Below are 71,640 nucleotides of genomic sequence, written 5' to 3'. Positions count from 1 at the left end.
ATTGCAGGGTATTTCACACAGTGTAGCTATTAGGTCTCTCACATTTCCATCTGTTGTTTGTTTAATGTGGCCTGTTGTGTTTGTGCTAAGAGATTAGCAGGTTAACTAGAATGTTAATGTGAGTTGTAGCAGAGCCCAGAGAAAAAGGTGGAAGCTGAGTGTGTGAATGTTAGAAGGAAAATTTACAAAATGTATACAAAATTTACAAATGCTGAAGGAAGCATCCATTGCCTGTGGCTTGCAAAGCGCGCTGAGTAGGCAAGGAATACACAGGCATCCCTCATCCACAGAAAGGGGGCTGGGCAGCTAGCCATTTCATTTTCCATTGCCATCTACCTGCCAAACTCTCCTTCCCTGCCTTTTCAGAGAAAACATGCTGTGTGGAAACATCCTGCTGACATACAATAGCAATAGCCCAACACATCCTTCCCTGATTTTCTGTTTTGTCCTTTTGTAACTGTGTTTTTTTTTTAATCTGAGGACAAAGAGAAGCCCCAGAACAGACTAACCCCAAATATTATTTGTAGTTGGCAGCTGCAGTGGGCTCATGGAGAAGTGGAGAAAGGACATGGACTATTGATAGAACCACAGAAAAGAGTAATTGCTACTTAGCAATAGTGATTCATGTATATGCTGCCTTCTTTTTGAGTAAATCCTGTGAGATAAGTTTTTTATTTTTATTTTTATTTCTAACCTACCCATCCAAATTGCATTTTTTCACAGCTATGTGGTTCATTCCGGGGGCAGTGATATCTCAGCTGTGATTTATCAAGGCATATAAGTTCTTCAAAGCTGTAAACAGAATGTGAACTAATTGATGTAAATTTCCAGAAGAAAGTAAAGGAACTACAGGGAATGCATTTTGTGACAAGGTGGAATCACAATGCTGCTTTGATTTAGGTCTGTGACTTCACCAGAGTTGTCTTTGATTTTGGGGAATGTGGCCATATAAAATTCTAGTTTACCATTCCTTAGCTGTGATCATCTACTTTCTTTGATGAAAATTTTCAAACAGAAGAATGTAATTCCCCCTTTTTTAGTGCACTTTTAATCAAAACAGTAGCTTCTTCCTTTTCCTCGGTTATTTCTCTGCCTTCATCTGGAAAGAAGTATCAGATAGTATTGGCCAATAACTTATTTTGAAAGTGTTTTTCAGGGATGCAGTATGGGAAACTTTTCAGAGTACAAGCTAAGCATTGCATTTCTAGATACAGATTTTGTTTCTTTAGAAGAAAGGTAAAGAGTGAAGACATATATAAAGTCTGTAAGAGATGACAGAACAAGGTCAGGAGCGTAAAGAATTATGAGAACAATAAGAATCAATTGTTTGTGACTTTTACAGAATTACAGGATTATGAAAAGGTCTTGAGATCTATTTTATTGTCCTCAACTATGTTTGTTACTTTGTAAAGAAGTTTGTCCAATATATTTTAAAGACAGCAAAGGATGAAGACACCACCATATTCTCTCTTACATTAGAATATTTTTCTTAATGTTTGTCTTAACTCTGTCTGTCAGGTATCAGTCTCATTACAATTGTAGTTCCTTCTTTTATATTACATCCTCAGTGGTTCTGAGGAACAGTGTATTTGCTAGCTTGTTTTTGTTAGCTGTCTGTGAACTTGATGATTATCTACTCTCTCTTCTCTTCTTCTTTGTAACCAACCCTATTAAGTCCTCCTTTTGTCACAAGTCATGTTTTGTAGCTCCCAGACCTTTGCTTTTCATAGCAGAGGATTTCAGCTGAGGCCTTGCAGAGGCTGAGGAGAATGGAAGGTATATGGCCCACAGCCTGCAGGCTCTAGTGGTGTTTACACAGACACACACACAGAATTACTGAGGTTGGAAAGGACCTCTGGAAATCATCTAGTCCAACCCCCCTGCTCAATCAGGGTCACCTAGAGCACGTTGCCTCTTGTCCTATTGCTGGGCACCACTAAGAGTCTGGCTCCATCCTCCTTTCACCCTCCCTTCAGATACTTATACACACTGATAAATTCCCTGGCCTCCCAGGGCTGAGTAGAGGGATAGGATCACCTCCCTTGACTTGCTGGCAATGCTTTACTCCAAGGATACCTTGCAGGCTGACCAGGACTCCCAGGTCCTTATCCGTAGAGCTGCTTTCCAGCAGGTCAGCCCCCAGCCTGTCCTCGTGCATGGGGTTATTCCTCCATACGTGCAGGACCCTGCACTTCCCTGTACTGAACTTCAGGAGGTTCCTCTTCACCCATTTCTCCAGCCTGTTGAATGGCAGCACAGCCCTCTGGTGTATCAGCCACTCTTCCCAGTTCTGTATCATCAGCAAACTTGCTGGGGGTGCACTCTGCCCCTTCATCCAGGTCACTGATGAATAAGTTGAACAAGACTGGATGCAGCCTTGACCTCTGGGGGACATCACTAGCTAGAGGCCTCCAACTAGACTTCGTGCCACTGATCACAACCCTCGGAGCTCTGCCATTCAGACATTTCTCAATACACTTCACTGTCCACTCATCTAGCCAGCACTTCTTGAACTTGCCTGTGAGGATGTTATAGGAAACAGTGTCAAAAGCCTTACATGACCCTGCGTGGAGTCTGCGTTTTCCAAAGCAAACAGATGCTGTTTGATTCATGCTCAGCAAGTCCTACACTCTAATCCAGGAGAGATTTTCTTTCTAATTGTGCAGATAATCTTGATTATGCAAAATTATATTTATGTTATGCTTGTGATATTTGTGATAGAGATTCCTGTATATCTCATGTTCATTTGGGTTTCATTGGGTTGGGGATGGACTCGCACTTCTAGACTGCAACTTCTATCTTAGTCAGTACCCAAAGATGTGATTTATGAAGAAGTTTCTTATTCCTATAGCAGTAAGAGAAAATGTATCCTTACGCTTTTGGTTTGGTACCTATCATCATCCAATAAATACCCTTTTCCTTCTCCAGTCCTTTCCACGCCAAATACATGCTTCCCTGCAGGTCTAAAGCAGAACTTAAGTGGAATCATCCTCCTTAGGGGAATCTTTCTTATGGCTTCATGCAAATCTTCCATGCATGATGACTGCTGCTGCAACCACGCTGGGAATTACCCACTGCAGTGATGTCTGCAGGCTCTTCATTAGGCTTCATTCTTATATTCAGTGCTGTCAGGTTCACAGAAGTGGTAAAAATGGAAACCTGTTGTGCTCATGAGGGTAGCATTATCTCTGTAATCAGTTCTGCTTGCATGCAAAACTGAACGTTCCTGATTTAGATCTGCTATTTAATGAAGATGTGTTTCCAAGAAATGCAACAGTTAGTGATTCAATGGATAGTGAGGCAATTTTTTCCCATAAGAACTAATGTAAAAAGGGAGGATACATGCGGAGATTTGAGAAATACATGCATTTTAGGTACGTAGGAGCAGACTACAACCTGAGATTTTTGCCATTTATATCCTGAGAACACTGCCCCCAAAAATGAAATCTCAGCAGTGCAAATGCAGAAAAAAGGCAAAAGGGATACTGCTGCGTAGCCACACACAGGTGGTCTGCACAGTTGTGTCTTACACAGCACTTTACTGAAATATTAAAAATACTGTACTTTAGGCTACTATATCTGTATTCTTACATTTATTTTAACTTAGAGTCCACAAGTGATGGAAGGATGAAGGACATAAAAACAGAGTAATAATAGTGCTTAGCAGAGTAGGGTATTAAATGATCTACAGAGGATCTCTGTAACGAGAGATAGAGAAGAGATGGATAACCAGGTGTTACTGAAGTAGTCAAGCCCCATGTCTTGTTAAAACTTTCTCTTGGCATCATATCCTGCTTTCACTGCTGCCCAGTGGTTTAATTGGTTCTGAAATGGTATCAAAGATGTGTTGGCTTCTCTTAGCTGTACTGAAATCATGCTCAGTTCTATATTCTTTAAAAAAATGCATAAAGGACCATGGATTCTGTCTTTATGGAGATGTCTTTATTTCTCTCCTAATTATTGTAACATATTGGCTAGGAAAGTAAAGAGAGATGAAAGCTTAGATCTCCAAATTTATGTGGTGGTCATAGGCATAAAATGGGAATGATTTGGAAAAGCGTTATGGACAGCTAGAGAGTGGAGTGATGACTAAGACTGAGCAGATGTAGGGATTTTTTTTTTTTTCCCCTGCAGGCTGTACAGAATGATTGCAGGAGATCTGAATCTGCAATACAATTCTGGCCTGATCTGTCTGGGTGATATGGCAGATCATGCGCTGGATTCTCTAGTCCACGTCCTCTGCCTTGCTACAGTGTCCACACTAAAAATCAGATTCAACCACTAGCGATTTTGTGTGGACCCAAGATACCATAAAGCACATTCATGAACCCAGTATCACACTAAACTTCTTGTGCAGTTATGTCCAAGATAAACTCTGGTTTTACTGTGATTTAGACTTCAGAGAAATAGAGTCGTGTGTTCTGACTTTTAGAGGTCCATCCTGATTCAAATACTCATGTAGAGCACCAATGTAAGATTTTTGGCTGGCATACGTAGTTTAAATTCCCTCCCTCCTGTAACCCTGCTACAGTGGCTACAGGATTGTCTTGTCTTGCATTCCTGGATTGGATTTTTCTGTCTCTCAGTTCTGGATTTGAAGAAAATAGCTACTACTTTTAGAGGAATGCCATCAGCCTTGTGTTAAAAGTGATATCTATACATGAGAATAAACTATTTCCAACTTCTATTCCATATTTTATTTAAAAGCTGGCCCTCCTGATCATGAGGGTTCATATAGCGCCTTATGCATTAGGAATCTCTCTTTTTTGCCTTTTCTGGATTTGACCAATAATCTCTCTTCAATTCTTTCTAGATGCAAGAAAAGTCTAAATTTTGGATTCTGACAAATGGTGACTGACAATAGAGAAAAAAGGAGTAAAAAGGTTTTAAAAGAGAAGATACATATTGTGGGAAGAGAAGATACATATTGTGGGAAGTAAGTATAAAGTTCATTACATGTTTTGGGAGGGGAGTAGAACAAAATCTGTTCTACTTGTTAAGGATAAAAAATAATGGTTTTGTACAGTGCAGTTTTAGCTATGGTATTTGTATAAAATCATGATACATTCTTCATTCATTATTAGTTGTACAAGGCAGAAGTACAACTTCTTATTGAAATAGTGATGTGTTGGGAACGCTACATTCAAAAAAATTACCTGAGAGTCTGTAAGAGGGTGGAAGAAACTGCTTATTGAGCAAATAATTGATTTACTTATAAGGTAGTAAACAATAAAGTTGTGTTAACTAGTAAAGCTATGTATATACCTCTTTCACCCTTCTCTTTTTCAATATGAACCCTAATTGTATGATTACTGGGTATAGTTAAGTGCCCATACTGGCATGGGGATCCTAACACACTGTTGCAAAGCCTACAGTCCTTATGTGATTTTGTGGGTAATATAATGTGTATATTGGACTTGTTCCAGCTTTGGACTCAGTCCAAGATGCCAAGGTCCAGTCCCTGTGTCCAGAGGGGTTCAGTAGTCCATACTTCCAGACCAAATGTTTTATAATAAATAAGTCAATTTGGGAATGGGGAGACTGGTGGGAATGAGGAGAGGTGAGGGAAATTCCAGGATTGTTTCCCCTCCCCAAAGCAGTGTATTTTAGGTATATTTTCAAAAGGGTACACTACTGCAGTATGGATTTTTTTTTCTTTGATTGTTTTTAGTAATAGTAGTACAACAAAGCATAAACTGCTTCAGTTCGTCAGCTGCAGTTCATCTTAATGTGGAACTGGTGACTGGGAGATGGATGCAAAGAGGAAAAAACATGTTGGGGCTGGTCAGGCGCAAGAAGACATTATCCACTCTGTCAGTTTTTGTGGAGAGAGATAATAATAGATCACTTGGAGTTGTTACTGCAATTCACAAACCTATGCCCAACTTCCCCACAGACAGGAGGACATGATTCCTATATTTGTTATGTGGCTTAATACAGAAGCTTTCAAGCCATTCAGTGCAGAGTCTCTGTGAAATGAGACTACATAAAAAATGATCTATATACTAAGAACAAAACTCCAGCCTGTTCCTGATACAGAAATAGTATGTAGAAAGTATCTAGACTGGACATGCTCAGATGTGTTATTCTACTTAGTGGAGCCTTGAATAATTTCCCAAAATCTGTTTGTGAGAGACCGACTTCTTTCACTTCTTTACTTGTTGCTCCAGTAATAAATGAGATGGCTTCTGTCTCTGTGGGGTAGTTTGCACCCCATTCAACATCAGCCATCCCACAGTAATCAGAAGTTGAAAATGAATCAAACTTGGAGTCAATATATGTGCTCTTCCAGTGGCGTGGTGAAAGTCTACATGAGAAGGACTTATACCGCTATAATTTTTGGACTGATAACTGATATATTTCACATACTTGCTCTATTTTATACATTTCTTGTGTTACTTGGCTTTTCTTTAAATATGTACTTGAATAGTTCATAGAAAATTAATGGATTTTGCAATGTTGTTTCAGTGGAGTCCTGAAAAATCTGTTGTGCTCTGTCACACTCAAAGTCTTGTCTACAGGTGAAGAGGCAGCTCACCTTTTATATATATACAAATGTGAAGCCCTTCCCTTGCTCCTGTGGGTTCGAAGGTTGGAGGTTTCATTCTGAGGTTATGGTGAGTTGTCAGCATCCGGAGTCCTATGCCAGGAGGAATATAATGTTCGTGTTGACGGTTTTTTATTCTTCACTCTAGAATCCACTTGGCCTCATTTTTGTGTTTGCTAGCACACTTTCACACCTTTTCTCACTCTTCACTGGTCTGCAGCTCCGTGCTTCATCCACGTTTACTGTATATGGTGCCTTTTACGTATATTAGATACAGCTACTTTTTTCTCTTTGTTACCCATAAAAATCAGTTTTGCCCAGCTGCAGGTCTGCATTTTTTTTATCTGACCATGAACAAGTTGTTCATAGCCATGGGATCTCCAGTGCTAAGCCAGTGCCTCGTCTCTTATCATCCCACAGCTTTACTTCATTATGCGACATCCTGTGTCTCCAGTTCTCAAGGCCCCTGCTGTCATACCAGCCTGTATCTCTTTACACTACATCATTATGTTAGAGTCATAAATATCTCATTCTGCATAGAATAACTGCTTGTTACTGCTATCTAAAACTGTGATTGTACCATACAAAGATAAACAAAAGTAAAACAAATTGCCACAAACACCTGGTCAATTAGTGAAATTGCTGTCACAGCTAAACAAAGTGAAGTAAAGCTGCAGGCAGGTCAAGAAAAGTTCAGGCCGAGCAAGCCTGACCAGCCTCAGTCATGAGGCCTTGCAGACTCGGTACAAAGCTTATGGCCTGTTGCTAGCAATACCATATTACAGGGCTACACAGCTACAGCTCTGCAAGCTGGTTAGGAGCTGCTTGGTAGCTTGTCTTGTAAGTCATAAGGGAATGGTTGTCTTTGAGTCAGCTAGCCTATAGTCATCAAAAAGAGGGTTCAAATGGTACTGGAGTCATAGGGAAAAATATGGGTGTAGTTTCTGAGGAAAGCTGGTTTTCCTCTGCAGGAGAAGATAGAAGGAAAGATTCCTTTTTAAAAGCAGAAAGAAAAAGTTTGTGGGAAGTGACTCCCGAAAAGCGCTGAGAAGTTCTGATTGCACAATGGCAACAGTAAAGGTCATGGTTGCTTAGGAGGACTGCTCTTCTGTGGCTCTTAACTTTGGGATGTCTTCCAAGTATTTTCACAGGTAGCAGCAGTGCAAAGGATGAGAGGTTTGATGCTATAGGCAGTTGGTGAATTAGGGTTCAAGCTTGAGCAAAGCCGACACTCTCAGATACTCTTCACCTTCTCACTTCCCAACCTGAGAGGTCACCCATCAGCTCTCATTTAGACTCAAAACCAATCACATATGCAAGGTCAATAGTTCAGTTTAAACCCTCTCACAATAGCAAGAACTGTGCTCTTCATGGCAGGAGTATTATCTCCACCTAACAATAGCAGCAATCAATTTATATCTAAAAGGCTATTTCTGTTTCTAGTTCTATTTTTGTTTTCTACTTACTTCCTTTTATCTTTCTCGCAAGAATACTCTTCAGCTTTGTAGGGAAATCAAAAAAACACACAGTATTTCCATTCCTTAAATAGTCTATCTAGACTTACAATATTCTTTTCTCCTCTCTCTCTTCCCTAAACGCTCGTAATAGTCCCAGTGGCTGATCAGGAAGATAGAGGTGACACACTAGGCTTTCCAGCAGCACTACTGTCCTATTCAGGCAGGACCTGGCAAAGCAAGTCTTTTGTTCCTCGTATACTACTGGAATTCCTGTATCACTCAGAAAGTCAATTTTCTTCCTCTTCAGTACTTTGAGATCTTATATTAAAGCATTCCAGTTTAGGAAGTTACTGCAGTCTCAGAAATTTTGGAATAATTCTGTGCTGTTTTTATCAAAAACATACTGATCAAAACTATACATTTGTCAGAGTTGTTGCCCTCCTACATGTGAGAAATATCAAAGTAGAATGTGAAGCCATTGCTAAATGCTTTACCTAGACAAGGGTAAGGAACCTAAAGGTATTTCAGATTTAGAGATTCATTGTTTCATAACAGCTTGCTGCTGAGAACTGGGGAGGTGGGAACCACAGAAACGACAACATGCTTATTGAGCGACTTCAGTAAAGTGATTTTTTTTTTTTAATTCTACCACTGTTCTGTTGTTCACTGCAAGTATATTGAATACTTGAGAAAATTTACTTCCAAAATTCAAAATAGGAGGCAAAGGTCAATCTAAAACCATATCTTACTTAAAGGACTTGCTGTTTAAATAACAGCAAAATAGAAAATTCAGCAACAAAGCTACCAGGTTTCCAAGACGATGAATAGCGATCACAGTCTTTAAACACCATACCCTGCTGTGAAGTTCCACTCAATATTACTGGTATGGTGTCAGAACTGAACACAGTCAATAATGTGAATCTAAATGTACAAAACATGCATACTGAAGAAGAATTAACCTATAGTGGTATTGGCATACATGAACTTACACCATCTTTTTCCTTGTACCTTTCAAACTCCTACGTACCTGGAATGAAATTCTGAATTCTCTAACTGTAGGAAAGATGCATCTGTACATTTTTGTCATATTCTTATTAAGTTTAGAACCCCTTTCCCCTTGTTTCACAGACAATACACAAAACAAAGCAAATTCATTCAGAGGGCATTATGGACATTTTGCTTGATTCTGTCTCTTAAGGGTTTGTAATGAAATTATCTGTTTACCTTTCAGCTATTGGATATTACTTACTAAGACAAAGAAGTGAGTTTTAGGTCAGATTACATATATTCCCAAGGATTGTATTGCTAGAGAGAAAAGGTGCTATATCCTGTTTAGTCTGAAGGTGAGATAGAGGTATTTTTACTTAATATAGCCAAATGTCTAACTAATCAGTTGAAGAGAAGAGAAAATAGAGACTGGGACTATGACCAAGACCGTCCATGATTTAGACCATTCAACTTTACTGTAGTAACATGTGGCCAGAAAATTGATGGGACACCCGGCACATCATGTATGACTTTATAATTATATAGGGGCATTACTCATACTCATACCATGGTTCCTGTATGGCTGGAAAATAAGTTGGTTTGTGAAATAGAGTTTGCACATTAAAAACAAACAGCGAATCCCCCATCAGAAGAGGGACATTTCTCTGTTTTGCCAGTTTCTTATACTGTGTCCCGTTCAGAAATGACTTCAAGCAGCAAGAGGTTTAAATGCCTCAAGTCAACATAAACCTGTCTGAGGAAACCAGAATTTTCAGTTACTTCTCTTTGCTCAAAAAGAAGAGGAAAGGGAAAAACTAGAACTGAGGTTGAAAAGGCTGTTACAAGGAGATGTAATGTGTTCATTGTATCTGTGAAACTTTTAGAAATAATTTTTGACTAGCAGCTATGGCATAGATTGCTAAGGCACTGAACTAGATAGCTTTTAATTTCTTCTTGTCTTCGGTGTTGATTTTAGATCACCAAACACTGATTTGCAAGAAAAAAGATATAAGATAGTATTTTAAATATGATCTTTTGATTTCAGTTGTGAACTAAGAACCCAACTTCGGTTTATATATAGATAAGGTTCTTTTTATCTTAATGATATGCAGTGCAAAAAGTCCTGCAATATTTTAGACAACCAATCTAAAGCTTTGAAAATATCTTCATACACCACTGTGGCGGACAGATGAGTGAACTGTTGCCTTAAACATTTCTTGGTACATAAGGTGCAAGCAAACCATAACCCCGAACAAGCTATCTGTTCCCGGCGGAAACAGGACTGAGCTGCTGCGACCCCTGAAACGGTCTCCCTGCGACCACCTGGGACACATCGAGCCTGCACCGAACCAGGGCACAATCGGGCAGAGACTTTGGGACCTGGACTGTAAATTATTGCCGCTTAGCACAACTTTTATAAAACTTGCTTAGCATGAGTAGCTAAATTTGCTGAAGCCTTAGGCAGTGAGAAAGGGCCCCAGAGCTGGTGCAGACTGGAAAGACAAGGGAGTTACAAGCAGTCTGCATTCCTATGCTTCACACTCCAGGAGGGAGGATGTGAAGGCTTTGAAGTGAGGCCTGCCTGGGCGCCAGGACCCTGGGAAACAAAGCCTCCCCTCACTGCTGAAACAGTGTTAATTGGGGGGGGGGGGGGGGTGTCTGGATTATATCCTCTTCTTCAGGACCTTGGAAGATAACACCTACTGTCACTGCTGGGGCAGTGCTAATTGCTGGAACAACACCTCTTTGTGTTTGTGCCTTGAGAGATAAGGGTAGGACCCAAGGAATCAAAACACATCTGTCAGCAGAAACCGCAACAGTAAAGATAAGGGAGGAAAAACAGCCTGCCTAGGAACAACGAGGAGACCCAATAAGGAGCAGGAGACCCCAGACCTAAAAATTACTATTGGTCTGAACTACCGCGTGAGGGGTGGGAAACTTAATTTGAAAAAGCTATAATTGCCCAGGGGTTTCTTTGTTCGGGGTCCCTCTTCGGAGGCACCCAACTTGAGCTGTAACTACTGCACGCGTGTCCTTACAATTTATTTATTTAATTTGCCTTGATTTGGCTCCGAACTTTTCAGCGGGAACCTAGGGTCGGACCCTGCTCGAGTTCTAATTACTGCACGCGCATCGCTAAAATTTACACCCAGGGTGAAGAGGACCAACGGAACGTCGCTGGATCCACGGGTGGTGATATCTCTTTCTCTCTCTCTCTTTCTCTCTCTCCTCCCCTTTGCCTTTCCCCACCTTTTCTCCCCACTCCGTGGAAAATAAAGTTAAAAGGTTGTACGATATTTGACCGGTTTTAGCGTCTTAATCTCGTCCTTGGGATCGTAATGAACCCCCCCCCCCCCCCCGATATTGGATCGGGACAACCACCCATAACAGTTGTTTTATATTCTGAGAGGTAATTCCTTAAATAGGCCATTGTCTGTCCATATAGACCTACTCCATGTAGCGTTGAGCAGATATTCCTCTGCTAACCTGGTTATTATTAAACTTGTAAAATCTGAATATCCTAAACACTGTCATACAATGGATCATCACCTTTAACTTCCTCGTCTTTTGGGGGCCTACGAAGTGTAGGCTAAGATAGTTCAATGCTTATTTTTGTCACGTTAAAAGACCTCCCTCAGCTATTTTTTATATGGTCAGCAGAATGTTGGCTGTGTGACATATGTTGCTGGACTTAATTGGAGCAATGAAGAATTTCATCCTTTTTTCTTGCAGTTATTTGAATTGACAAAGGTCAAGGCATAATGTCTTTATCTATAACTTATTCTTGTACAAATTAGAGAACTTTGATCAGAGGTACATAGAAAGAGAAAGTTTCAGTGCTGTTGAGATGAAGGGTCTACTTGTTTCCTTTGGCAGAGGTTTTGGCATAAAAGATAAATTATTCTTTTGATTCCATTCTCTACTTTGTCCATGGTACAGAACACGTATTGTATGAATATCAATATGCAGAAAAAATGTTCTCTGCATACCAGAAGTTTATCCAAACGCTTGTTTAGAAATGCCAGTGGAAATGTAACAAGATAAGGCATTCTTCGGGAATGGATAATTCTTTGTTTCATTTTCACATCATTATATAAATATCTGAGAGAGATTTTGGAACTGTAATGTTCTAACACTATGAGGACACCCCCCACAGAGAAGGCTGATGGGAACCAGCTGTTCAGCACTACATGACCTATCAGCTTTAAAGTTGTTCAAAACCATAGCATTTCATATGTTCAAATATCTGGCAGGTTGTGGCAGTAGCACCTGTCCCATGCCGAAATTCCTTTTAACTCAGAGAGAAATGCTCAAAATTCACTTGAATTTCAGTAACATTGCCATAGGCTTTTGTCCTCAGGGTCCTGTGAGCAGTGCACATTAGCTTCTGCCTTCATCGTGCTTGGAATGGAGGTGTACTCCATACATTCAGTAATGTCACCACTCTTATTTAAAGACTCCATAATGACATCTGTTCCATGTAGAGTGAGCAAACCTTGGCAGTTGTCATCAGGGGCGTCCCCGCTGATGGGTGGGTTGTTGGGTCTGCAAGCTAGCTGATGGTGAGTTCGAGTCCACACACGTGGCTTACTTTCTTTTATCCTTCTGGGCTTAGTTCATTATCCAAAGTGTTGCTCTGGCTGTTCTGGCTTCTGGACCATTTAACTGGTTTCTTAAAGTAGCCAGTTCACCATCTTCATGATATTTATCCACTCCTAGAGAATATAAGAGAACACACTGACGACTTCATCACACTGTTCACAGAGATCAAATATCATTCATTTTCCCAGGTCTTCGGGAAAGTTATTGTTGACCATTCAGTGTATAAGTAAGATTTCCCCCCACCCCCAGGCACCTGTGTTTATGTCAGTGAGTGCATACTACCCCTTGAACATAATGGCAAGTGCAATGCAAATATGACTCTTGAGATCCTGCCATTCCTGGCTTAAGGTTGCTCACACTCCACTTTCAACAGGCTGGATTGCTTTTTTGCTTGTCTAAGACTCATCATACATTGTGTAGGACCTGAGTATGTTCCTTAACTGGATTAGATTGTCCTCTACCTTTTCTGCCTCCTTCTTCCCCACCATCAGCAAGTAGCTAAAATACAGATGCTGCAGCTAACCTCCCTGGATCAGGTTAAAATTGGTCTGATTTTGTATGTCATATGTCCTGTCAAGATAACACTTGAATATGTGAGAAAATATTCTGCTCCCCGACTTGGTGGTCCAGGCCTATCCAAGCCTTATATTTTGGCTCAGATTTAACGCTATGTAACTGGTCTTGAACAAAGCGTAAGGAAGCTAATGGAGGATATCCAAATCATGTTCTGAAGGTGCCAGTCTTTCTCTGTGGACAACAGAGGCAACTTAGGTGTTTCAGTTAAGTACCAATTGTTAGGTGGGAAGGAGTCAAGCTCTGGCGTCCTTTGAAACAAGTATCTATGAATGCATGTGGCTAGGAGAGAAGAAAATAAGGAGACTGAGTATGTATTTGCTTGAATGTTGTGATCTGACATTACATAAATTGCACAAATCCTTAGATAAAAGAGAATTGGGGGAAATTGCTGAAGTCACGCTCTAAGGAAACATCCTTTATTGTACTATTTTGCAGTCTCTCTGTACATTTTTGAGTCTACAAAATCCACAAACCCTGCAGGCTTTAAACCCCTTAATGTCACCGAATTAGGAATAATTTTGTTATCCATTATGGATGAACATGTATAATAGGAGATTTATAAAAATGAACAGTAAAAGCAAGATAAAGGCATAGAAACTACTAATTCATGACTCAAATGATGACCCAGAGAAGAGAAACTTTTAACAATACAGTCATCTGGTATACTCCCCATTAGATCGAAAGTAAATTCATGGCAGAGTGAAAGCATCAGTAAGGTAGTTGAAATCTCTCATTTCTTCTTACATAATGCTTACTGCTGCTGTTAAAATAAGGTTCTTTCTGTGCAGAGGAGAGAGACTTGCAGCAAAGCAAAACTCATTTTGTGTATGACCTTTAAAAGTCATCAGTTTCAGATGATCACATACAACGTAGTCCCCTTTTCAGGTAGTAATGAACTGTCTGCTCTAATACTTTCAGGTAAAGCGGCAGTCAAAGTTATAAATGTGGAGAAAATAAGCTCCCAGGCTTATCTTGTTGGCTTCATCTTTTAAACGCAATCAGACCTACACAACAAACCAACTTAATACAGCCCCAGAATAAAGTTATCAAGGTACCAGAAACAGAATGCCTAGCATTTTTCATTTAAATAAATGTTTGGCAAAACTTAACTTGTAAGTACATCAGAGAGTGATAAATTCTCTTTATACTTGGCACTGACTAGAGAAAAGATTTTAAATTTTAAAAGTGCTGTGCTATAGCCGGTTACTTTCTAAGAATATCAATATTAGAAAAGAATAAACTAATCCAGCATTTGTATGACTAAAGAAGAAAACTTGGTGTAAAATACAGTACAGCATGTTTTCAATTAAAGAAAACATCAGTTTTTAAACTCTTCCTGAAAATGCACAAAAAGGTATTTTGGTCTATGTCACTTTGAAGAAAACCTTGCTAATGTTGTTTGACTTGCTTTCAAAATACAGTGCACACACTAGTGTAGGGAAAACGTTTCTGCCAGTGCAGAATATTATAATGAAAAGAGTCAGTCAATAAAAGTACTGCAAGGGAAGAAAAATGATTTTAGAAAAATACGAGGTTGGGAACAAGTGCTTAAATTATTTACAGTGTTCCTGAGGGTTTAGAGAGATATATGTTTACCTATTTTCCTCCTATGTGTCTTTGCAGATAAACTGAAGTTGAATTGTTTCAGTATATCGTAATAGATTCAAGGAGCACTAAGACTAACCTATAGGATGCAAACAGGTGCACAGGATTGCAAACAATTGTTATAAACTGCTGTTACGTCTGACAGCCATAAAAGTGAGAAATCTCTAGCCAGCTCTGATTAAAGCCTTGTTAAAATAAATTTTAAAAAACTACTGTGTATTTTCTATAACCAATTATTTAATCTGCTTCATGCTATTTTATGAGGATGGTCATTTTAAGCTATTTTTTTTGTCTAAAGATGTAATTTAAAACATTACTTGCAGATCTAAACTGATAATGTGGTTCACTATACATTAAAATTTTCTGTTGCGTTAATTCATGATTTCTCATAGTTGTAAACACAAAATGATAACAGTTAATGAAACTGTTCAACATCTGTGTGTGGCCCAATACTTATCCTAACTTACTAATACTTAATATTGTCTGTGTTCAGTGTGTATGTTTAATGAAGTTGGGGTACCTAGAAAAACAGTTTCATTTCCTGTATAACCACAATTCATTAAATGATCAATAGCTAGACTGTGCATGAGGCAGGATTCCTCTGTGAAGAAAGCACAAGAGTATGTGAATAAAAAAAGCACTGAAAAGCTGGGCTGCACAGTGTTTCCTAACTATAACATTTTATGAATATTTATCCTTACACCAGGAAGAATATTAAGTCATTTTTTTTCTTTCCTTCCCTCTCACGCCTGCAAAATCTGATATCGTAGGATATTAAAAAAAAAAATGAGAGAGTGTTTGTAACAATTCATAGCTTTTTAGTTCAGTTCCTATAGCAGCAGCTGTAGATTTTATCCTCTTATAGCAGCAGTTGTAGATCTTATCCTCTTAATGGAACATTTAACTCATCTAAAAACTCATAGCACCTGACAAATGTTTACTGAAGATACCCAGGCACAGATGTGGCAGAATTCAGGTAGGAGACGATGTATTAGGGACTACTTTTGCTTAGTCTGGTAGGGCTCTCTTTGTAGCTTGAGTGAGAATTACATATGTAGCCTTTTGATTTTTTTCATTCCTAAAAGGAGGAATATATTGCTTGCTCCCCTCTTAGAATAAAAGAGAGTAATCTAAGTCTATAACAAAATTTTGTGTGAAGTTCTACTGTTATGCTTCAGTGGAAAAAGTGTGGATTTAAAATTCCTATTATTAAATTCAGTGAGTTTTCCCTGGCACCGTGTGGATGATAGATCAGAGATATCTTATCTTAATTTATCTGCTGGCACAAGGTTGAGATCCATGCAATGGTCTCCTGCAGCATTGTGTAGCCTTGGGAGAACAAGATATGTAATTAGAAACTCTGGAGGTTTTAGGTATTCTGTAAGAGTTCTAGTGTAAAAGGAATTTCTCTTACTCCAGTATTAGTCTCAGTATTATGTTTCAAGTCTCTGTTCAAGTCCTGTGCCGTTATTAGGACCACTGGCTAGGATCTGGCTAGGAGAAAAAGAAAACCCTTCACTGAAGACAGAACTCCCTACTCTTTTCTGGAGTTATTCTTACTTTTTTTCCCCCCCTTGTAAGTAAATGAATAATCTGAGGTAGAGATCAAGCATGCATTATATCAGCCTGAATGATTAGTTTGCCAGATTTAAATTAGTTGGAAGCAGGATGGTGTTTATAATGGAGTATGGTCACCATATGTACATTAAGAAAACAAAAAAATACAATATGATTACAGCATACTGCTCCATTTGAAGTGACTACTATAATCTTGGAGTTCATGTAGGAAAAAGAAGCACGAGGAACCTTCTAGATTGCTATACCAGATAACCACAGATTGTATTCCTTTTATTAAATTTCTTCATATTGACATTGTGAAGTTTATTTCTGCTGTATGAGACACAACTGTCTCCAGCAGAACCCTGTCCTGTCTCCTACCTTCCAAGCTGTTTAATTTTTTTCTTATTTTCAGCCTAAAATTATACACTGTTAGTGCATACCCATTTATTCTGGTGCCTTATCCTTTATTTTAAATAGCTATTCTCACTTCCTGATATATATTCCTTGATATATTTATAGAGAGCAATCAGGTCTTCTGGAATTAGTACTTTTAAAATAGATATCACACTAATTGCTTTCTTTTTTCATGCAAATCTTATGGGTTTGAGGTCCTTCTCTAGCCTGGACTACTACTAGAGAATTTCTGTCTTTGTTTGCAGGGGTTTCACTGTTTTTCTGATCCTTTACCGTGTAGAATCAGATATTCAAGGGGATATAGGCAGAAAAAAGGGGGTATGGATATTCTGACCTGTGTAGCCTAAGGTTAGGTAGTTATCTACCTATTATTCCCATAATCTTGTGGTTTTATGATGGGTCCTTCATGAAAGCTTCCACTTTCTTTTGCCTCTATCTTTCTTTAGTATTTGAGGAAATAGTTTGTTTTTCCAAATGCTGAGCTAACTCTGAACACCTTTATTAAAACTAATTCTTTTTTTAAAAGGGAAGCAATAATGTAGGCTTCATTTCTTACAATTACAGTTTACAAAAGACATTAGATAAGTAAACAGAATCAGACAAAACACATCAAATTGTATTCCTATATATTTATTAGAATTCCTGTGTCTGCTGGATTTAATTGACTCACCCACCCTTAATTCCTTTCAAAGTCCATGATGCACTTTTCTCTGTTCCAAAAAGAAGCAGGGGACAGTTGGTACTTCGTATCACTGTTATAACTGGACAACAGCAATCCGATGACACTTTGCTAGCAGAGAGCAGAACTACACATATCAGACCTAAGGGGAATAGAAATGGAGAACAAGCTCTGGGCCAAACTGCCTCTACCACTTTGGAAACCACTTTGCAAGTGTAGCATAAAGGTCTGTCACGGCAGCTGAGGAAGGCTTGGGAGGGGGGCAGATGGTGAATGTTCCCTCTCCCCCCATGAAGTCAATAGACGCATGATGATTGTAGGTGTAACTGCTGTATATTGCCTGGATTCCTCAGCTGCATAAGGAAAGCATATCTGTCTCAATGTGGGAATGACGCTCAAAATAATATGAGAGCATCACTGCTAATAAGCAGCAACATTACAGAGGGTGTTGGAAATCAGCTCCTGCTGGAGCTCTCGGTTCAATTTACCCTCCTAATTCCTCAGGAGGATGTGTGAATAATCTCAGGTATCCAGAGAAAAAGTTCAGAAGGAAACCACAGAAGCACCAACTTGCAAGTGTCCTTTCCCCACATTATATAGGAACAGCTTAGGTAATGATGCCTGCTATTAAAAGAAAGGAGCATGAATTAACAAGACTGCTGTGATCGTATGGTTGGTAAAATTACATTTTATTAAAAACCTGTAACTAAATTGGCCACAGTTATTTCTTCTCTTTGTGAAAGCACTGTTGCCTGTACCCAGGACGATTTGTCTCCGTACTCTTTGTCAAATCTTTGCTTACTGTCTTTTGTTTTCTTTCATGTTTCTTCTAAGCCGAAGGTCAGCTGGGCATATTCGTGTTTAATGTTTCAAAGGATCAGGAGTGTGAAGAAAATTCTGAACTAACTATTGAAGTGAAAAGATGGGTCCATGACAGTACAACAAAGTCAGTAAAGGACTTTGAAAGTAAACAGCTTTCATTAATGCTTAGCATCATTGAACTGCTGACTCCTGGGCACCAAAGGATTAATCATTTTTGATTCTCACAGGAGAAACACAGATTAAGGTGTTGTTGTTGTTGTTGTTGTTGTTTTTTAAGAGGCATTTGTGGTTTACTGCCAGCACTAGCAAAAATTGCACAAGTAGACAAATTGCACCAAGATGGTATGGATGAGTAGTATACTGGCAGTGGTGAGGTATTTTAGCACCCTTGTTGTATTCGGATTCCTCCAGGACTTGCTGCCCACCAGGCACCCATGTACCATGGACATGCAGCGCCTCTGCCCAGGTAGCAGCAGTGGCAGGAACCGTACGTATCTAATGGGACCTGCAGACCTTTTCTCCTATGCTGCACTTGCCTTAGAGGGCCACCAGGAGCCAGTGTCTGTCTTACCCTGCCCTTCCATGGTATTTCATCCTGTCACTATGGCTTTCTCTGTCATCTTATTTCAAGACATTTAACTCTCTGACTTTTCTCTCATTAAAGTCAAAGACTTCATAGGTGTTGCTAGCATGACTTAACTTGAAACCTCAGATAACTGCTTTCTTATCCTTTTCTTATCTGCTTCCTTTCAATTCAAAGAACAAACAAAACAAGACATTACTAGAGGTTTTTGTTAAGATGAAGTGAAAAGTTATCTGAATTTTATTTTCCAAATTTGGGGAGTGTGTGGGGTGGGGGGGGTGGGGGAGGGAAAGACATATATATAATGAAAGAAATAGATGGGGGAAGTCTTATGCTTCACTGAGGCTGGTGCTCACATCACACTGCCTAGGGAGTGTCCCTTGTGAGAATCATAGCTGAAGTCTGTGTCAGATTTTGCCCTCAAACTGTGAGAGAATTTTAGGCACAGCTTTGACCTAAAAGTTGTGAGTTGAACTGCTGTATTTTTGTATAATTAAAGGAAATGAGCACATTTAAAGTAATGCAGGCAAAGCTTCTCACATTAAAAAAGGGCATTCTACTGTCCATTTTCTAATTTTAAAAGTATTTTTGATGTATACTGTACAACTTTGTTCATTTGTGCCTTTGGAAAAAACATAGTTGTACAGTATACATCTGAGAAAGCAGCTCAGAATTTGTCAAAACTGTTAGATACTTATTCAGACCAGAATTCCAAACCTGTAAAGTTTACCCATTTTTCATAAGACCTGAACAGTCAAGGTCTTTGCCTGTATTTCTGGAAAAAATTATACAGTGGAACTGACACAAGTGAAACAATAACATAGCAATACCTACAACATTGATGGACATTAAGAATAGTCTATAAATTAAGTATTAATTTATCTTTTCATAGCAAAAGTTTCAGATATTATGACTTTTAAAACTGACCAGCAGCAGAATGTTTAATAGCGCAAAGTAAAGAAGGCATTGGGACATGGTGCTTATTGTTTTATACTCTGTGTATTTTAAGTCTGTAGTTTTCTCATATGTTAAAGTAATCAACTCCACTTGTAATACAAATGTCAAGTACCATATATTAAGGTTAATGTAAATTTTCCCTCTTGCAACATGAAAAATATATTCTGTAAACCTGGAGAAAAGCCACCATATAATACTAAAATGTTTTCAGCAGTTAAGCAGGAAAAAGCTGTCAACAACAACAAGAGTAATGATCATTTAAGCTGCTACAAAAAGATTAGCAACAGCCCTTCCTTGACATGTGCATGTGGTTAAGAGTTAATTTTACTGTACATACTGGCAGTCATTATCCTACAAATTCCCATGCACATGAGTACTTATAAGTGGGCAAATAAGATTATTTAAGAAAAGTATGCATATATATAGGGGTTTGCAGCACTATATTTCTTTGTTCCTAGAATGTTGCATTGCTAATCTTTTTTTTAAAAAAATAGCAGAGCTTAAACATTGAATAAGCTGGAATTGTTCCTACAGTACCTCTTGATTCCTTGTTTCAAAATTTTATTGTTATTAGTCCAAATGTGCTATATTCGAAACATTTAAACTAATTAATATTCCTATTTTTAAAGCATGTTTTGCAGTGTGATTTCTCTTTCCATTTCTTTAGTGATCCAGTGACAAAAAAACATTTCTTTAGTGGTCCGATGACAAAATTATCCATACAGAATAACTTAAGATTTATTGAAGTATTCCTAAAAGCAGTTCTAAAATATATACCCTATGTTTACATTCATAATCAAGATAAAAACAAAAAACAAAAAGTAGAGAGGATCTCTCCAGCATATTTTGATGGCTAGACTGCTTGCCAAAGTTTAAGAAAATCAACAGGCATGTCAGCAACTGCACCTGGTCACACCAAGTTAGAATTTGAGCCAAGTTTTCTTGTTGCCTAATAACTGAACTTTGAAGTCGCTCTCTTTCAGGCTACAGTGGCTTTCTGACAGGAAATAACAAGAGGCTGCCCAGGAAGATCTAATAGGATATTGATAAGGGCACTCCACTAGGGTGAGTCTCAAGCTTATGCCTAAATCTGATCGGGGTATGCATCTGAGTTATACCCCTTTCTAAATGAGGGTCCTGTTCACTGAGTTGTCAGTTATTCTGAGGTTCCCTCCAGCTGTTTCTGTCTGATCAGCAATTCCAGCCTGGACTTGAGAAACCTCTCCCATCAGAAATGTTGCTGAAAACAGCTCATTCCTAAAATGTATATATCAGTTTCAACAAATTACCAGAATACACTTGGTCAAAAAAGTCCCAATCACCTTCACTTAGGAGAACAAGAAAGCAGCAGACATGCCATTTGTCCACAGTGAATTTGTCAAACTGTAAGAAAGGTCAGAATAGCACTGTCAGAGTCCAATAGTCTTTGACCAGGTTCTTTTAGATATTCCACGCATGGCAGGTTTAATATTTAATACCAAATTTACTTACTTTAAGATATCTGACATTACACAGGATTTTGATTTAGCAGAATGATACAGCAATGTACTTAAATCACAATACAAATACAAATTGCACTTAGCAAAGTATAGCAATTGCAATATATAGTTGAATCAAAACACAGAAGTGATTCTCATTACTTGTCTCTCTAATATGCTCATTGTCATGATGCTTGGCATCCCCAGTCACCAGGAAGGTGATTTCAGTGAGGGCTGAACCAGCTCCAGCCCGCTGTTCTCTTCAAAGTTCTGTTGTTCAGTTTTTATACTCTGTGTTGGGCTGAGCCACATATACATCCCCTCCTGCACTAAATGCTGGTTTGATGGACTCAGGAGGACATTTACACTTTTTCATTAACTCAGAGACAAACATTGACACAACTAATTGATTCACTCAACTGATATAGTCAGCTGATCCGCTCAACTGATAAAGCCAGTTGATCCATCCAACTGATACAGTTTTTTATTTAAAACAGAGGCAACTCTCTGGTCTCCACTGTGTTGAGCCAAGTTCAGTTTCCTTTGCAACAGCTGTGGTCAGTCACTCCCTATACTCTTCCCTGAGCTTCACAAGTGCATCACCCTCGCCTATCTCCCCTGAGCCTTCTTTCACTGTAGGAGTTTATTGATAAGTCACAGGCATCCATTTGTCCTTTTAAGCAGGGCCCATCTAGTCCAGCTATCTGAAACAGAGTATCATGTATAGTGTACAAGCTTACTTGTGTTCTCTCATTTTGCTTTAAGAGTTGGCTAGAAGTCATTAAAAGCTTGGAAAATGCTGAAAAACTTTATGCAAGTTAGTATTGAAGTTACTGAAAGTTTGAATGAGTTAAAAAAAAAAAAAACCCCACCAACAATTGGACAAAATCTTAGGGGGGGGGGTGGGAAAAAGTGCATTAAGAGCTACTTTACACAAAGGTTCTGGCCTTTTCATATGTCCCAGTATGAAAACCACCAGATGTGGGGAGGGCCTGCTGGGGCCATGTGATTTTTTTGTTCTTATACACTTCATCTGCTATGCATCTGCTATGGGTCAGAGGCATGAGACTTGATTAGATTTGGTCTGATACAGCAAAGCCATTATTTCATTCATTTTTGCCATTAAACAGAGCTCTCAGGATGGTAATATCATATCGGTCTTTATAAATCATTAATTTTTACCTTTTGAAAAGATTAGGAAATATAACCTACACAATGTAAAGGCAGACAGTATTCTACATGCAGCTATAAGCAGTACTGTACACTCCAAACACGGTCCACTGCACGGTATGTATCAGATTTCAAACGGATGTGTAAATGAAATAAGTGGCCATAAACTGTAATGATCGGAAAAGCTGATCTTTCCAAGAGACTAGGGTGGCAAAGCATAACATTCTGAGAAGATCCCACCATCAACATTGGAGGGCAATATGTGAGTTTCTCCGATTAACTCCTTTGCTTCAATGGGAAGGGTCATAAGTCCTCTATCTCAGCTCTTCAGTTTGCTAGCAGCTTAAGGGCAGAACCAGAGCTGTCGGTATGAGACCACCTACAGGCACGGTAAGTCACATCCACTTTCTTAACCTACAAACTGTGATTTAATGCAGTTTGAGGAAAAGCACAACATGTCTTACTGCAAAGCTGGATGGATTCTGCCTAGTGTAGATGCTTGCATATTAGTTTTCACTAGTCTGCATGACCTGTCTGCCTTCAAAAAGGGTCAGAAAAGGAACTATTATTGGAATCCTTGGTATGGTCTCCTATTGTTCTTTGTGCTGAGATGTGTTTTAATGAGCTTTTCAAAGTGGAGTCAAAATAGGATCTAAAATAAGATAGCTTCATATAAACATTTACCCGAAGCACTGAAGTGTGAAGGAAACATCTGCTATAAGAAAGCAAAAGGTGGGTAAGTTTGAGTATACTAAAGGCAGAATCTGGTAAGCTTCATGTAGTAGACTTCATCGCCTAGATTTCAGCAGGGGAAACAAAACTTCTTTACCATGGAATTGTTAGTGATCCTAAAGGCTTGACTTAGTTGCTCATTTGGAAACAGAAAAATTCTTGAATACTTTAAGGGCTGAAAGTTCTGACAGGTCTGAAGTACTTTGATCTGAAGGGAATCACTATCTTTTTACATCTTTTAGCATCAAATTAAAAATCCATTCAAGTGGAGAAAGTAGCCACTGAGAAGTTCAAGCTAGTGGACATTGCATAAATATTCCTGCCATTAATTTGCTCTGTGACTGCACAGAGGTGTGTGCATGCCAGCCACTCAGGGTTTATTCGAGAGGCCATTGTGGCTCCCCTGCTACCAGTAAACAGGTAGCTAATTTAAATCCAGCTCAGTATGACCACAGGAGTTGTAATTACTATGTGTGATATAGGGTTTATAGTTTCACTCTTCCAATTTCTGCTTCTCTAGGGGAATTATGCTACCTCTATTCTGCCCTTCATGTCATAAGAGCAAAGGCTGTATTTGTCTTATTTGTATTTGTCTGTGAGCCTTTTAATGGAAGATAGAAAGTTACATCCATAACCACATTCTATGATTGACTTGGTCTTATTTCTATACTTTGTGATTTAAATAAATAGTTTACAGTAAATGTTAGTGTAGAAAAATAGATTTAAGGCATGCCATGAGCCATACAAAAGCCAGGCACAATTGTAGATGAGGTACCTTTGAGACTGCAGTCTTAGGAAAGAACATTCAATACTTCATCTTTTTAGCTGAGTGTAGAGGCAGGTACTATTTTAATAGCCATATTCTTTAAGAATGAAGATTCTAGTCTTTTCATTGTATTGACAAAAGGAGTTTGAAGGATTTGTGAAGTAAAGTAGGTCAGATATAGTTACCAGTTTCTCATTTTTATCTGTAGTATTTCCCACACGATTTCATCCTACATCTTCTTCTCACTTCACCATTTGCACTTCTATTGTAGCTAGAGTATAACTGTCCACATACCCGCTTTGGGAACCTTATGTCTTTTATTCCCACACTACAGTTTGGGAATGGTAGCTAAAGTTCATACGTTGGATAAGGTGAGCAATATAAGTGATTACAGCAGTATTACAATATTTTTATATGTGTAAAATGATATTTTTAAATGTATAAAAGACATGGACTGTCTTGAACTCTTGCTGTAGGACAGAGTCTATCAGTATTTGCAAGTTGAAAATCTCATTTGAGAAGAAAATATTAAGTTCTTAGTAAAGTCAGAGAAAAGAAAATATCTCCATTGGCTCTCCACTAACTTCTGTTTCTTGTAAGTGTTCACTCTCTTTCTTGAAGACTTCATACCAAACTTTTGGCAATACCGAATTATTTCTGTATATGGTTAGGTTTTTACACGAGAATTGTAACATCATTCCAATACCTTCCTGCTAGTTCTGTGCAAACACTTTCATGGGTCAACTGAAATTCTGTCTGGGGAGGGGAATTGCTAGCATCAACTCAAGGTGGGAGAGCAATCACAAAAAAAACAAGGAGGAACTGAACTAATGAACTTGGGAGATCACATCAAGATAGATATAACCAAAACAAGGTTTCAAAGTGTTTTAAGAAAACACTGGTCTATACTGTCCGCTTAGGGCTCAAATCAATACTCCTTGATCATGCTTACATGCTGACTCTCACTCTGGTTCAATTCTGGAGTTAGCCCTTGGCTAACAGAGGAAGGAATCTGGGCTCAGTGAGAGATTGGCTTAAACTTGGACCTTTCTAGTAAAGAAACTTGAGCCATGTAGTGTAAGGAGCTGACACAAACTAGACCATGCCAGAAATACCTGCTACAGGAAGATAACAAGGGCTAAATTCAGTCAGGATGATTAAATTGGTCCACAAAGAAGCACTCTTGCAATTCTGGCTGCTTGCACTTGTTAGGGCATCATCATAACGTACCATCTGCTCTTTTATATGCTTCTTTATAGCTCTGACTTTCAGAGAGATGGTTGTGATTACCTCACATCTTTAATTTATAAAAAGAACCGTTTGCTAGTTCAGTGTTCAGGGAAAAAAAAAAAGTGTTTTGTCAGTTACTCATCAATTTGCTCATCTGTTTGTCCTCTGCAGCATGATGATTTCAGAGTCTGCTGACACTGTTACCCAAAGGAGTATGATTCATGCACTAATTTTCCTTCCTTCCTGCCTATTTCTTTTAAACTTGCTGGAACTTTAATATATCCCATACACATTTTTCACCTTAAACTATTCTGCCTTTCACTACCAGCACTACATTCATTTCACTTCTAGAATCTTATTTACTTCTTTAGATAGGCGACTTACTAATGATAGAAAAATACTCTAAATTAAGATGGCATAACATTGTGGTTTATTACTGTTAACACCCCATTCTTGGCAAGATATCTATTCTTTTAAAAAGATCTGTATCTTTTCTCTTGGAAAATGAACTCCTTTTGCAAGAATAAAGACTAATATTAATAACAGTACTGTTGTGTCTGTAGAGCCCATCTTTACCAAGGCTATCAAAGTATTTTAGGAAAATAGCTTGTTTCTCTTTTGTCAGTAGGGAGGTCATTTAGCATGCTCCAGGATACATAGTAAATCCGTGACCTTCAGAATGAATCTCCTGACACTGAATCTTGTAGCAACTAGAGCATGGTTTGTTGTAGGGAAACCCACCAGGGACTTCTGAGTGGATCAACACAGGACTTTCCATTTCTACTGCAACTAAAAGGCAGCTGCAGAGGAGATCACACTGCCAATCATTTTAGTTTGGAGAGCTCAGATCAGAAGATTTACTCTAAAGTTTGAAAATGCAAACCTGGAGCAAAGTATCGATCCTGGCAAAGGTCCTTCCCTGTATTTGTCTCATTTGTGACCCTTTTCATACTCTAGATGAATTGAGCTGAAGGAAATGTTTTGACTCATAAAGGTCACCCTAATCCACAGAGTAAAGGAATATCTTGCAATTAGTCTCCCTGTTCAGGAGAGAGCTAGCAGCAGTGCATGAGGTTAAACAGCTTTTAACTCTCAGAATTGACCTATTTTGTAAATGTTTATTTGCTATTTCTGAAAGAGAATTTTCACTCTCACGTATTGGTAGGTTTAGCAGAGTTTACAGCTTATACAAACAACACAATTTTGCCTCCCCTCACAAGAACTCTTGTAGAGGATCTTCATCCACAGGAACTCGTCAGTTTCATCCCAGATGAAGCTGGCAGGCTCTAAGGATCCTTTCTGCTTATTTCCCTTCTCCCTTATATAAATGTCTTATACTGTGTCAGATACAAAAATGTCAAGTACCTCTCTTACTTCCTCCATTTTCCTCCAAAATTACACCTTCTCTGGTGACTTTTTTCATGAACTTTTTCATTGCTTACTCTTTGCCTTGACTTTCTTCTTTCTTAACTTTTTCTTCAAAATATTGGCCTGCTTTGATTTATTTTTCTTTATTTGAACAAACAGAAGCACATCTGACTTTAATGCTCCATTTCACTCAAATTCATTTCCATGAACGCGTTACTTCCGGTTCCTTTCTAGACTCCCTGTAGTTTGCTATGTACACTGGAGTCTAAGGGGACCTCTCCCAACACAAGTCCTCATGATTTCCTCCAGAGCAAAGCTGAAAACTCTGTGCCTATCCCTCCTTATTTGCCACCTGCATTTGGCAGCACTGAGTATTTCTTCCTTCTGCCTTAGTTTCTGTGCTGGTTTCTTTCTCTTCTTCCTCTATATAACCTCACTCGTAACTCAAATATAACTACTATTGCTGTCATGTTGACCTACTTACCTATCTTTCAGCTCTGCATATGCCTTTTTTTTTGTCTGAAGTACAATCTCAGTCTGTCTCTCTGGTAGCGTTTCACAGAAATTTAGGTAGCAGCTGAAGCTCAATATGATTAAAACAGGAATAATTATCCTTTCTCTGTCTCCAGCTATATTCTCAAAAACTATCAAACTCCTCCTCCTTTGTTAAGGCCTAAAAATTGTGCACCATCTTTGAGTCGAAGTTCATAGGCCATCAGTTTCAACATATATCTAAAGACTGTGGATTTGTTTTCCATAGAACATTTCAAAATCATTTGTTATATACTTATAAAGTTGCAGCTGTTCTTCGAGTTCTCTTATGTCTCAGTGTGATAGCCCTCCCTGTGACCTTAAATACAATCTTCTTCTAGACATAGCCACTCAGTATGCTGGTGCAAGTTCACTTTTACCACATCTTTGCTCTTTTTTCTCTTTCATATCAAACACTTATTATTTGTGATTCTAGCCCTTTGCCAGAGTTACTGCTACTATTACTGTCATCTGTTCTCATGTTTCTTCTAAAAATGAGCTGAGTCATACATGAATCCCCTGGCAAGAGGATAGGAGGGACTCTTATACTCCCTCTCCCTGTAAGAGATTTGCTGTTAGGAGACAGCACCCCATCCCAAACTCTTTAAGTAAGTAAATTAGTTTGACAAAGAGAAAAAACTGCACCGCAACACTGTAATTTTACACAGACACTCTCGAGGGACAGTGAAGCATTTAGAAAATCATGAGACATCATTAAGTCATGATTTAACCATTTTGTCTCTCGACCAGTCTTCATGATTTTGAAATTTGGGGACTGAGAATCCTGTTACATTTATGATACTAATTCCGGTAAATCTATATAACAGCTTTGTAGACATTTTAGTTTATCTCACAGTCCTAAATCTACGTCATCAGCCATTTTAACCAGCTTGGAAGATTCGGCACACAGTCAAAGCCATGTAAACAGAGTTATTATAAAGCCTAAATTAAATTATAGTAGATGTCAGAATACGTTAAGATGTCAGATTACCTTATTTCCCAGTACTACATAGCAATGGAGCCCTCTAAGGGTTGCAAAGCAAACTGATTGCTTTCTAGCTAAGATGTAATATTGTCAATTATGTATTTAATTGAAACAATTATGCATATTCTCTATGTTATCTTCTTCGGATGAGTTAATACAGCTATAGTGTATCATATTTAATTGGGTTAAATTTAACTGAGATGACCACTCTGTACGGGTATCTCCTAAGAGACCTAACTTAATGATATTGAATGATAATTGCTGTTGCTTATTAGAACTGAATTAATATCCTGAATTAATGAGCATGTAGACTACAAAAATAGAGGGATTCTGTGTCATTTTGCTGAGTGTAATGTTCTGACTGGTAGCCTTTTAACCTGTAATTTGCTAGAAAATATATAAAAAATTGCTATTAAAACTGATTTTAATATAATTAGTATACTACTTCTGCTACTATTCTTATTCAGCACTTTATATTAAGTCTCAGCTGGATTTTTAAAACAGGGTGGTTTTTTGGTAGGGGGGAGATAAGGTCTCCATCTTTCAATTAAAAGGATTATTAGTTATATTCTTTAAGTTATTACAGTCTGGAATTTGTCAATATTAATGTCTATTAATATGCACAAGAATTAAATAAGCAGTAAATTTAAAAAAGCAATAATATAAAAAATCGGTAATTTTAATTGACATTTATTTTATATTGCCCAATCATAAAAAAATCATGTTATCTTTAGATGAATTTACTATTTTCCACTTTAAAAATATATTGCTTTAACTTCAAAAAAATCTAAAAGACTGCAATATATTTCACTGCACTTAAATGTCAAAACTATGGTTTCAGACTTATTTTAGATGATTTCTGTTAACATAGAAGTCCAGAAAATAATAAATTCCATGAGTCTTCATAAGCTTGGAGAAGAACATGCGTTCTGCTTTCTAATACAGATGTACAAATCAATTTCTCTGATATATTTTATTCAAATATAAATCTTGCCAAACTTTTTATAATCTTTAGCAAGTTAATTGTTTGGGGAATTTGTTAAAGTTACCTATAAGCTTACAGAAAATTTATATGCTCTGCATGTTCTGTATATTTTTAAATTCTTCTCTTTTAAATAGCAAACCACTGCTGGTAAATCAGTTACTGATAAGGCTCTATTTAATCATATTTTGGAATATTTTTACTTCTTTTTCAAAGAGAATTTATGTCTATTTCTTTTTCAAAGAGAATTACATGAAAATCATTACCATGATAACAATTGTCATTCTTCACTCACATATAAATCTGGACAGCTAATTTGGCATATTAAGCTTGTTCCTTCTGTGACATGGCAGCAGATGCAAAAGTAGAAAACTTGGATACCACATGCTTTATTTGCTAATTAATTTGAAACTTTGATGGTATAAATCAATAAACCAATTTGCTAAAAAGAAATCACTCTTGTGTTCTTTTTATAAATTAGCTCATTTTCATCAGAGGGATGTTCTGTGTCCTGCTTTTTTATAACCATTGAAGAAGGATTAGCTTAATTTAGGATTTGGTGCAATTAAAAAAATACAGGAAATTATATAAAATTAGATTGTTTCCTTCATTTCTGCTAACTCTGTGATTTCAAAAGAAAAATGGACATAGTGATTGATGATAGTGATTATTTAGAAAAAGTCTCACTATTAATTAACCTACAAAACCAACACCTTCAAGTAGAGCCATTAAACCTGTCTTTAATTCCATTTTTTACAACACTGCAGTGGATCGAATGTAAAAATCCCCAAACTGACAGTTCCCTGGATTCTGTTATAAAATATTTTGTCGTGAAGGGCTGGACACTTTTATACTTTATTTGGTACATCAGCTTCCTGATTTTTGTGATGCTTTTGATTGGTACAAATCTCATAAATCACTGTCTCTTCCAAGGTTGCTACAGGAAGCTGACTACTCTTGCTAATCCCTAAATCAAAGCATGGAGTATGGTATCAGAAGCATGAATGATAGAGTTATTGACCTAAAATGATTCATGTCTTGCAGGTCCTACCACACATGACTTCAGGAAAAAATATTACTGATGAGCTATTGGTAAATTGTCATTGCAGACTGCAAAGGAGTAATACATTTCTACTTTTGTTTGCATATTTATCCAGATTCCACAAAGCAATTTCTTGAATCATGTGAGGAATTTCTAAAAGCTCCTTGTTTCTACAATACTAAATCCCTTCCAAGGCTAGTGTTCTTCAAGACCAATGTGCATCTGTCCTAATTATATGAAAAACTTCACAACCCACCCTGCCAGTTGTAGTTACCTGGATGCATTTGATTTCACAATGCTAAGATTGAGGTATAAACACAATCCCAGTGAAGGGATTTAGCCTAGGCATCTCCTTGTCCAGCTGAACTTCATTTTGTGTGCCCTCAGGCCATTATGCAAACCCTTTTTCTCAGGTCTTTGCTGGAGCAGATGGGAGGAAGGGGATATTGGATAGTATTTCTTTGATTCAGGATTAACGTGTGTGTTATAAATGACACTAGGAACTTGTCCATTTTAAGAAATGTGTCTTGTTTCAATCAGTTCTGCTGAATGCCTTTCTGATTTTTATGTTTTCAGACCAGAGAGGCCACACATCTGATCCTGACGTTGGTTTCAGCTGGTTCTAACTCTGGACAGTGCCAAAGACAACAAGACCCAGTATCCATGGGACTATTTAAATGTTATACTGTTACAAACACTGACTATTATCGGTTACAGCTCTTTACCGGGCTTTATTATGTCTGAGAAACTGTATAAGAAAGGATCCTGCAAGTCATATTTAAATGAAATATTTAAATGTGTAAACACAGATACAGACATAGAGGCCTTCCTTTTGAGTCTTGAATTATTCCTATTTGGTACAACACTGTTCCAGTTTTGCAGTAAAACAATAGTATCAGCACAGCCACAAAGGGGAGGAACTGGTCAGAGGAAAGCAGGCTGCAAAACAGAGGTCTACGTAGCCGATCAGTTTTGAGGTATGAGGCAGGCGTTTCACGAGCATGGCAGGTTAAATTGCCAAAGCTATTCGTAGTTGTTTTGTGTATGTGCATGCATGCAAACTGCAGGAAGGGGAGTGAAAACAACTCAGAACTGCAAGTCTGTGTTCTCAAAGAGGGAGCAGAAAGAGAGCTCAGATGGATTCTGAGGATAAATAAGAAACAGAGCAGCAAGATTACAAGCTCAACACACGAGATACAAAGGGGAACGTCCAGTGGAGAACTCTGCACGTACAGCTTCTCAAAGGGAGTCAGAAAGCCTCTGAACTTTGCTGGGTATTGTTTTTCAGAATGCAGAGAAAGACCGAAGTGATTTCAGACACTCTGACAACCTCACTGATGGCTATAAACAACTGATAGCTATATAACTTAATAAGGACAGCCTTGGTAATGATGCCTTATGTAAGGGTAAATCACAAAGAAATGGGAGATATGCATAAGTTCTGTTAGTTCATGAACAAGACCAGTTCAGTACACTTTCCTGCATATTGTTTGCAAAACATTGTAATTGTTTTCGTTTTAGTTGTTAATAATTGGTTGGAGACAGGCTCCTCCAGGTGAAATGCAGGTGTGAGTGAAGGGGGATATTTATTTCCTTGCCTAATTAAGAAGCTTTAAAATACAAACCAAAACATAATCCTGACTTCAAAACACTACATACGTGCTCATCTTCACTGCTACAAGAAGTGCTTTTGAATGAAAAGAGGAAGAATTTGAATAAACTTTTGCAAGTGACTGGAGATCTATCTTGCAGTTCAGATGACAATTTATGCTTTCGAAAGCTAAGGTCCAAGCATTCCTGGTCATCCTAAAACACTGCAGAAAGTATTTATGAATTTATGGTGAAAAGCATTGCAGAACTGGCTATGAAAGAAATATTTTGAGTCAGCTTTTGCATATGAAACAGTGACATCCAGTGGCTAGTATGGTTAACTATAATGATTTGATGCACAGAAAAACAGATACACTTGTATTTGGTTTGAAAATTAGTTTTTTTTAAAAAAAAGAGTAAATTACAGTGAATGTGTAAGAAGAGAGAATCCTAAATTCTAGTTCTTGGAAACTCACGTCTTCTCTGTAGGGAACTTTTCCACAGGGGATGATGCCAATTTCTGCCAGCTTGTCTTTTTACACAAATTTTCACGCAACAGAGCTTCTTCCTGCTAGGGTAAAGCTGCCAGGTTAATATTGCTTCTTCTCTTTTAATGTTTTTCCACAGTGGCTAACAGCACGTGTTGCGGTGGAAAGGAAGGCTCTTAAGGAAGGCTGAAGGTTGAGTCACTGCCTGCAAGATACACAGCAGCAGTAGCAAATCAGCTCTGTCTAGCCTTATTTACCAAAGGATCCAATTGTTTTTTTGTATGTTTACTCCAAACTGAAAGAATAAATAGGCTTTTCCACAAGCAACCTAAATTCACATCTCCCAATTAAATAGTATTGGCTAAGGTATTCCGCCTGGCTTAAACATTTGGCTCTCATTCACTTATACATATAAAATTCTAAATAGGCAAAACAACAGTCTCTAAATTCATGATGTAATTATTTTGATTTGACAGCAACTAGGCTCTTACTTTATGCTATTGTAGTATCACTTCATAAATCCAGTCACATAACAAATAAAAAACCACGCTTTACTTAATTTTGAGGGTTTCTCTTATGGCTAGACACTGATGTCAAATATTTTGCAAACTTTAACTCTTGAACATAGTGGTTTCCTAGGCAAGGCTAGCTAGAGGACAAATCATCAACCCAGTTATAAGTTTAAGTCTTTCTCAAATGTAGAAAACAGGATGATTTTTCTGACAATCATATATATGAAAGCAACACTGTTTGTTTGTGATGAGTAAATTAAATAGTTATATAAGATAAATTATTAAAGTTTAAGTAGTCAGGAAAGCTTTAAAAATGCTTAAAATTTTGAAGTTTGAATTTTGAGATGTTCCTCATTCAAGAAAATATTATGTTTCGGAATTAGGTGCCGTCCATACTTTCACTCATCAATACTTCCAGAAAACAAGCTCACTCCTCTGCCACGTTGACTCTCTATAAACTAAGTAATAGCCACCTGCTAGCTACCACATTTTACTAGTGGCATCCAAAATTATCAGATACCATACAGGTAAAAGATTATTCTTACTTGATGATTAAAAATAAATAAATAACCCCCCTGCCTTTCAAATGTAAGGGTTCACTTTATTAAAAGACTGTGGTGTATTAAAACCTTGTATTAAATAGCAACATTCAGCTGTCAATGCAACACAAAACAAAATACTGCCTGAAAGGTCTATTACATGGAGGGGAAAAAGAAAGTGAACCTTGGCAAGCACAAGATTGTTTTTTTTTGATTTTGTTTGGGATCCTCAAAGATGTGGAGAATTGTTTCTGTTAATAAATCTAGGACCAAGCAACAGCAACCCACCTGGGCGATACAGAAAGACACTTATTATCTTGCCTATCTTACGAGAGTTCTGATTGTGGCATCTCTCCAGTTTCACATACACGGGAGGAATTTTCATTTTTCCAACCTCAGACACAAGGAAATGGGTTCAATACTGAAATAGGTAGGGAAAGGTTGCCTTGGATGTACTAAATATAGCAGATTTTTTTGATTGTGAGATATTTGCTGCTTAGGGAACATGCTGCTCTAAACTACCTTATTTACTGTGAATCAAATTCCTACACACAGTGTGCAACGATGCCAAAGGCTATTCTTAATAGGTGATCCCTCAGTACCAGGCAAGGATTTCAACTGAAAACATGTGTAATACTAAAATGATTATACCCTGATATTGTTCTGCTCATGACCTTTATCTTGTGAACTGTTGTGACAACATTTGTGTGGTCACATTTAGGTCCACAGAAGAAAAACTCTAGACCACAAATTCTGATCTTGCCCCACCTATAAAGACCAAAGCTGAACTTTTCCAAACCAGGCTGGGAGAATTATGTCTATATAAATAGAATAGGCCTATTCTTTGGTCCTGAAGACAAGTTGCACAGGCTATCCTGCAGCCATTTGGCTAAATTATTTTCACACCTCCAAAACAGTGGCTTTTAGTATGCACCTAAAGGCACATACTATCCACCAGACTACTGCAGACATTTTCAAGAAGTGCCCAAAATTGCACTAGGAGTTGTAACAGAATGGAACACTACAAGTGTCCATACCTGCACATATTTATTTATATGCTAACATACATATATATATATATATGGCCTAAAACAGCCTGCAGGTCTTGATAGAGGAATGAATGAGGAAAGCTGTGCTGAGTTAAGGAGTCTCATAACTCATGGGAAAGGTAAAGAAATGGATCCCAGCCTAGCACTTGCACTGCCCTTCCACAACGTTGTGAAGCCCTCCAGAAGTAGTTTCACCCTGCCCCATGTGAGGCTCAAACTGTGTATGCGCATGCATTTGCTTATTTTCCTGAAGTATGTAATTCCACCAGTTCACAAATACATGCAAGCTTAGAACCTTAGTAGTGTTCTTTTGCAAGCTAACCTTTGTACTCTACTAAGTTTCATTTTGTAGATCATTTTTCCCATGTCTTAAATGATACATACTTTAGACGAAGCTCTAGGTCTCTGCACAAGGCTTTAACTGCTTCCGCATATAACTTCTACTAAAAAAAGTACATGGACTCTTTTACATTGTATTCATCTCCTTTGCCTCACCAAATTCCCTAAATCTAATATGATCTTTTCACCAGAGTCAATTTGTCATTTCCAGTTCTTTATTAAAAAGTCAAACATTTTATACATGTGTATATACATATGAACAGAATTTTGTAGAACACCTTAAAGCTTCTCCCCTTCCCTTCTGTTCCACAAACTAGCAAAAGACACTATAAAAATTTCATTCATATTTAAGAAAGGATATTTATCTAACTGCATTAAAGTGTAAAATATAAATTGAAACAATTTAGAGATGGTTTTGACTGACTTACACAAATTAAGTACAAGATTTTACCAAACCAGCAATTTGTATGAGAAAGAAAAGGAAAAAAAAAAAACAATTAAAAATATCAACTGCAATCCAACAATCTGTATTCAAGATACAATGGATAATTTTATTTATAAAATGGTCCTGTATCAGAATTGTTCACTGCCACACAATACATACATGAGATATGAAACTTGATCTACAAAGTAAAATGTTCTGTAGAAGCATGAGTTCTTGAAGTGTTCTGAATATTAGCCCTCATTTACTAGAATCCATAGCACAGCTTCAATTGGCGTAAGTAGAAGACTGGATACTTAATAAATACGTATTTAACACACAGTTAAAAAAAATACACAGGTGTATGAAAACTGACTGGAAGTTTGTACCGTTATCAGTGTTAATTGTCTTGGTCACGGTAAAAATAGCTTATACTAAAGCACAGAAAGACCTGTTAAGACCAGCCTGTCCTGATTTCATAGCAAAGTTGAGATGTATTGTGAACCCCTGCTTTCACCTCATTGTCCATGGCCAAAGGGTGCAAAGTCCTCTCAACATCAGACACAAAAAAACATTGCTGTTCTTGGATAAACATACAAGAAGGACTCATTACATGAAACAGTATTTTTACAAATAATAATAAAAATATTCAACACTTTCAATTCTTCTTTTTCTCTGCTTTAATTCTCTGCTGTAGTGTCTTCAGTTCAGTCATTACATTCAAAGTTCTGTAAACCCAGGTGACCTGAAAAGTATGAGTATTATTACATTCAACTCATTTTTAATATAATGTGTACACACACACATGCACACACACACATTTACTTATCAGTTTCATGAAAGAAGTATCCATTTAAATAAACACATACCACAATTATGATAGTATTCACCAGAAGTGGTGCTGAAAAGACTAGTGAAATAAACATTCCTCTTGAATCAAAGTATTGGTATTTAGAAAATAGCCTGATAGAAAAGAAAAAAAAAAAAAAAAAGAACATTATTCACTGTATTCCACACAACTTTATATGTTCATAATAGCTGTTCTACATGGATATTGGCCAGATTATCCCACTTCTTGGGAGCCCCAAGCATGGGACAACATTCTACTGTATCAAGCCAGAAGAAAGGGGTCGTCAATATCTAATCAGTTATGAACATTCATTACAATACCAGCCTTTCTTTTTTTTGTAAGGCTTTATTGTTTGACAGAACCCCCCCCACACACACACACACATAGTATCTTTCCAGAAAGACTATTAGTATTACTATAGTAATCTTTCCCTGTTACATTGGGGAAAGATTAGTTCAATGCTTACGGAAAAAAGTCATCAGTTTAATTCTGGTACACAGACTAAGTAAACCAGGCAGATTTTCATGATATTTATGCACATAATAAGCATATAAAATACTTAGCGATATTTTTGAGAAATGGTGCTTAACTTCACCTTATTAAACACAAACAGCTAATGAAAAAAAAAAAAAAAAGCCCATGTCCTCTTTCCCTTAACTGTACTACTCTGATTTTCTCTTAGAGTTAGTTTACAACAATCCATGCAAACAAAAAGTGTTTTTCTTCTTTTGATTTTTAGTCAGTAAACACATGTTAACTGTTAGAAAAATTACTCTTTCCTATAAGCTAAGTTGAAACTATATTGCATTGTATGGTTTTGTCCAAAAGGATTTTATCAATCAGTGCAACAGATCTTCCACCATCACATTCTCTTGATGAGACATGAGTGACTCTTTCAATTAATGTTTTTGGTGGAATGATACAAAAAAATAACTCATGCATTTAAATGTGAAAGGGAAAACAGTTACCTCCAATTCATAGCTGCTAATTCATTTATATATTCAGCACAGTAAACTAAACCTACTGTACAACAAAAGAAAAGTATTGTTAGATTCAATACTTCTTTAAAAATAAACAGCAAGTTATCAGTTCTAAGATGTATACGTACTCTACATTAAAATTCCATGATCCTCAGAAAATTGTCACACATTTAACTACATAAAGCCAGTTCTGAATGTTTGAAGTGTCCCATATAGATACTAACAAATATTAAGTGATCAGAAAACATACTTGCAATATTACAAAGAGACATAAAATCCTGCATATCTGAGCTTACAGGAAGAGCTCAGTATACACACGAGTATTTTTTTTTTTAAATCAGTATTTTTTCCATCAATCTTGTTGATGATTGCTTCTAAGATAAATCTGTAAAATAAAGTCAGCACTCCCCCCAGACTGGTATAGAATTAAGATATCATTTTAGATGCTTTAGGTTTTATATCCACCATTACTATCTAAAGCTAGTGTACTAAACATTAAGAGTAAATTCACCAGAATTATAAACAAGCATTTATGCAGTTCCTTCCTACATTGCATTGCGTCCAAGTCTTAAAAAGGTAAATCCCTTCTATTTATAGTTTTAACATTTTTGGTCATTAAAATATCTAGGAGAAACACTGTATTTAAAACTGCTTCACAGAAGTGTTTTGAATTCACTTATGAGGACACAGCACAAGCTTTGTTTGTGGTAGGTATATAGCAGAGCAGTCCGCTGCAGTCCAGTGAAAACTAGTATATCCTTATTCAACAGTTATATGTAGCATAAATGCATCAAGACAGCAAGAAAATCCATTGAAATCATATGTTTAATAGAAAAGCAATGAGACTATATATTATCCAATTAAAAAATTTCCTTGTTTTGTTTTTTGTGGAAAATGATACAAGGAGAAACTTAAAACTGCTTCAGTCACTTTAAAGATGACATGCCCAAACCAGTTTAAAAAAAAAATTTGGTGATGTGAAGGGGAATGCCATAATAAACAATATTCTGTATTGTTTTGGCATCAGCTGGGTTATCTTTGTATGGTACTGCACAATATAGATCATACTTATCATGTCAAGGTAAACCAGTGTGATAATTTTGTAGTTTCTTTAGTCATTTTTTACTTTGTACAACATAAAATATTTTTTATTGTCGATGTATCACCAGTGGTTCAATTTTTCAGGGACGTACAAGGCTGTGACTTGATAAGGATTTTTTTAAGCACTCATCTCGCTTACAGGAAATTTACATCATACTTGCATTGAAAAGCCATCAAAGATCAGTTCCACTCCAATTTTCAATGCAATTAGTGCTTGGGTGTGCAAATCCATGCTGGTAACACTAAGAATACTTTAGATGAAGAATCTAAAGTAAACCGAGCCAGCATGTCATTAGAAATTCTACATGCCTAACATTAAATTTAAGAAAGAAAATCCTGACTTTTTAAAAGGAACACTTGGGCCTAATGTGTTGTACACGTGGCATCACTATTTCTTCCTCTGTACTCTGCAGTTAGAAATGGATTTACAGAAATTTACTAAGATTTCTATATTAATTTTGGGAGGTAATTTACATCACTGAAACCTTAGTTTTAGCTGAGTTACGTATTTGCAGTTTTGAGAAAACTGTGATTCCCCTTTCAACTTAACTAGTTGACTAAATGATATTTTAAAATGTCAACATAGTCTTCAAGTGGAATTTTTTGCCTGTGATTCTCTTTAACTTGCTCATCCTTCCTCCATTACTCTGTAAGCATGACAGAACTGAGGCAGTGTGTACAGCCATAACTAGAACCACGGTGCTGCTCGCAGCACATGCATATAATCAAATCCATGACATCTTCTAAAACAAATACCCTCCGCAAGGCTACTCTTAAGCCAGTCAGCCACAAAGACAGAGCTTTGGTTAGGCAAGGCCACAGAGGATCCTCAGGCTGACCTCTGACAAATCCTGAAACAGCAAACACTGGTACCGCAACGGTAAGAACCAGGTTTGCTCTTCCTCATGCCATTCGCACAGGTGTTAGTCAGGCAGTAGACCAGATCCAGAAATGAATCCAGCCAAAAGCTGGCCATATTTCCTGAAGGGCAGCATTAGAAGAAGGCAGAGAGTAACTGCCAGCTTGTGAGAGTCCTTGTCTGCTTCTCTAGAGTAACAGCAATCTTCTGTGAAGCTGTGATACATAATTAACTATGAAGAAACCTTATTTATCACAAATCCTCCCTAAGGCCAAAGTTTCAAGTCACTACTTCATATAGTCTTGGAAACAAAACAAATAGGCACATATGCTATAACAGCTTCTGTGACAATGAAATGCAAGTAAGTATTATTGTGTACAGGCACATGTATTAATAAAAGAGAAATACTGCTTTGCATGCCCTTTAACTATTGTAAAGCATATCACAAAACCCAGTATTACGCAGACATATACAGAAAATTGTAATTACTAACCTAGAAGAATATCTTTAACAGTATTAGTGGCATAAAGGATGCAGGTGCCGCCTGCCACCCGAAAGGCAAGTTCAGGGAAGCAGCACTGCACACACTACTCACCCACGCAAAGGAAGTGCCCTATTTGCACCCGATAGTGCTGCAGAGAGAAGCACGTCAGGAGGAAGCAGAGGACGTGGAAAACCGCCAGCCCCACCAGCCAGGGCTCAGACCAGTCCGTCGTCTAGGGACAAAATTAAGACAGACTCGGCGATCACGCAAGCTCCATCAGGCAGCTTTCCTTTCCACACCCCACACGGAAGAGGAAACCCCCTCTCGCCCACCGGCCCCGCTCGCAGCCACGGGGCGCCCCAGAACAACGCCGCCGGGAAGGTGCCCGCGGCCCGGCCGCCCGCCCAAACGCGCCCCCCCCGCGCAGGGGCCGAGCCCCACGGCACCCCCGAGGCCGGCGCCGTCCGCACCCCTCCCCTCGTCGGCCCCGCCGCCGCAGCGAGCCGCGAGCGCCGCGGGGAGCCCGGCTGCAGCGAGCGGGGGCGCCTCACCACCAGCACAGTGCCCAGCCCCAGGGGCGCGCCCCGCGGCGCCTCCACGGCGGCGGCGGCGGCGGCAGCGCCCCGCCCCTCCCCGCCGCCGAAGCCTCGCGAGAAGTCGCCCAACGGCTGCCGCCGCCCAGGCCCTGCTCCGCGACAGCTAGGGGCGGGGGGAGGCCGTTTGCGCGGTGTGGGTGGCGCTTCCAGGGCTTCCCGCCCCCCTTTGGGAGGGCAGAGGCGGCTCTCGGCAGCAGCGCGGGGAGCAGGGCTGCCCCGGTCTTCAGTAAGAATCGTCTTTCCTGCTTCTGGAACTGAAATTTTCTCAGTGGTGACTCGACCCTCTCAGAGAAACGGCAGAAACTCCTGTTAGGTTTTTAGTAGCTGACATACAAGAAGATTGGCAGAGAGTATTTTCTGTGGCAGTTTGTTGCATAGTGTCAGGCTGCTGTCAGGGCTTTCCGGGCCCTTCAGATCTGCAGCCCTGTGCCGTGTTGCCTCTTCGGTCTTCCCTCAGTAACAGTGCCTGGCTTCAGCTGCTTTAGGATGAAACTGCGGGAAAAAAAAAGGACAGTGTTAAGCCTGATTGGAAATTTCTGACTAGAAACCACTTGAACACTCCAGGCAGGAGCTTAAGTCTGGTGAAAAATGCTAATCTTGCAAAAGAAAAAAAATGGATTAGTGGGCAATGAAAAGGGGATAAGACATCTCATTCACACCTTTGTTTTTGCTAAATGCGTGTAGGTTTCGAGGAACCTACCAGTCTTAAAGACCTATCGCTCTTAAGTAGAAATTTCAAGTTCAGGTTCATCGGCTAAGACAGCAAGCTTCATGATCTTAACAGAATTATCTTTGTCTGAACCACAAGGCATACTGTTACGCAGTAGCTCTATGCTGTGGTTTTCATGACATTTCTATTGCTGTCATGAAATTATTTTTTCTGAAGGTTTGGCTTACCAGATCTGAAGCTTTGGCTTACATTTTTTGCCAGATCATTTTTATATGAAATTGGGTTTAAAATTTGATTCATGAAAGTTCATGAAGTGCTGCAGGAATGGGAACTCTGACAGCTTTTTTCAAAATGTTTGGAAGTGCAAGCAGAAGTAAACACTATAAACACTTACTCTACCATATAGACAAATACAGGCCTCAGTGTGAACTGTAATCTCTTTTTAGTGTCATACTTCTGCAATTTAGTGTGAGTTACCTAAAACTGAAGATGTTTTTTTCCATTTTGTTTTAGGATTTTGGTGGTCTTTTTCTCAGCAACAATAATATCTGGAGGTAAATGAATGGCTTTGCACCATCCTGCTTAATTTTACAATGCTTTAAGTAACAAAGGCTCTCATTTCTATTACTATTCTGATCTTAGTTTTAAGACTGGAAAAAAGAAAAAGATGTTTTCAGCCCACATTATAGATTGGGAAATAAGGCCAAGAGAAATTGACTTGTCATTTAAAAAATCTTACGATTAATGTACTAGATTAAATGATTTGGGATTTCTGTAAATGGGGAATCAGTTTCTTTTAAATTGCTCAGTAACTGACTAGAATAACTGTCTGCAACAGCTGAACAGGTTCAGTGAATGGAAGATATAGTAGATGCTTTATGAGCTGAATATGCTGGTCAGTGGTGAATCTATCATACAGGCAAGCTGGCTGGATAGAAAGTTAGTGGCTTATTATGACTACAACATACAGTATTGAAAATTTTATGTAGTTTTTACTGTCAGGCACTGTAGAGAGCAGTCAGTGCAAGCTTTATCACAAAATACAGGCTGCTTCTATGAGACTGGCTAGGATAAAGTCAATAATGGTGTTTGTCAGCAGGTGGTAGCAGATACATAAGTATTACCAACACTTTTGTGTGATATAGGTTAGCTTTCATTTTTCATGGAGAATGGAATGTGAAGCAGAACATACTTAAAAATAACAAATACACACATTGCTCTTTTATAGGGAAAGGCCTGTACATTTTTCCTGTTACAGCTTCTCTGCAGATCCAGCATGCTACATTCAGATCTTAATTTTAAAGATACTATAGAAACAAGAGGTATGCAATATCAATGATGATGTAGAAATATTTCTGTTCTTTTTACTAAGAGTAACTAGACAAATAGGTTTTTAAAACTGAATCTCATTTTTCTATTGTAAGATTCAGATTCCTATATAATTTCTGTCCAGGCTACAGTATAATCCATTTTGATTTTTACAGGAGAAAAAGGAAAATGTATCCCTTTTAACAAAAGAAAAACTTAATTGTGCATAGGTAGGTATCTAAAATTACACATTTATATAAGTTTAGGTTGCTGAAGATCGAGCTCAATGACAAAAAAGATCTGCTTATGGCAGAGAATCTCAAAACTGAGTGCTAAACTATATTTTAATCATAGCACTGGGAGCTGGCCAGCAAATCTGGGTTTGTGCTAGCCACTACTTGGAAGTGCCTTTTCTACTTACTGTGGAAGGACATGCAGGTTAGAATCTCCAAGTAAATAGGAAGGAACTTTTGTTTTTGAAATTCCCCACACATACTGAAGTGCTGCCTTTTTTTTTTTTTTTTTTTTTTTTTTGCCTTTCTTTAACAAATCTGTGAATTAGCAGGTAGATAGTTCTCAGTGATCTTATTTCATTAAGATCCTAAGTGTAGGTTCGTTCTTGTGGTATTGTATTCCTAATTTTTACCTCAAGAAGCTAATGTCCCTTGTAATGCAAGAGCTGTATTTAGAATATCTTTGAAAAATGAAATATCATACCAATATCTGTTGTCCTTGTACCAAGCCAGCCACGTCCTACACTCTTTTCTTCTTTGCCTTTGATATTGTTCTGTCTCTGCAGGGTATGTTCCATTATGAACTGGAGTTTGCTTAGGAGTGATGGTGGTGGTGTGAGCTATCCAAGCTTTCCAAGCTGGGTGAAACAGAATTTATAATAGTCTCAGTTTAAAAAGGCAATTTCTTGGGGAAATGTTATTAGGAACTTTCTTGTTCTTAAACATCAATGAAAAATACACGGAATACAAAATAGAAATAGCTCATGACTTCCCTAATGTGACAAGATCAGTCCAACAACAGGCACGTCCTCTGATCATGAGTTGTTCACACATCAAGAAAGTCAGGTCACAGCTTGCGGTTATTCTGCTATTCTTGTCCTTAACATGCACATTGATTTATGGCTTTGCGTCTTTGAGGGTCTGCTTGGAGTTGGTGAGACTCAAGTTGTTACTTCATTCTTTGAAAGAAACCCTGAAGTTGGTCCCCAGGCATTTCCAACAACCTTTGAACATGGAACCATGATTTCTTAAGCATGTTGTTTTCAAGAGTACTGAGTGGCTGATTGCACCATATCAACGTGCATTGGCCCATTTTTGTTTGGCTTATTGCATTCTGACTGACTCACTCAGAAAGTGTGACCCCAGCCTTGCCAGACAAAGCAGTCTTCGGTGAATTAGGACCAGGTGAAGCCACCCAGTGCAGAAGTTCATCAACAACAATAACCTTGACAAAAAAGCAAAGTACATTACAGTTATAAAAAATGTTAGTAGGAGTTGGGTAGCAAAGTTTGTCTTCCTTTTTTGTCATTATTATTATTATCTACCTCAGACCAGATTAATCTCATCAGCTGGATCTTGACAGATGTAGTCAAGATCTTGTGCAGGTGGTGCTTCTGGCTTAGTTGCACTTAGTGACAGGGTTGGGTGCCCTTTTCTTGCTCTTGAGATGCTTCTGTTTGAAGTAGTAGGTGGCCTCCTTTACCAGGCAGGGCAGGTGAACTGCTGCTTCCTGTGGCTTCTCCCTACAGCAGTTGTGGAATGCTTGGGGAGGGGTTGGTTCTGAGGGCATGAGCTGAGTCTTCTTCAGCAGCATAAGGCAGGGGCTCCAGCATGGAGCAGACAGACCCCAGTGAAGATAATCTTGTTTCTCACGCTGAGAAGGAACTGGGGTACCAAAGGGATGGTGAGCGGGATAGCAGGGAGGAATGGGAGACTTAGACCCACTGTTGCCTTTTCTCCCAGGGGCTCTCCATGCTTTTCCCAAGGAGAGGGCAGGCTGCATTGCTGCTCCAAGGCCAGAGTGCCCCCACTGAGACCCTATCAGCTGTGGCCTCTGCAGTTTGGGCCAAGCCAGCTACCACTAATTTAAACCATCCCTGGACAAGGTTAATTGTTAGAGTGTGTCTGAGAAAGACATACTCAGTGGTGCGCCCTTTACGTGTTCCTGGAGGGTCAACCCCTCAGCAGTGGCACTGATCCTTAGATTTTAGGCCTTGTGATTTCCCCCTTGATTTCTCCAAGTCACTTTCACCTCCTTTTGTGCCTCCAATCTCCTTTCTCTTCTGCAGTCTCTTGATATAATCATGAACATGTCCAGGTGTCTGGCAATGCACTGGACCCTGCTCTCTGCCATGCTAAGCATGTGAGTAGAACTGAGACTCTCCAGGTGCATGTGGCAGGTAGCATGGGTGGCGGGGGGAATGGAAGGATTAATAGTGATCTTCTGTTTCTTCCTTAGGGAGGAAGAAAGCTGTCAAAAGACAGCAAGCTAGCAAGAGGGGCATCCCTCCACCAGAGTCTCAGTCAAGGCAGAGATGGGAGATGAGCATGTATGGCAGGAGGCACACGTATACCCAACTTCTTGGTATCCCCTGCTTTGCAGGGAGCCTGCTCCAGAGTTCTGCTCTGGAGAAAAGGGCTGCTCCTCTCTGCAACTGCTCCAAGGCCTGCTCTTCCTCCGAGTAGTCTGCTATACATGCGTAGAAAGTAGTTAACAGTTTGATTAGTGGTTTTCCAATTTTTGAAAGTAGACGGATAAAGTCTTGCAAAAAGTTCATTCCGAAATTGAATGCAACTCAGCTTCTTCTGTGGGAATGGGGAGTCTTATAATTAGCTCTACCCATTGATGAGCTGAGCGCCATTCATCTTGACCCTTTTTAAGCATCAGATTTTACTAATGGGGCTTTATCATGATTAATTTAAAACCTGTGTTTTGCATAACGCTGATTACTTCTCCAGTGTACTGTTGTACTTCGACTTCAGTTTGTCCTTGTACCAAAGTGTCATCCATATATGGTATGGCCCCGAGAGTACCATAGGCCATTCTTGTCCAGACTAGCCTTATCTGGGACCTCTACCCACACACCCTATGCCCATGGGCCTGGAAGCTCCACCTAATCTCTAGACTTGGCCCCCAGTCCTGGTCCCAACCATATTATAGGTGGGCCTATGCCCAGCATGGTCCCCTGCTGGTCCTGAGTCATTGACTGGACTTCCCAGGATGACAACTCATCACCTTGCTTTGGTCTCAGGTTGCTGTCAGTCTGACCTACATTATTCTATAATTCTAATTTTGCAGTGATCCAGACTGGGACTGACTGGCTGCAGAGCAGCACTTGTGGACAGCCCCGGGGGGCCTGGTCAACATAACGATCAATGTGCCCTGACAGCAAAGAATGCCAACAGTCTCCTGAACTGTATTAACAGAATACCCAGCAGGTTAGGGGGGGTGATTTTTCACCTTTATTCAGAAATCATGAGACCACATCTGGAATAGTGCATCCAGCTTCAGGTGCCTCCAATACAAGGAAGATAATAATAACCTAGAACATGTTCAGCAGAGGGCCACCAATGTGTTTAAGAGTTGAAACACTTGCCCTATGGGGAAAGGCTGAGGGAGCTGGGCTTGTTCAGCCTAGAGAATAAATGGCTTCAGAGGGAACTAACAGGAGACCCCCAATGCCTACATGGAGGTTACCAAGGAGATGAAGCCAGGCTCTTCACAGTGGTGCATGGTTGGAGGATGAGAGGTAATGGGCATAAATTGAATGAGAGGTTCAGGCTGGATAAAAGGAAAAGCTTGTTCACCATGAGGACACTCAGGCAGTAGAACAGGTTGCCCAGAGAGGTTGTGCAGCTTCCATCCTTGGAGGTTTTCAAGACTCAGTTGGATAAAGCCTAGAGCAACCTGGTCTGCCCTCACAACTGATGTTGCTTTGAGCAGGAGGTTGGAAATAACTCCTTACATCACTTCCAACCTGAATTATTTTGATTCCATGATTTCACAATAGAGGAAGATCAGCTTCTTAGTTGTGTTAAACAATATTGCATTAGTCTGAAAGTGAAATGAATGTATGGTTTTTTTTTTTTTTTTTCCCCAGAATCTTATTTCCTTAACTCAGGTTTGTGATTAAATTCCTCTCTTTCATCCAGTTTCTGTCAGGGCATTTTCCTCAATGCAAAAGAGCTTCAGGCCTCTACAGGCCTTCACTATTCCCAGACCTTACAGGCACTCTCAAATGCAAATGTCTTTTTGTTCCCTACCTACCAACATGCCTGCCTATTAAATTATTCCACTAAACCCACCAGAGATCTCTTCAGCATTCTGTCAAAGCCCTGCTGTGTTCTGGCAAAACAACCATTTTCTACTTCTCTTGGGGTCCTTGTCCAGGTTGGAAGAGGCCAAATTTAGCTGAAAACAAAGAGCAGCCTTGACCGTGTTAGGTCCTGCTCTTCACTGTTCACTGTAAATGTTTGATTTCCTCTGAAGTTTTCTTAGTGCACTTATCTACACTTCTGCTCCGTTTCTGGTGCCTTCTGCTGCCCTCCAAGGGGTGCTGGAAGGACAGGGATGGCTCTGAGATGCTCCTTTGCATTATGTTAATGTCAGTTTTCAAATGAGGCAGTGGAGGGGCAGAGACACATGTTGCATATGTCCTGCTCCCGCTGGGGCTTCTGCCTCTGGGCTGCTGCGTCTCAGAGCTTGGGGAGCTGCATCCAGCTTCAGGCTCTGGATTGTTGTGGGCAGAAGCATCCTCCTGAGCAGCACCTGGGTGTCCTGTAGGCACAAAGAGCCAGTTAGCTACTTTGTACTGGCCCTCTGAAGAGAAAAGGGGACTTTTGCAGTGGCACCACGCAGCCCGGGCAGATGGCAAGCTGCGGCCTTAACACCTATGGATGTGAGGGGCAGTTCAGGAGATACAAATACCCCTGGGGGCAATATCCTGCACAGGGGGAGAGTTCTGGCCCATAGTGAGCAAGGCTTTGCAGAGCAGAGCTCTACAGATGTTTAACAGCTGGGATGCAGTTTGTGGTGTGAGGAAGGTCATTCTGAACTTCCGGAAAAGTGTTGCAGGGGGAAGGCACTGCCGGAAGGTATTGAACCCTCCACACCTCTCTGCATTGCCACAGACATCTTCCCACAGCCAGCTCAAGACCTGCAACCAGCAGCCCTGGGCAGTGCCAATCCCCAGTGCAGCCTCCTACCTGCGGAGCTGCCGGTGTGCTCGGGACACTCCTCAGCAGAGGGGCTGCAAGCCAAAGCCATGTCCCGCCCAAATATTGCTGTGCAGTTGTCAATGAGGAACTCCACCAGCACCTGCACACGGAAAACCATGGGTGTCAGTGCAAGAGGCAGAAAATGTGCTCAAGAGTCTTGCTGCTCCTGACTGACATTTCTCCAGTGAAAGCTGTAGCTCTGTGGCTGCAGCTCCATTAGGAGATCTGCCTGTCACATATTGCAGATAGCCCAGCTGAGGGGCATCCCCCATGCTCCCAGGTGCTGCTGCTGCATTTAGCTGTTGCAATAGCCATGGGATCTGTGGGGATGGCTCAGCTGTGCCCCAGTGGGGGGAGCTAGCTGGTGAGTTCAACATACCTTGTCATTCATCTCTTTCTGGACTTGCAGTGGGAGTGTGCTGTCCGTGCCTGGGCTCAGCATGTTGGGCCCAAAGCAGATGGCAAAGGTTGTGGGAGTTCATCCTGCTGGTCTCTGCGTTCTGGCTAATGTGATGGAGCACAGCCAGCACGGGCTTGAGCAAGAGACGATTTGGCCGGGGCAGCTGGTCAGCCACCCTGTGTGAACACAAGCACAACAAGCCATGACTTGAGGGGGCAGTGGCCACTGCTTCTTGCCGTGAGCAAGTCTCAAGTAAACTCCCACAAACGGTGCCTTCTCCAAAGAGAGCAACGCCTGTGCTTACTTTCACTACTTTACACAAGTCCTGTCAAGAAACCCCCAGCGGTAGCTGGGTATGTGGTTAAGTGCAAGATCTGGAATGACCAGATCTTGACTGCAAGGCGAGCGTTTGAGCACAGTGCCTGCTTTTCAGTAGATGGACAGTGTGAATGAAGGTAAGGTTGTCAGGAAACATCACAGGAAGCCTTGCAAAGGCCCATGAAAGCCTGTGCCTGTGTTGTGAAGTATCAGTACTAGCAAGCTGATAGAAATGGCAGGTTTTTCCATGCGACTCCCCATTTTTGGAGAAGGCCCCGGCCTCTCTCAGCCCCTCCAGAACACTATGACTGGCTACAACACTCACTCTTTCAGTTCTTCAATCTTTTCTTCCCTGCTTGGCTTCTCCAGAGCCAGCATCCACTTCTCGTACAGGGCCGCTGACAGGAGTTGGGAGGGGATATTGCAGAGGAAGTCCTGCAAGGCCAGGATATGGAGATGAGGCTTTGGACACCACGCCTGAGCCCACAGGGAGCACCCCCAGCACTTGGGCACCCAAGGAGGCAGCTTGCTTTGAGCTACCTGCTCTCAAAGGTGCTCACGGCCACTGGCAGAGCAGTGGGCTGCACGGGTCCCTGCCCTGCTTGAACATGCCTATTTGAGTGCAGTAAGAGGCCCTGGTGCCTATCAGCCTGGAGTCCACCCAGAAATCTCAGTCTTCCTCCCTGAGGAGGGTGCTGGGGAGGAGGAGGCGGAGGAGGAGGAGGAGGAGGAAGGGAGTTTCCCGTGGGCAGGCAGGAAATCAGTGGCAGAACAAGGGGGACTGAAAACCAGATGGAAAACACAAATGCCAAACTTTCCCAAGTCCAAAAACATGCCGTTTGGCTTCACTAGGGTATCAGCTTTGAGTCCCCCCTGGGACCATCCAGGCACTTGAGTGGGCCCCTGCAGGTTCGCAGTGTCCTCTCAGAGCTGCAAGGCAGAAGAATTCACCTTCAAGACTACCGCCAAGAGGTGCACAGGTTTGCTGTCCAAGCCAACGGTGTCCCCTTTGTCGAGGGCCTCCTTCAAGTCCCTGCGCTCTGTCTCACTGGCAGCTTTGCAAAATATCCCCTCAGTGGCAGGCCCTTCTCTGTACAGTATGGCCAGGAGATCCTGCAGGAGAAAGCAGATAGGGGTGGCAGAAGAGTTCCTTGGGTGAAGAAAGGCCCTTTAGCCTTAGGGGAGCATTTGCTGGAGACAGAAGCAAGTTTTTGCCTGGGAGGCGCACTCTGCTTTGCTTGGGTTTGCATCTAGTTCTCACTGCCGGTAGGTTACACTGGCAGAAACTTGGCCAAGTAACCCCAAGCCACCCTCTTGAGCACCTTCTTCAGGGAAACCCAGAAATCGCCATCTGTTTATGCTGCTGAGAGCTTCCTTTCAATGACTTCTGCAAGGCCACCAACATGCCCCTTAGGGAGCAGACCTGCTTCTCCTCTTCCTGCTCTGGGGTTGTCTCCACTCCAAAGTTACTTCCCGCAGCAGCTGCGTGGGCCGCACAAACCCGCAGACTTGACCCCTTTGACTTGCACAATCAGACCTGACCTTCAGGCCTTGCCAGTGAGAAGTGAGCATGGAGGGCAGCCCCCCAAATCCCTTGTCTCCAGAGAGCCACAGCCCAAGTGCTGGCGATGCTGCCGTGACACAGCCGGGAGCAGGGTAACTGCATAGCCAGGCTGGCTTACCTGGACTGGCTGGGGCAGGGTCTCCTCTTCCCCACAAAGACTTGCCAGAGGCTGCCCAAAGAGGGGGCTCTTGAGGCCAGAGTCTGGCTGCCCTGGGCAGTCCCCATTGGCCGAGGTTCGTCTTTGAGCAAACGGCCACAGGATCAACCTCTTCCTTTTCTTAGTCCCATCCGCTGCAAGCAAGAGGAAAGCAAAGGGCAGGTGAAAAAAGCCAGAGGAAAATTGTCTGTGTGCAGTGCCGTGTGATGCCGAATGCAGAGCAGAGCCGTGTGTTGAAACAGTGACTCTGACTCTGCGGGGGAAACTGGGAGATAGCTAAGGGCTTCCTGAGGGAAGAACCACCACAGCTGTAAAAGTGTGACCACCCCTCTGAGCACACCAGCTTTCCTGCTTTTTTCACCTTCTAGTGACTGTTTCCTCTGAGAAAGCAGGAGCACACAGGGCACAGAAAGAGCTGCGGGGTGTTTGTCATGTGCAGAGGTTTTGGGCATGGCAGAGGTTTCTGGGACCATCGTAAGGCAGATGCGTCGCTTGGACAGCTTGCAGTGGCGGCAGTTTTGGCTACGCAGTCTGAGCGTGCCCCATCCAAGGTCTGGCAAGAGGGGCAGGAGGGGCTCCTGCTTTGGAGCTGCTGTCAAGCGCTATGTGAGAAGGCAGCTGCTCAGCTTCTCTTTCCAACTCACCAGGCGAGTGGCAAAGTCCCTCCTCAGGAGCTGATGGGACCAAGACAGGGCATTGCTTGGTGCCAGCCTGCAAGAAACATGTTCAGATTACAGGGCCACCCCGCAGCAGCAAGGGCCGCCAGCGTGTCGCTGCAGCAGCGCAGAAACGTGTGAGCAGCTCCAGGGACAATCCTGAGGTCATCAGACGCCTGTGGAGGAGGCGCTTGGGTGTGGGAATGGCGTTGCCTCTCTGCCCAACACAGGTGCTGGGGGCACAGGCTGCTGCTGCAGCCGGCCACCCCACTTGACCCTGCAGACCACAGCCCCCAGGCAGTTTTGGGGTGCTGGTGGATGTCAAGAAGGCGCAGCCCTCCTGCGCTGCCCCCACACTAAGCAACTCCTCCCAGACCTCCCCGTGAGGCAGCTGGTGTCTTGAGGACTTCCGTCCCCGCCACCTTCCCTCCTGAAACTCAGACACCTCCCGCCAGCACCTGGCAAGGGCCGGGGCGGAGCGAGCCCCTGATCTCTGCCGGAATCAACGTCTCCACGGTCCGGGCACTCAGCGGCACCGGCTAGGCAAGAGAGCAAAGAGCCAACGTGAGCAGCTGGTAGCAGGGGCTGCTGCCAAAAGCCCCGTGGTGCTCTACGCAGAGCAGAAACCCCAGGGACACTTACGAGGTTGTAGGAGCCAATGACCTTCACAAGGAGCCGAAGGGAGGCCAGGCGGGTGACGCGGGTCTCCTGGGCTCCTTGGCTTTGCCTGGGCACAGGGCAGGCACAAAGGCAGAGCTCAGTCATAGCCAGCCCTCGCTGCTCGCTCCCCTGACACCAGCCCAGCGCCTCCACACCACCCTCACACAGCAGACCTTCCCACAGCGCTCGCTGGCAGCACCGCTCTGCAACACCCCCGGGTCTGCTGCCTCCGGGCCTCCTCCGTATGGAAATGGGAAGTGGCAGCTTGGGGTCCCAATCCATGCAAGCAAGGAGCTGAGGTGACAGCTCCACGGCCTTGCTGTTCACGTGCCCTCACAAGGTGAAGCACCTCCTGCCGCTCTGCCCAGGAGCTGCCCTGCGCAGAGGGTGTCCCGTTCCCCCACCTCCACCGCTGCATTGCTGGGGGCAGCTCCCCTGGGAGCTCTCCACTGCCTGCAGCCTTGACGCCAGCTGCTGGCAGGCTGAATTCCCCAGCAGGGCTCACCTGAGGATGGCACTGAGCCACAGCTCCTTCACCTCCTGCGACCTGCGGCAAAGAGGAGAAACAGCCTCAGAGCCCGCTGCTCCTCCTCCCTCCTCTGCAGAGGCAGAGGCCCCCAGGCACATCTTGCCCGCTTGGCCCTGCTCCACACGGCCAGACACCAAAGCCCCCACTCGGTGTCCCCTGCTCGGTGTCCCCCAGGTGAGCAGAGCTGCAGGGACGTGGCAGGGGCAGGTGCCTTGTGCACACCTGGAGCTGCTGGTGGGTGCATCTGAAACCCAAGCGGGGCCTCTGCTTTCTCTCCCCACAGCCTGAGCTGAGCCCCAGCAAGCCCACAGAGACCTGAAGGCCAGCACAGTGCTCTTTACCCCCCAGAACAGTCCTGGACGTGTCCCCAAGACTCACCGGAAAGTGACCACGCAGAAGTCACCGGGCCACACGAGGACGAGGCTATTGGCACATTTCAGGCCAAAAACCTCCTCCTCATCTTCCCACTCGCACGCCACCTCATGCTTCCGACACAGCACCCAGAGCTCGCCGAGACGCACTCGGTGCTTCAGGAGGAAGGTGGAGCCGCATCTGCCGGGGGCAAGAGCAGAGTCTGACTTGGAGATTGTGTCATGGGGGCAGCCCCAGCAGCCCTCCAGGGCAGAGCCATTTCCCAGGGGCAGAGCCTTGAGGCAGCCACCCCAAGGCTCAGGCAGAAGAAAGGAGTTTCAGGCCCAGCGCACACAGAAGGCACTTCCAAAAAGTCGCCGCTGGTCAGCAGTGCCAGCAGGCGCTTCATCAGGGGCTGCGAATCAGGACAGCAAAACCAGGAGCCTGCCCCTTTCCTCTTACACCTCCCTGAATTACAGGGAAAGGGTGTTCCTACCCGCAGTGCAGGGACACCCATGCAGAGGACTGCAGGTCATTTGGACACAAGTCCTTGTCGGGAGCAAAGGGCATCCACACATCGCATACGCAGTGAGAATAGGCAGAAGGCCTCCTTCTGGGCAGCCTCCGTGGGGATTTGGCTCCTAGAGGATCCAGATCAGCAATATTTGGCAGTATTGCTGTTTGTTGCAGAGAGATGCTGTTCAGTAAGGAACAAATGCAAAGAGTTTGGCCAAAATCCCTTCTCCTGCCCAGCTGTGGGCACCTCCGTTGGCATTTAGGCTGCTGGGAAAGCACGTGCTGCTTTGCTTTTGCGGCCCTGCCAAGGTTAAAATGAGCCAGCCCCTGTCCACTGATGGCCAGGTGCTGTGCAGGCAGCCCCCAGGAGGCACTTTCTGCTCCCGCGGAAGCAGCTCCGGGGAGGAGCAGTGCCCTGGGGCTGGTGGTAGAGGTGGTAGCAGGAGGAAGGATAGCTGCGGTTGCTAATCTTACTTGAATCTGGCGATGGCGATGGCGTTGGGGAAGAGCAGGATGTGTCTGTCCCTCGTCCTGTGGTGCCGGGTCACCTGCGCCCGGTCACTGAGCAGGAGCTGGGGGCTCCTGCGTGACACAAAGGCGCCAAGCGGCGCTGGGGGCCGGGAAGCTCCCCTGCCCATGAGCCCAAGGCTGGCACCAGGAGCCACGTAGCCAGGGGCCCCGGGCTGTGCCTGCGTGCCAGGAGCGGGGCTGCGAGTGCCCCAGGCGCCGCAGCAGTTGGCCTGGCCCATGGTGCTGCAGCTGGGCAGACGGCTATGGTGTGGCCGTGCCCCACGCCGAGCAGCGCCAGGCACGGGCCGGGCCTGAGCAAGGCTGGGAGCAGTGTCCCTGTGCTGGCAGTGCCGCTGGGCTGGGAGCCTGCGTCTCCCTGCTGCCCTGCGCCGGCACGGCGCCGCACTGGGGCAAGGGGGGATGCTGGTGACCGTGGCCACCCGGGTGTCACTGCCGCACATTGTGATGCGCCGGCCGGGTCATGGGGCAGAGCTGCGGGTGCGGGCTGGGGGCTGCGGGCACAAAGGGCAGTCTTCTCGGCCGCCCAGCACCTCTTATGACACAGTGACACTGCTGCTGGCTCCCATGATGCCCCCTTTGCTCTCCGCGTCTCAGCCCCACATGCCCAGCGCTGGCTCCTGCCATGGAGAGGGTCGAAGGGACGTGCTCAGAGATGAGCTGCCTTTGTGTGTCCTGGTGGTGGCTGCAGGGAGGCAAATGGTGCCTAGGACAAGGGCCGAGATAGGCTTCATGCTGGAGGAGCTCCCAGCTTCAGCAGCTGGCTCTGTATTGGTGAAAAGCCCCCAGTGCACAGGCCTCCCCACACAGCTGCAACATCGCCTGTTGTCGCTAGCACAGGAGGACTCGAGCTCTGGAGGGGGCAAGCAGCAGGCCCTGTGCACGCTTGAGAACCAGGGCTCAGACGATGCCCCAAATCCCAAGTTCCACGCTTCCTCTGCAGGCAGTCAGCCTAGTGGTCAGCCCCACATTAGTGACCTCCCTCCACTCCAGGTGTCTAAAGGTGGCATCAACATGTGAAGTGGGAATCTCAGCTACAATCCCAGTCTGCGAATGGATTTCAGTTGCCTAAACACTAGCACCAGCATCCACTTGTGATGCCTTCGAAAATTCCTTGCGGTGCCCTGGGATACCCTAATGCCTGTAGACACCCACTTCCAGGCAGCTGAATCCCAGCTTGACTCAGGTCCATCCCAGGAGTCTGCAGAAAGACTCAAAAGACTGTGCAGAAGGATTAGGTAGGCTCATGAAAATGCTTGCACACAGGTACTGAAATGTAAGTTCCTACATGTGCAGTCTGCATCTGAGTGCCAGGCCAAATGTTTGTGAAACCTGCCAGGATGGTCTTTCTCAGCCTGCACTGATGCTTGGCTCTTGAGTGGATGCCAAAGTGCTTTGGCTGCAAGTTGCTCTCCTAAATCAAGTGGCTGAGATGTGTGTGGCAGAACAAGAGCTCGCACCTGGCTGGTGCACGAGGCTGTGTTGCTCCATGAGGAAATGTGCCATGGCATAGGGCCCGAGAAGGGGAGGCGGATGCAAGACAATTGGTTGATATTGCCAAGCTCCAGGAGTATCCATCCCAGTGAGCAGGAAGTTGAGCAAAGGGAGCAGGAGACCTGCCTGGATGAACAAGGAGCTCCTGGCCAAACTGCAGCCCAGGAAGGATGTGTTCAGAGGGTGGAAGGAGGCACAAGTCACCTGGGAGGAAGATAGGGACATTGTTGGAGCATTCAGGGCTAGGGCTGGGAAGGTCATCTGGGGTTGAATCTGGCAAGGGATGTGAAGGAGAAGAAGAAGGGCTTCTCTGAAGACATCTGTAACCAAAGGAAGACTAGGGGAAATGTGGTTGTGCTGCCAAAAGGGACAGGGGCTCTGGTGCCAAAGGGCACAGAAAAGGCTGAGGTACTACACGCCTTCTTTGCCTCAGTCTTTGCTGGTAAGAGTGGCCCTCAGCAGTCCCAGGCCCCAGAGACCAGGAGGAAAGTCTGCAGAATGGCTTTCCCTTGATGCAGGAGGATCGGCTTAGGGATTACTGAAGCAAACTCCAGGCCTGGTCAGCCTCCTCTCAATGCCTGGCACGGTGATGGAGCAGCTGCTGCTTGATACCATTTCTAAGCACATTAGGGGGAAGAAGGTGATCAGGGGCAGTCAGCATGGCTTCACAAAGCGGAAATCATGCTTAACCAACCTGATAGTTTTCCCCGATAGCATGACTGGCTGGGTGGAGGAGGGGAGCAGTGGCTGTTGTCTCCCTTGACTTCAGGAAGGCTTTCCACGCTGTCTCTCATGACATCCTCACAGGCAAGCTGAGCAAGTAGGGGCTGCATGAGCAGATGGTGAGCTGGATTGACAAGTGGCTGAATGGCAGAGCTCTGAGGCTTATGATCAGTGGCACAAAGTCTAGGTGGAGGCCTGTAGCTAGTGGTGAACCCCAGGGCTGAAAGCTGGCTCCAATCCTGTTCCACTTGTTCATCAATGACCTGGATGAAGGGACAGAGTGCACCTCAGCAAGTTTGCTGATGATACAAAACTGAGAGGAGTGTCTGACGCACCAGAGGGCTGTGCTGCCGTTCAGAGGGACCTTGACAGGCTGGAGAAATGGGCAGAGAGGAACTTCATGAAGTTCAATAAAGGGAAGTGCAGAGTCCTGCCCCTGGGCAGGAATAGCCCCATGTAGCACCACAGGCTGGGGGCCAACCTGCTGGAAAGCAGCTCTGCAGAGAAGGACCTGGGAGTCCTGGTAGCCTGCAAGGTGCCCTTGTGGCAAAAAAGGCCAATGGTATTGTGGGCTGCATTAGGAGGAGCACTGACATCGTGGAGGTGATCCTTGCCCTCAGCCCAGGGGAGGCCACAGCTGGAGTGCTGGGTCCAGTCCTGGACTCCCCAGTACAAGAGAGATGTGGAGCTCCTGTAATGAGCCCAGTGAAGGGCTGCTAAGATGATGAAGGGATGGGAGCATCTCTCGTATGAGGAAAGGCTGAGAGAGCTGGGACTGTTCAGCCTGGGGAAGAGAAGGCTTGGAAGGATCTTATCAGTGCGTATAAATATCTGAAGGGAGAGTGTAAAGCGGATGGGGCCAGAGTCTTTTCAGTGGTGTCCGATGATAGGATGAGGGGCAATGGGTACAAACTGAAACACAGGCAATTCCATCCATCAAGGAAAAACTTCTTTATTGTGGGGGTGACTGAGCACTGGCACAGGTTGCCCAGAGAGGCTTTTCACGCCATGAAAAGAAAGCAGACTGACAGGGCAAGTCTTCAAGGAAAGAGATGGCAGAAGACAGAAGTTCTCTGTGGATGAGGGGTAAATCTCTTATGAGGCCTGTTGACATTCAGGTCTTGTTTAGTCGTGGTGTTTCTTGAACCTGAACCACTTGAATCCTAGGTGTCCTGGGAACAACTGCAGTCGGAAAATATCCCACCTGCCATGCCTGGGTGCTCCCTGTCTCGAAAGCTGCTTCTGCAGCAGCCTTACCTCTTGGTAACTTCTCTCCCACCTGACTGGTACCTGCTGTTCTCTGGGGGTGGCCCTGGATTCCCAGGCAGAGAGGCATTTCTTCCCCAAATCTTGCTTGCAGTCTCTGGCAACAGCAAGAGCAGTGGTCCCGCTCCTCAGGCACTTCCCCTCCTGCTATGCAGCTATGCCAGGCCATCCAAAGAGACCTGCCGTGCCTGCAGAATTGTATAAAAGGAGCTGTAATACCTGTAGTGCCCATGTGTTTTTCAAGGAGAGACAAGGAGCAGTCAAATAGTCCTGCAGAAAAGTATTTTATTTTCCTTTTTCTCTTTCTCCTTTTTCTGTTTTCTTTCCTTGTTTCTTTTTCCTTTTTCTTCCCTCTTTCCCTTCCTGTTTTTTCCTTTCCCTTGTTTTCTTCCCCATTTTACTTTCCTCTTTTTCCTTATTTGTCTTTTCCTTTCCTTTTTTCTTCTTCCTTTCCTTTTTTCTTTCCTTTTTTCTTATTTTTTCTTTCATTTTTCTTTTTTCTATTTGTATTTCCTTTGTTGCTTTTTTCTTTTTCTTTTTTATCTTTTTTCTTTTTCTTTCCCTCTTTCTTTCCCTATTGTTTTTTCCTTTTGCCTTCCTGTTTTTAGTTCTTTCCTTTTCCTTCTTTCTTTTCTTTCCTTTCCTTCCCACTTTCTCCTTCCCCCTTTTTCCTTCCCCTTTTTTCTTCTTTCCTTCTTTTTCATGTTGTCTTTTTTCATTCATTTTTATTTCCTTTTTTGTTTTCATTCTTCTCTTTTTCTTTCTCCTTTGTTCTTTCCTTTTCTCTTTTCCTTTTTCTTCCCTTGTTTTTTTCCTTCCTGGTTTTCCCTATTTTCTCTTTCTCTTTTTCTCTTCCCCATTTTCTTCCCCTTTTTCCTTTCCTTGTTTTCCTATCTCTCCTTGTTTTTCTCTCTCTCTTCTTTGTTTTTCTTTCCTTTTCCCCTTTTTATTTGCTTTTTTCATCCCTTTATTCTTTCCCTATTCTTTCCCTGTATTCTTCCCATTTGCCTTCCTTTCTCTCATTTTTCTCTTTTCTTTCTGCTCTCCTTACTTTTCTTTCCTTGCTTTTTTCCCATCCTTTTATTCTTTTCTTATTCTTCCCCTGTTCTTTCCTCCTTTTGTCTTTCCTTGTTTCTGTGCTTTCCTTTTTTCTTTCCTTCATTGTCATTTTTTCTTTCTTTATATGCTTTTATTTTTTTCTCTTATTTTTAAGGGTGTTTCTTGTTTCCCTCCTTTTTTGCTTTCCTTTTTGCTTCCCCTTTTCCTTTCTTGCCTCTTTTTCCTTCCTTTTTTTCCTTTCCTTTCCTTTTTTCTTTCATTTTTCTTTTCAATTTTCTTTATTTTTTCCATTTTTATTTCGTTTCCTTTCATTTTTTTCTTTAGTTTTCTTTCCTTTCCTTTTTTCCTTCTTTATTTTGTGTTCGTCTTTCCTAGCTTTTAATTCTTTTATTTCTTTTTGTTTGCCTTTTTGCTTCCCTTTATCTGCTTTTTACTCTCTTATTTCTCCCTTCTTTCCTCTTTTCATTTCTTTTTCAATTTTTCCATTTTTTCCTTTTCTTCCTCCCTTCCTTCCTTCCTTCCTCTTTTTCTTTCCTTTTTTTCCTTATATGCTTTCATTTTTTCCCTTACTTTTTGTGGTCTCTTGCCTTGTTTTCCTCTTTTTTTGCTTCCCTTTTTTGCTTTTCTTTCTTTCTTTCTTTTTCTTCATCTTCTTCTTCCATTTCTTTCAGTTTTCTCTTTCCTTTCCTTTTCTCCATTTTTTATTTTTTTCTTTCTTTTTTGTTTTCATTTTCCTTTTTTTCCTTCTTTAGGTCTGTGTTCTTCTTTCCTACCTTTTTAATTCCTTTCCTTTTTTACTTTTTTCCTTGCCTTTTTCTTTCATTTATTTTCCTTCCCTGTTTGCTTTTTTCCTTTCTTCTCTCTTTTCATTCCTTTTTTTCCCTTTTCCCATTTTTTCTTTTTTTCCTTTTTTCTTTCCTTCTTTCTTGCCTCCCTTTCCTTTTTTCTTTCCTTTTTAGTCTCCTGCTTCTTTCCTTTTTTACTTTCCTTTCTTCCTTTCCTTTTTCTTTCTATATTTTGCTCGTTTTCCCTATTTTTACTTTTTCCTTTCCCCTTTTCCTTCCCCTTCCTTGATTTTTCCTCTCTTCCTTCCCCTTCTCCTTCCCTGTTTTTCCCTTCCCCTTTTCCTTCCCTGTTTTTTCTTCCATTTTCCTTCCCTGTTTGCTTTTCCTTCCCTTTTTCTTCCCCTCTTCTTTCCTTTTTCTTTCCTTGTTTCTTTTTCCTTCCTTCATTGTTCCTCTTTTCTTTCCTCTTTTCCTCCCCTTTTTCTTTCCTTTTTTTTCCCCCTGTTTTGCCCAAATGAGGGGCAGGTTTAGCTGTTTAAAACAAGAATCCAGAATGTTTCCTTGCAGGTTTTATGTCATCTTGGCTCATACAAACAAGTCAGAAGCTCCTGAGTCTTTCACCTCAGCCTGTCCAGTTGTTCAGACTACAAGCACTACAAGCACAGAAGCAGGAAGAGGAAATGGCAGCAGATCCCAGGGGGCTTATGGAGGAGACATGCAAAGCAGGACAGGAGCTCTGCAGGGAGCGTCTGGAGGATGTTTGGAGTGGAGCGCCATCGGATAATTGCATAGGCAAGATGGCAGGCTGTTCTCCCAGTGCCTCCTTCTCCAAGCTCACCTGTTGCTGCTCAACAGCAACATTATCTGCACTTCTGCTCCATTTCTGGTGCCTTCTGCTGCCCTCCGAGGGGTGCTGGAAGGACAGGGATGGCTCTGAGATGCTCCTTTGCATTATATTAATATCAGTTTTCAAAGGAGGCAGTGGAGGGGCAGAGACACATGTTGCATATGTCCTGCTCCCGCTGGGGCTTCTGCCTCTGGGCTGCTGCGTCTCAGAGCTTGGGGAGCTGCATCCAGCTTCAGGCTCTGGATTGTTGTGGGCAGAAGCATCCTCCTGAGCAGCACCTGGGTGTCCTGTAGGCACAAAGAGCCAGTTAGCTACTTTGTACTGGCCCTCTGAAGAGAAAAGGGGACTTTTGCAGTGGCACCACGCAGCCCGGGCAGATGGCAAGCTGCGGCCTTAACGCCTATGGATGTGAGGGGCAGTTCAGGAGACACAAATACCCCTGGGGGCAATATCCTGCACAGGGGGAGAGTTCTGGCCCATAGTGAGCAAGGCTTTGCAGAGCAGAGCTCTACAGATGTTTAACAGCTGGGATGCAGTTTGTGGTGTGAGGAAGGTCATTCTGAACTTCCGGAAAAGTGTTGCAGGGGGAAGGCACTGCCGGAAGGTATTGAACCCTCCACACCTCTCTGCATTGCCACAGACATCTTCCCACAGCCAGCTCAAGACCTGCAACCAGCAGCCCTGGGCAGTGCCAATCCCCAGTGCAGCCTCCTACCTGCGGAGCTGCCGGTGTGCTCGGGACACTCCTCAGCAGAGGGGCTGCAAGCCAAGGCCATGTCCCGCCCAAATATTGCTGTGCAGTTGTCAATGAGGAACTCCACCAGCACCAGCACCTGCACACGGAAAACCATGGGTGTCAGTGCAAGAGGCAGAAAATGTGCTCAAGAGTCTTGCTGCTCCTGACTGACATTTCTCCAGTGAAAGCTGTAGCTCTGTGGCTGCAGCTCCATTAGGAGATCTGCCTGTCACATATTGCAGATAGCCCAGCTGAGGGGCATCCCCCATGCTCCCAGGTGCTGCTGCTGCATTTAGCTGTTGCAATAGCCATGGGATCTGTGGGGGTGGCTCAGCTGTGCCCCAGTGGGGGGAGCTAGCTGGTGAGTTCAACATACCTTGTCATTCATCTCTTTCTGGACTTGCAGTGGGAGTGTGCTGTCCGTGCCTGGGCTCAGCATGCTGGGCCCAAAGCAGATGGCAAGGTTGTGGGAGTTCATCCTGCTGGTCTCTGCGTTCTGGCTAATGTGATGGAGCACAGCCAGCACGGGCTTGAGCAAGAGACGATTTGGCCGGGGCAGCTGGTCAGCCACCCTGTGTGAACACAAGCACAACAAGCCATGACTTGAGGGGGCAGTGGCCACTGCTTCTTGCCGTGAGCAAGTCTCAAGTAAACTCCCACAAACGGTGCCTTCTCCAAAGAGAGCAACGCCTGTGCTTACTTTCACTACTTTACACAAGTCCTGTCAAGAAACCCCCAGCGGTAGCTGGGTATGTGGTTAAGTGCAAGATCTGGAATGACCAGATCTTGACTGCAAGGCGAGCGTTTGAGCACAGTGCCTGCTTTTCAGTAGATGGACAGTGTGAATGAAGGTAAGGTTGTCAGGAAACATCACAGGAAGCCTTGCAAAGGCCCATGAAAGCCTGTGCCTGTGTTGTGAAGTATCAGTACTAGCAAGCTGATAGAAATGGCAGGTTTTTCCATGCGACTCCCCATTTTTGGAGAAGGCCCCGGCCTCTCTCAGCCCCTCCAGAACACTATGACTGGCTACAACACTCACTCTTTCAGTTCTTCAATCTTTTCTTCCCTGCTTGGCTTCTCCAGAGCCAGCATCCACTTCTCGTACAGGGCCGCTGACAGGAGTTGGGAGGGGATATTGCAGAGGAAGTCCTGCAAGGCCAGGATATGGAGATGAGGCTTTGGACACCACGCCTGAGCCCACAGGGAGCACCCCCAGCACTTGGGCACCCAAGGAGGCAGCTTGCTTTGAGCTACCTGCTCTCAAAGGTGCTCACGGCCACTGGCAGAGCAGTGGGCTGCACGGGTCCCTGCCCTGCTTGAACATGCCTATTTGAGTGCAGTAAGAGGCCCTGGTGCCTATCAGCCTGGAGTCCACCCAGAAATCTCAGTCTTCCTCCCTGAGGAGGGTGCTGGGGAGGAGGAGGCGGAGGAGGAGGAGGAGGAGGAAGGGAGTTTCCCGTGGGCAGGCAGGAAATCAGTGGCAGAACAAGGGGGACTGAAAACCAGATGGAAAACACAAATGCCAAACTTTCCCAAGTCCAAAAACATGCCGTTTGGCTTCACTAGGGTATCAGCTTTGAGTCCCCCCTGGGACCATCCAGGCACTTGAGTGGGCCCCTGCAGGTTCGCAGTGTCCTCTCAGAGCTGCAAGGCAGAAGAATTCACCTTCAAGACTACCGCCAAGAGGTGCACAGGTTTGCTGTCCAAGCCAACGGTGTCCCCTTTGTCGAGGGCCTCCTTCAAGTCCCTGCGCTCTGTCTCACTGGCAGCTTTGCAAAATATCCCCTCAGTGGCAGGCCCTTCTCTGTACAGTATGGCCAGGAGATCCTGCAGGAGAAAGCAGATAGGGGTGGCAGAAGAGTTCCTTGGGTGAAGAAAGGCCCTTTAGCCTTAGGGGAGCATTTGCTGGAGACAGAAGCAAGTTTTTGCCTGGGAGGCGCACTCTGCTTTGCTTGGGTTTGCATCTAGTTCTCACTGCCGGTAGGTTACACTGGCAGAAACTTGGCCAAGTAACCCCAAGCCACCCTCTTGAGCACCTTCTTCAGGGAAACCCAGAAATCGCCATCTGTTTATGCTGCTGAGAGCTTCCTTTCAATGACTTCTGCAAGGCCACCAACATGCCCCTTAGGGAGCAGACCTGCTTCTCCTCTTCCTGCTCTGGGGTTGTCTCCACTCCAAAGTTACTTCCCGCAGCAGCTGCGTGGGCCGCACAAACCCGCAGACTTGACCCCTTTGACTTGCACAATCAGACCTGACCTTCAGGCCTTGCCAGTGAGAAGTGAGCATGGAGGGCAGCCCCCCAAATCCCTTGTCTCCAGAGAGCCACAGCCCAAGTGCTGGCGATGCTGCCGTGACACAGCCGGGAGCAGGGTAACTGCATAGCCAGGCTGGCTTACCTGGACTGGCTGGGGCAGGGTCTCCTCTTCCCCACAAAGACTTGCCAGAGGCTGCCCAAAGAGGGGGCTCTTGAGGCCAGAGTCTGGCTGCCCTGGGCAGTCCCCATTGGCCGAGGTTCGTCTTTGAGCAAACGGCCACAGGATCAACCTCTTCCTTTTCTTAGTCCCATCCGCTGCAAGCAAGAGGAAAGCAAAGGGCAGGTGAAAAAAGCCAGAGGAAAATTGTCTGTGTGCAGTGCCGTGTGATGCCGAATGCAGAGCAGAGCCGTGTGTTGAAACAGTGACTCTGACTCTGCGGGGGAAACTGGGAGATAGCTAAGGGCTTCCTGAGGGAAGAACCACCACAGCTGTAAAAGTGTGACCACCCCTCTGAGCACACCAGCTTTCCTGCTTTTTTCACCTTCTAGTGACTGTTTCCTCTGAGAAAGCAGGAGCACACAGGGCACAGAAAGAGCTGCGGGGTGTTTGTCATGTGCAGAGGTTTTGGGCATGGCAGAGGTTTCTGGGACCATCGTAAGGCAGATGCGTCGCTTGGACAGCTTGCAGTGGCGGCAGTTTTGGCTACGCAGTCTGAGCGTGCCCCATCCAAGGTCTGGCAAGAGGGGCAGGAGGGGCTCCTGCTTTGGAGCTGCTGTCAAGCGCTATGTGAGAAGGCAGCTGCTCAGCTTCTCTTTCCAACTCACCAGGCGAGTGGCAAAGTCCCTCCTCAGGAGCTGATGGGACCAAGACAGGGCATTGCTTGGTGCCAGCCTGCAAGAAACATGTTCAGATTACAGGGCCACCCCGCAGCAGCAAGGGCCGCCAGCGTGTCGCTGCAGCAGCGCAGAAACGTGTGAGCAGCTCCAGGGACAATCCTGAGGTCATCAGACGCCTGTGGAGGAGGCGCTTGGGTGTGGGAATGGCGTTGCCTCTCTGCCCAACACAGGTGCTGGGGGCACAGGCTGCTGCTGCAGCCGGCCACCCCACTTGACCCTGCAGACCACAGCCCCCAGGCAGTTTTGGGGTGCTGGTGGATGTCAAGAAGGCGCAGCCCTCCTGCACTGCCCCCACACTAAGCAACTCCTCCCAGACCTCCCCGTGAGGCAGCTGGTGTCTTGAGGGCTTCCGTCCCCGCCACCTTCCCTCCTGAAACTCAGACACCTCCCGCCAGCACCTGGCAAGGGCCGGGGCGGAGCGAGCCCCTGATCTCCGCCGGAATCAACGTCTCCACAGTCCGGGCACTCAGCGGCACCAGCTAGGCAAGAGAGCAAAGAGCCAACGTGAGCAGCTGGTAGCAGGGGCTGCTGCCAAAAGCCCCGTGGTGCTCTACGCAGAGCAGAAACCCCAGGGACACTTACGAGGTTGTAGGAGCCAATGACCTTCACAAGGAGCCGAAGGGAGGCCAGGCGGGTGACGCGGGTCTCCTGGGCTCCTTGGCTTTGCCTGGGCACAGGGCAGGCACAAAGGCAGAGCTCAGTCATAGCCAGCCCTCGCTGCTCGCTCCCCTGACACCAGCCCAGCGCCTCCACACCACCCTCACACAGCAGACCTTCCCACAGCGCTCGCTGGCAGCACCGCTCTGCAACACCCCCGGGTCTGCTGCCTCCGGGCCTCCTCCGTATGGAAATGGGAAGTGGCAGCTTGGGGTCCCAATCCATGCAAGCAAGGAGCTGAGGTGACAGCTCCACGGCCTTGCTGTTCACGTGCCCTCACAAGGTGAAGCACCTCCTGCCGCTCTGCCCAGGAGCTGCCCTGCGCAGAGGGTGTCCCGTTCCCCCACCTCCACCGCTGCATTGCTGGGGGCAGCTCCCCTGGGAGCTCTCCACTGCCTGCAGCCTTGACGCCAGCTGCTGGCAGGCTGAATTCCCCAGCAGGGCTCACCTGAGGATGGCACTGAGCCACAGCTCCTTCACCTCCTGCGACCTGCGGCAAAGAGGAGAAACAGCCTCAGAGCCCGCTGCTCCTCCTCCCTCCTCTGCAGAGGCAGAGGCCCCCAGGCACATCTTGCCCGCTTGGCCCTGCTCCACACGGCCAGACACCAAAGCCCCCACTCGGTGTCCCCTGCTCGGTGTCCCCCAGGTGAGCAGAGCTGCAGGGACGTGGCAGGGGCAGGTGCCTTGTGCACACCTGGAGCTGCTGGTGGGTGCATCTGAAACCCAAGCGGGGCCTCTGCTTTCTCTCCCCACAGCCTGAGCTGAGCCCCAGCAAGCCCACAGAGACCTGAAGGCCAGCACAGTGCTCTTTACCCCCCAGAACAGTCCTGGACGTGTCCCCAAGACTCACCGGAAAGTGACCACGCAGAAGTCACCGGGCCACACGAGGACGAGGCTATTGGCACATTTCAGGCCAAAAACCTCCTCCTCATCTTCCCACTCGCACGCCACCTCATGCTTCCGACACAGCACCCAGAGCTCGCCGAGACGCACTCGGTGCTTCAGGAGGAAGGTGGAGCCGCATCTGCCAGGGGCAAGAGCAGAGTCTGACTTGGAGATTGTGTCATGGGGGCAGCCCCAGCAGCCCTCCAGGGCAGAGCCATTTCCCAGGGGCAGAGCCTTGAGGCAGCCACCCCAAGGCTCAGGCAGAAGAAAGGAGTTTCAGGCCCAGCGCACACAGAAGGCACTTCCAAAAAGTCGCCGCTGGTCAGCAGTGCCAGCAGGCGCTTCATCAGGGGCTGCGAATCAGGACAGCAAAACCAGGAGCCTGCCCCTTTCCTCTTACACCTCCCTGAATTACAGGGAAAGGGTGTTCCTACCCGCAGTGCAGGGACACCCATGCAGAGGACTGCAGGTCATTTGGACACAAGTCCTTGTCGGGAGCAAAGGGCATCCACACATCGCATACGCAGTGAGAATAGGCAGAAGGCCTCCTTCTGGGCAGCCTCCGTGGGGATTTGGCTCCTAGAGGATCCAGATCAGCAATATTTGGCAGTATTGCTGTTTGTTGCAGAGAGATGCTGTTCAGTAAGGAACAAATGCAAAGAGTTTGGCCAAAATCCCTTCTCCTGCCCAGCTGTGGGCACCTCCGTTGGCATTTAGGCTGCTGGGAAAGCACGTGCTGCTTTGCTTGTGCGGTCCTGCCAAGGTTAAAATGAGCCAGCCCGTGTCCACTGATGGCCAGGTGCTGTGCAGGCAGCCCCCAGGAGGCACTTTCTGCTCCCGCGGAAGCAGCTCCGGGGAGGAGCAGTGCCCTGGGGCTGGTGGTAGAGGTGGTAGCAGGAGGAAGGATAGCTGCGGTTGCTAATCTTACTTGAATCTGGTGATGGCGATGGCGTTGGGGAAGAGCAGGATGTGTCTGTCCCTCGTCCTGTGGTGCCGGGTCACCTGCGCCCGGTCACTGAGCAGGAGCTGGGGGCTCCTGCGTGACACAAAGGCGCCAAGCGGCGCCGGGGGCCGGGAAGCTCCCCTGCCCATGAGCCCAAGGCTGGCACCAGGAGCCACGTAGCCAGGGGCCCCGGGCTGTGCCTGCGTGCCAGGAGCGGGGCTGCGAGTGCCCCAGGCGCCGCAGCAGTTGGCCTGGCCCATGGTGCTGCAGCTGGGCAGACGGCTATGGTGTGGCCGTGCCCCACGCCGAGCAGCGCCAGGCACGGGCCGGGCCTGAGCAAGGCTGGGAGCAGTGTCCCTGTGCTGGCAGTGCCGCTGGGCTGGGAGCCTGCGTCTCCCTGCTGCCCTGCGCCGGCACGGCGCCGCACTGGGGCAAGGGGGGGTGCTGGTGACCGTGGCCACCCGGGTGTCACTGCCGCACATTGTGATGCGCCGGCCGGGTCATGGGGCAGAGCTGCGGGTGCGGGCTGGGGGCTGCGGGCACAAAGGGCAGTCTTCTCGGCCGCCCAGCACCTCTTATGACACAGTGACACTGCTGCTGGCTCCCATGATGCCCCCTTTGCTCTCCGCGTCTCAGCCCCACATGCCCAGCGCTGGCTCCTGCCATGGAGAGGGTCGAAGGGACGTGCTCAGAGATGAGCTGCCTTTGTGTGTCCTGGTGGTGGCTGCAGGGAGGCAAATGGTGCCTAGGACAAGGGCCGAGATAGGCTTCATGCTGGAGGAGCTCCCAGCTTCAGCAGCTGGCTCTGTATTGGTGAAAAGCCCCCAGTGCACAGGCCTCCCCACACAGCTGCAACATCGCCTGTTGTCGCTAGCACAGGAGGACTCGAGCTCTGGAGGGGGCAAGCAGCAGGCCCTGTGCACGCTTGAGAACCAGGGCTCAGACGATGCCCCAAATCCCAAGTTCCACGCTTCCTCTGCAGGCAGTCAGCCTAGTGGTCAGCCCCACATTAGTGACCTCCCTCCACTCCAGGTGTCTAAAGGTGGCATCAACATGTGAAGTGGGAATCTCAGCTACAATCCCAGTCTGAGAATGGATTTCAGTTGCCTAAACACTAGCACCAGCATCCACTTGTGATGCCTTCGAAAATTCCTTGCGGTGCCCTGGGATACCCTAATGCCTGTAGACACCCACTTCCAGGCAGCTGAATCCCAGCTTGACTCAGGTCCATCCCAGGAGTCTGCAGAAAGACTCAAAAGACTATGCAGAAGGATTAGGTAGGCTCATGAAAATGCTTGCACACAGGTACTGAAATGTAAATTCCTACATGTGCAGTCTGCATCTGAGTGCCAGGCCAAATGTTTGTGAAACCTGCCAGGATGGTCTTTCTCAGCCTGCACTGATGCTTGGCTCTTGAGTGGATGCCAAAGTGCTTTGGCTGCAAGTTGCTCTCCTAAATCAAGTGGCTGAGATGTGTGTGGCAGAACAAGAGCTCGCACCTGGCTGGTGCACGAGGCTGTGTTGCTCCATGAGGAAATGTGCCATGGCATAGGGCCCGAGAAGGGGAGGCGGATGCAAGACAATTGGTTGATATTGCCAAGCTCCAGGAGTATCCATCCCAGTGAGCAGGAAGTTGAGCAAAGGGAGCAGGAGACCTGCCTGGATGAACAAGGAGCTCCTGGCCAAACTGCAGCCCAGGAAGGATGTGTTCAGAGGGTGGAAGGAGGCACAAGTCACCTGGGAGGAAGATAGGGACATTGTTGGAGCATTCAGGGCTAGGGCTGGGAAGGTCATCTGGGGTTGAATCTGGCAAGGGATGTGAAGGAGAAGAAGAAGGGCTTCTCTGAAGACATCTGTAACCAAAGGAAGACTAGGGGAAATGTGGTTGTGCTGCCAAAAGGGACAGGGGCTCTGGTGCCAAAGGGCACAGAAAAGGCTGAGGTACTACACGCCTTCTTTGCCTCAGTCTTTGCTGGTAAGAGTGGCCCTCAGCAGTCCCAGGCCCCAGAGACCAGGAGGAAAGTCTGCAGAATGGCTTTCCCTTGATGCAGGAGGATCGGCTTAGGGATTACTGAAGCAAACTCCAGGCCTGGTCAGCCTCCTCTCAATGCCTGGCACGGTGATGGAGCAGCTGCTGCTTGATACCATTTCTAAGCACATTAGGGGGAAGAAGGTGATCAGGGGCAGTCAGCATGGCTTCACAAAGCGGAAATCATGCTTAACCAACCTGATAGTTTTCCCCGATAGCATGACTGGCTGGGTGGAGGAGGGGAGCAGTGGCTGTTGTCTCCCTTGACTTCAGGAAGGCTTTCCACGCTGTCTCTCATGACATCCTCACAGGCAAGCTGAGCAAGTAGGGGCTGCATGAGCAGATGGTGAGCTGGATTGACAAGTGGCTGAATGGCAGAGCTCTGAGGCTTATGATCAGTGGCACAAAGTCTAGGTGGAGGCCTGTAGCTAGTGGTGAACCCCAGGGCTGAAAGCTGGCTCCAATCCTGTTCCACTTGTTCATCAATGACCTGGATGAAGGGACAGAGTGCACCTCAGCAAGTTTGCTGATGATACAAAACTGAGAGGAGTGTCTGACGCACCAGAGGGCTGTGCTGCCGTTCAGAGGGACCTTGACAGGCTGGAGAAATGGGCAGAGAGGAACTTCATGAAGTTCAATAAAGGGAAGTGCAGAGTCCTGCCCCTGGGCAGGAATAGCCCCATGTAGCACCACAGGCTGGGGGCCAACCTGCTGGAAAGCAGCTCTGCAGAGAAGGACCTGGGAGTCCTGGTAGCCTGCAAGGTGCCCTTGTGGCAAAAAAGGCCAATGGTATTGTGGGCTGCATTAGGAGGAGCACTGACATCGTGGAGGTGATCCTTGCCCTCAGCCCAGGGGAGGCCACAGCTGGAGTGCTGGGTCCAGTCCTGGACTCCCCAGTACAAGAGAGATGTGGAGCTCCTGTAATGAGCCCAGTGAAGGGCTGCTAAGATGATGAAGGGATGGGAGCATCTCTCGTATGAGGAAAGGCTGAGAGAGCTGGGACTGTTCAGCCTGGGGAAGAGAAGGCTTGGAAGGATCTTATCAGTGCGTATAAATATCTGAAGGGAGAGTGTAAAGCGGATGGGGCCAGAGTCTTTTCAGTGGTGTCCGATGATAGGATGAGGGGCAATGGGTACAAACTGAAACACAGGCAATTCCATCCATCAAGGAAAAACTTCTTTATTGTGGGGGTGACTGAGCACTGGCACAGGTTGCCCAGAGAGGCTTTTCACGCCATGAAAAGAAAGCAGACTGACAGGGCAAGTCTTCAAGGAAAGAGATGGCAGAAGACAGAAGTTCTCTGTGGATGAGGGGTAAATCTCTTATGAGGCCTGTTGACATTCAGGTCTTGTTTAGTCGTGGTGTTTCTTGAACCTGAACCACTTGAATCCTAGGTGTCCTGGGAACAACTGCAGTCGGAAAATATCCCACCTGCCATGCCTGGGTGCTCCCTGTCTCGAAAGCTGCTTCTGCAGCAGCCTTACCTCTTGGTAACTTCTCTCCCACCTGACTGGTACCTGCTGTTCTCTGGGGGTGGCCCTGGATTCCCAGGCAGAGAGGCATTTCTTCCCCAAATCTTGCTTGCAGTCTCTGGCAACAGCAAGAGCAGTGGTCCCGCTCCTCAGCCACTTCCCCTCCTGCTATGCAGCTATGCCAGGCCATCCAAAGAGACCTGCCGTGCCTGCAGAATTGTATAAAAGGAGCTGTAATACCTGTAGTGCCCATGTGTTTTTCAAGGAGAGACAAGGAGCAGTCAAATAGTCCTGCAGAAAAGTATTTTATTTTCCTTTTTCTCTTTCTCCTTTTTCTGTTTTCTTTCCTTGTTTCTTTTTCCTTTTTCTTCCCTCTTTCCCTTCCTGTTTTTTCCTTTCCCTTGTTTTCTTCCCCATTTTACTTTCCTCTTTTTCCTTATTTGTCTTTTCCTTTCCTTTTTTCTTCTTCCTTTCCTTTTTTCTTTCCTTTTTTCTTATTTTTTCTTTCATTTTTCTTTTTTCTATTTGTATTTCCTTTGTTGCTTTTTTCTTTTTCTTTTTTATCTTTTTTCTTTTTCTTTCCCTCTTTCTTTCCCTATTGTTTTTTCCTTTTGCCTTCCTGTTTTTAGTTCTTTCCTTTTCCTTCTTTCTTTTCTTTCCTTTCCTTCCCACTTTCTCCTTCCCCCTTTTTCCTTCCCCTTTTTTCTTCTTTCCTTCTTTTTCATGTTGTCTTTTTTCATTCATTTTTATTTCCTTTTTTGTTTTCATTCTTCTCTTTTTCTTTCTCCTTTGTTCTTTCCTTTTCTCTTTTCCTTTTTCTTCCCTTGTTTTTTTCCTTCCTGGTTTTCCCTATTTTCTCTTTCTCTTTTTCTCTTCCCCATTTTCTTCCCCTTTTTCCTTTCCTTGTTTTCCTATCTCTCCTTGTTTTTCTCTCTCTCTTCTTTGTTTTTCTTTCCTTTTCCCCTTTTTATTTGCTTTTTTCATCCCTTTATTCTTTCCCTATTCTTTCCCTGTATTCTTCCCATTTGCCTTCCTTTCTCTCATTTTTCTCTTTTCTTTCTGCTCTCCTTACTTTTCTTTCCTTGCTTTTTTCCCATCCTTTTATTCTTTTCTTATTCTTCCCCTGTTCTTTCCTCCTTTTGTCTTTCCTTGTTTCTGTGCTTTCCTTTTTTCTTTCCTTCATTGTCATTTTTTCTTTCTTTATATGCTTTTATTTTTTTCTCTTATTTTTAAGGGTGTTTCTTGTTTCCCTCCTTTTTTGCTTTCCTTTTTGCTTCCCCTTTTCCTTTCTTGCCTCTTTTTCCTTCCCTTTTTTCCTTTCCTTTCCTTTTTTCTTTCATTTTTCTTTTCAATTTTCTTTATTTTTTCCATTTTTATTTCGTTTCCTTTCATTTTTTTCTTTAGTTTTCTTTCCTTTCCTTTTTTCCTTCTTTATTTTGTGTTCGTCTTTCCTAGCTTTTAATTCTTTTATTTCTTTTTGTTTGCCTTTTTGCTTCCCTTTATCTGCTTTTTACTCTCTTATTTCTCCCTTCTTTCCTCTTTTCATTTCTTTTTCAATTTTTCCATTTTTTCCTTTTCTTCCTCCCTTCCTTCCTTCCTTCCTCTTTTTCTTTCCTTTTTTTCCTTATATGCTTTCATTTTTTCCCTTACTTTTTGTGGTCTCTTGCCTTGTTTTCCTCTTTTTTTGCTTCCCTTTTTTGCTTTTCTTTCTTTCTTTCTTTTTCTTCATCTTCTTCTTCCATTTCTTTCAGTTTTCTCTTTCCTTTCCTTTTCTCCATTTTTTATTTTTTTCTTTCTTTTTTGTTTTCATTTTCCTTTTTTTCCTTCTTTAGGTCTGTGTTCTTCTTTCCTACCTTTTTAATTCCTTTCCTTTTTTACTTTTTTCCTTGCCTTTTTCTTTCATTTATTTTCCTTCCCTGTTTGCTTTTTTCCTTTCTTCTCTCTTTTCATTCCTTTTTTTCCCTTTTCCCATTTTTTCTTTTTTTCCTTTTTTCTTTCCTTCTTTCTTGCCTCCCTTTCCTTTTTTCTTTCCTTTTTAGTCTCCTGCTTCTTTCCTTTTTTACTTTCCTTTCTTCCTTTCCTTTTTCTTTCTATATTTTGCTCGTTTTCCCTATTTTTACTTTTTCCTTTCCCCTTTTCCTTCCCCTTCCTTGATTTTTCCTCTCTTCCTTCCCCTTCTCCTTCCCTGTTTTTCCCTTCCCCTTTTCCTTCCCTGTTTTTTCTTCCATTTTCCTTCCCTGTTTGCTTTTCCTTCCCTTTTTCTTCCCCTCTTCTTTCCTTTTTCTTTCCTTGTTTCTTTTTCCTTCCTTCATTGTTCCTCTTTTCTTTCCTCTTTTCCTCCCCTTTTTCTTTCCTTTTTTTTCCCCCTGTTTTGCCCAAATGAGGGGCAGGTTTAGCTGTTTAAAACAAGAATCCAGAATGTTTCCTTGCAGGTTTTATGTCATCTTGGCTCATACAAACAAGTCAGAAGCTCCTGAGTCTTTCACCTCAGCCTGTCCAGTTGTTCAGACTACAAGCACTACAAGCACAGAAGCAGGAAGAGGAAATGGCAGCAGATCCCAGGGGGCTTATGGAGGAGACATGCAAAGCAGGACAGGAGCTCTGCAGGGAGCGTCTGGAGGATGTTTGGAGTGGAGCGCCATCGGATAATTGCATAGGCAAGATGGCAGGCTGTTCTCCCAGTGCCTCCTTCTCCAAGCTCACCTGTTGCTGCTCAACAGCAACATTATCTGCACTTCTGCTCCATTTCTGGTGCCTTCTGCTGCCCTCCGAGGGGTGCTGGAAGGACAGGGATGGCTCTGAGATGCTCCTTTGCATTATATT

General features: G+C 43.8%; 1 protein-coding gene across 1 annotated transcript; it reads right to left on the bottom strand.

Moving 5' to 3' along the window:
* Positions 1-34,784: 34,784 nt before the first annotated feature.
* On the bottom strand, positions 34,785-40,954 carry LOC135326430 (transmembrane protein 18-like). Its single transcript, XM_064504316.1, has 7 exons — positions 40,947-40,954; positions 40,321-40,374; positions 39,838-39,985; positions 39,398-39,518; positions 36,831-36,885; positions 35,882-35,975; positions 34,785-35,757 (listed from the first exon to the last, which is right to left on the bottom strand). The coding sequence occupies exons 1-7, from the start codon at positions 40,952-40,954 to the stop codon at positions 35,671-35,673; spliced, it is 567 nt and encodes a 188-aa protein (XP_064360386.1). The 3' UTR covers positions 34,785-35,670.
* Between the last annotated feature and the right edge of the window lie 30,686 nt (positions 40,955-71,640).

This window comes from Dromaius novaehollandiae, unplaced genomic scaffold (assembly GCF_036370855.1).
Source record: "Dromaius novaehollandiae isolate bDroNov1 unplaced genomic scaffold, bDroNov1.hap1 HAP1_SCAFFOLD_59, whole genome shotgun sequence".
NCBI lineage: Eukaryota > Metazoa > Chordata > Aves > Casuariiformes > Dromaiidae > Dromaius > Dromaius novaehollandiae.
The sequence above is the reverse complement of the archived record's forward strand: the minus strand, read 5'-3'. Positions and strand labels throughout refer to the sequence as shown.

Coding starts and splice junctions, on each gene's coding strand:
- LOC135326430 (XM_064504316.1), bottom strand. Junction 39,519..39,837: donor GGCTGGGCACTGTGCTGGTG/GTGAGGCGCCCC, acceptor TTTTGTCCCTAG/ACGACGGACTGGTCTGAGCC. Junction 35,976..36,830: donor TTAGCAGCTATGAATTGGAG/GTAACTGTTTTC, acceptor CTTTTCTATCAG/GCTATTTTCTAAATACCAAT.